General features: G+C 39.8%; 4 protein-coding genes across 8 annotated transcripts in view; all 4 read left to right on the plus strand.

Moving 5' to 3' along the window:
• LOC144707770 (DNA-directed RNA polymerases II and IV subunit 5A-like) overlaps positions 1-102 on the plus strand; it is a 2645-nt gene extending 2543 nt beyond the window's left edge. The window contains exon 4 of the mRNA XM_078581012.1: positions 1-102. This exon is cut by the window's left edge and continues 200 nt beyond it. The gene's annotated coding sequence lies outside the window, so the exon portion shown is untranslated.
• A 7805-nt stretch (positions 103-7907) lies between these two features.
• Positions 7908-35056, plus strand: LOC144707343 (DExH-box ATP-dependent RNA helicase DExH6-like). 4 transcript variants are annotated; one of them, XM_078580440.1, is made up of 15 exons: positions 7908-8173; positions 11613-11703; positions 11768-12065; positions 16990-17064; positions 19241-19285; positions 26194-26284; positions 26371-26429; positions 30462-30620; positions 31029-31081; positions 31174-31207; positions 31291-31380; positions 31462-32466; positions 32568-33659; positions 34177-34720; positions 34789-35056. In XM_078580440.1, exons 1-14 carry the CDS (start codon positions 8059-8061, stop codon positions 34573-34575), a joined length of 3606 nt encoding a protein of 1201 aa, XP_078436566.1. In that variant the 5' UTR covers positions 7908-8058; the 3' UTR covers positions 34576-34720; positions 34789-35056. The 4 variants fall into 4 exon arrangements, with proteins under 4 accessions (XP_078436566.1, XP_078436569.1, XP_078436567.1 ...); XM_078580443.1 differs by lacking the exons at positions 7908-8173; positions 11613-11703; positions 11768-12065 and having other exon boundaries at positions 16988-17064; positions 19241-19271; XM_078580441.1 differs by lacking the exons at positions 7908-8173; positions 11613-11703; positions 11768-12065; positions 16990-17064 and adding an exon at positions 25982-26045 and having other exon boundaries at positions 19251-19285.
• Positions 35057-39744: 4688 nt separating this feature from the next.
• On the plus strand, positions 39745-44902 carry NPR3 (NPR1-like protein 3). Of its 2 annotated transcripts, XR_013582482.1 has the most exons (6): positions 39745-39926; positions 40075-40634; positions 41730-42483; positions 42630-42827; positions 44107-44451; positions 44629-44902. XR_013582482.1 is itself a non-coding variant. In XM_078580643.1 (5 exons), exons 2-5 carry the CDS (start codon positions 40110-40112, stop codon positions 44373-44375), a joined length of 1746 nt encoding a protein of 581 aa, XP_078436769.1. In that variant the 5' UTR covers positions 39745-39926; positions 40075-40109; the 3' UTR covers positions 44376-44551. The 2 variants fall into 2 exon arrangements, 1 of the variants encoding a protein (XP_078436769.1); XM_078580643.1 differs by lacking the exon at positions 44629-44902 and having other exon boundaries at positions 44107-44551.
• Positions 44903-59161: 14259 nt separating this feature from the next.
• LOC144707766 (uncharacterized) lies at positions 59162-63493 on the plus strand. The gene is made up of 9 exons (XM_078581007.1): positions 59162-59554; positions 60212-60362; positions 61002-61090; positions 61172-61310; positions 61886-61960; positions 62119-62240; positions 62330-62405; positions 63128-63187; positions 63272-63493. The coding sequence occupies exons 1-9, from the start codon at positions 59541-59543 to the stop codon at positions 63398-63400; spliced, it is 855 nt and encodes a 284-aa protein (XP_078437133.1). The 5' UTR covers positions 59162-59540; the 3' UTR covers positions 63401-63493.
• The last annotated feature ends 8322 nt before the right edge of the window (positions 63494-71815 follow it).

The raw sequence follows: 71815 nt of genomic DNA on the forward strand, positions 1-71815 counted from the left end.
AAATGATCTAAGAAATTAGAATTTATTTTCGAAACTAGCGCTGCAGTGGAACTACTTTAGTGTGATCTTATTATAAGATTTCATCCTTTGCACATTTTTTCATTGGCGTCTTTATGTATCCATGAAATTTTGATATGATGCCAATACGAGTCATTTTATAAGATTTCATCCTTGGGTGCAAATTGGATCAAGATGCGAAAGTTTTTTTTGTTATGGCCTACTTATTTTACAAAAATTCTGTGCCATTTTCAATCGGTAGATCTTAGGGATTTGCTCTTCCTGATGACAATGACGTGTGAAGATGACGCCGTCTGTTGACGGCATCATCGTCGCAGATCTAGCGATTTTGAATTCCTCTTCAGTGTCAGCATCAACAGCTAGTCGGTCGTCATCCAAACTCGACAACGTGGGCTGACGACGTTGATACAATGGTTGATGTACGCCGGAATCTGGACCATGTTGATCAAGTTGACTAGTCTCGCTAACTTATGCAATTGAGAGCAGAGTGATGAATCATCAAAATTTACATCAGGCATCAAGCATCAAAACTATAGAATCTTTTCTTGCTGTTTGATGCCTAAAAGTAGTTTTTTTTGTGCCTAAAGTTAGGAATCTGAACTTTGAAATTATGGAGAGAAGTATCCATTCCTTACCATCGCCTTTCATCCATCCTGACCTCAAAAGGGGAGGGAAACTAAAACCTTTGTGTCTTCCCCTACCCCATTTCATCATTGGGCACTCGTGATTTGTGTTGATTTATGTTGATTTGTGTTCTTTTGAAATAAGAGTAACCTTCAAAAAGACAATTTAATACATTGGCAAAAAATAACATTGAAAGGCCATCAAAAGATCATAAGAGATATTGTGTTGATTATGAGGCATGTAGAGTCTGTCAGAAGATATTATGTGGCTCAAAATTTTGAACTGGTGAACACAAGATTTTTCAGATCTGAAAAGTTGTAGCAGAGATATTATGAAGATTTTGTTAGGTGTAGAACTTGTTGGAGGACTTTGTGTCTCTGGGTGATTTTCTACATATTATGTGTGCTTTTAGAAGATTATCTTCCTTGGTCCACAGTCTGTTGATGTGCTTCATTAAATGGGCTTTTGGGCTACATTAATTGTATATACTAATATTGATCCGGACTTTTGGCCATAGTCTATTATGAGTGTGGAAAAGATGCTCTGTTCTATTCCTATTGGCTATTCAGCAAACCCAGAACAGGAAAAATAAAGTTATGCTTGGTTATATTTGACTGTAATTCCGGGACAAAGACGCGTCAAATGAAATCTTCTTTATTCATATCTCATTACAAACTATTTCAATGCTTAAATGAACAAAGTGTTCTAACTGATCTGCATCTAATTACTGCCTTGTATATCCATTATTATCTTACACTTTAAATCATAATATACTTTCCAATAAAGGAGACAGTTGCCATTCAATATATACGTATTATACTTAAATATCAACCTCAAACTCAAATTGAAGTGCTTCACAGAAGCAGAGAGAAAGTAAATTTTCTAGGAAAATGTGTAAATTTGTTTGTTTACTTGCAGTAGAGAACTTTAAAGTAAGATCACAATTATAATTTGTATTCACTTCACATGTATAAGTCTCGTCACATAAAAGGTATTTCAGATTTTGATTTCTAAAAATGCATCTTTCATCAAATAACCTAACAATATGATTTCAACAAATAATTCTCAAATCAAACTAATAATCTCACAATTTTAACTGCCAAACTCTAATTTCCTGATTTTTTCTTGAATGACCTCCCAAACTCAGAAGGTCTAGTTATGTCACAACTGGCCTACGTCCTATGTAGTTAGAGAGCTGAAATTTTCATCATCTCGAACCCTACGATCAACAGGAGATTCAAAATTGAATTGGAACTTCTTATGTATTAATTTTTTTATCCATTGTGCAAAGATATAAAAATTTCTCAAATAATCATCTGGGCATGTATCTAATGCTACAGATCTCATGTGAGAAGAGAGTTAATCTCAACTAATAATGTTGTGTTGTGGTTTAAGTCCCTTTTCTTGAGTGTTGAGAGGGATTTCGATTGACAATTTCATAAAAATTGTTAGAATGTAGAAACAGAAATGTATATCTTACAAGTTATTCATATCCAATGGCTGTGCGAATAGAATGGTCATCTTTGTGTTTGCAGTGGCATACTCCTTATGCACAGAATACTAGCATCCACAATATTGAAATTGAAATATTATTTTATTTAAAGCCTTGTGAAACTTAATGACTTCATTAATATTGGTACATTACAAATTATAGTCTACACAAAAACTTAAGATTCTTGAAGAATGGCAAATGTAACCAGCCTCTTTACTTTACTTTATGGCGCGATATTTTATCAGGATAATAGATGGAGGTACCAAAAAAGATCTTCAAATAAAATAACCAACATGCACAAATAACATATGGGATGTTGTTTATATAAATTCGTGCAGCTAGATGACTAAAGTTTATGTCCTAATCAACCTTCCTACCAAAAACATCTATTTAGCTATGAAACACAAAAGCAACAAGAAAATGGGAATACTTGGAAAGTAAACCTTCATTCTACGTTTCATAGTACAATTCATACTTTAAAAATATGAATCTAAATGCATTGAGAAAAATTGCAGCCTAACAAAATAAACTTTTCATTCTATTTATTATGGTTCAACTCATACGTGAAAGATATAGATCTCAAAAGCACTATGAAAATCCGAAAACTTAGAAAGTGAGCTTTTATTATCTGTTTCATGGTACAATTCATGGTTTACATAGATGAATCTCAAAACGACTAATAAAATTTTCAGAATTGGAAAGTAAACTATTCTTTCTAGTTATTGCTGTAATATTTTTACTTCAAAGATATGAAACTCAAAAGCACAAAGAAAATATACAAACATGGAAATTAAAATTTTCATTTAATGTTATAATTTTTACTTTACAAGTGTGATCGCAAAAGCACTAAGAAAATGTGCACACTTGGAAAGAAAGCATTACATTACACTTTTTTGGTACAATCTATATTTCATAACATACGAATCTCAAAAGCACTAAGAAAATTTACAAACTTGGGAAGTCAACTTGTAATTTATTTTTCATGTTAAAATTCATACTTCCCAAGACATATGAATCTCTAAAGAACTGTGAAAGGTGAAAACTTGGAATCAAAACTTTTCGTTCTATTTCTTATGGTGCAATTCATACTTCCAATATATAAATCACAAAACCCCATCAACAATGAACAAACTTGGAAAATAAACCTTACATTCTTTTTGTTATGGTTCAAGATTACTGCTTCACGCATATTAATCTCATGATCACTAAGAAAACATGCAAAATTCGAAAGATTAAACTTCTTAATATATGTTTCATGTTAGAAATCATTGTTAAAGATGTGAATCTCAAAAGCACTAAGAAAATGTGCCAATTTGGAAAATAAACATTTCACTCTATTTCTTATGGTTCAATTCATACTTCACGGATAGGAATCTCAAAAGCACTAAGAAAAATATGCAAATCTCCAATGATTTTAACTTTTTTTTAGTGTTTCATCGTATAATTCATGGAAAAATTCTTGGATCATAGATATGAATCTCAAAAGCACTGAGAAAATGTGCAAACTCAGAAAAATGATATTTTCATTCTATTTCTTATGGTTCAATTAATACTTAACATACATGAATTTAAAGAGAAATATGAAAATATCCAAATTTGAAAAAAATCATCTTTTTATTCTATGTTTCATGGTACAATTTGTACTTTACATATATGGACCTCAAAAGCACTAATAAAAAATCAAACCTGGAAAGATTTAACTTTTTCTCCTTATGTTTGATGGTATAATTCATACTTTAAATATTTGAATATAAAAAGCACTAATAACATGGGGAAACTTGATAATAATTAAATTTTCATATTATCTTACGCAGTACAATTCGTACTGCAAAAATATGAACCTCAAAAGCATCAATAAAATAAGCAATCATGGCAATATTTAACTTTTTCATTCTACATTTTATGATGGAATGATACTTCACATATGTGAATCTCAAAAAAGCACCAATAAAATGTACAGACGTGGAACTACTTTACTTGTCAATTCTAATATTCAAAGTACAATTCTACTTCAAAGATATGAACCTCAAAAGCACCAATAAAATTGCAAACTTTTATTCAATATTTCATGGTACAATTCATACTTCAAATATATGAACCCCAAAAGCACTAAGGAAATGTATAAACATGAAAATATTTAACCTTTCATTTTATATATGATGGTAAATCTCATACTTCAACAATATGAACCCCAACAGCACTAAGAAAATGCATAAACATGGAAAATGCATAAAATTTTCATTTTGCATTTCATGGTATCATTCCTAATTCATAGACTTGCAAAGACTTAACGTCACTCTCTTAAAAAAGCGATGATATTGAACTTTGAATTATATCATGTGAATGAAAACCAAACAACCTGTAACAAAAAACTCTGTATTGGGTTCACAGATATAAACATCAAAAGCCCTAATAAACAAGAGAAATTGCAAAGATTCAACATCATTTTTGTCAAAAAATGATGATATTGAACTTCGAATCATATCATGTGTATGAAAACCAATAAACCCATAAATCAAAACTCTGTTACGGGTTCACAGATCTATATCACAATCAATCTCTTTCTCTATATCTATTTCAATGTATCTTTATCTCTATCACTATTTTTATATCTGCCCCCATCTTTATCCCTATTTTAACTTCTATCTCTATCTTTATCTCTATCTCCTCAAAAGCCCTAATAAACACGCAAACTTACAAAGATTCAACATCATTTTCTTCAAAAAATGATGATATTGAGCTTTGAATTAAATCGTGTGAATGAAAACTAAACAACCCATAAATCAAAACCCTGTTGCGGGTTCACAGAATGTAAACCTAAAAAGCCCTACTAAACAAGCAAACTTGCAAAGATTCAACACCATTTTCTTGAAAAAATAATTATATTCCACTTTGAATTCTATCACGTGAATGGAAACTAAACACCCCATAAATCAAAACCCTGTTGTGGGTTCACAGAAAAACCGAAAAATCCCTAATAAACAAGCAAACTTCCAAAGATTCAACATCTTTTTCTTAAAAAAATGATGATATTTCACTTAGCATTATATCATGTAAATGAAAACCAAACAACCCATAAATCAAAACACTGTTGTGGGTTCACAGATGTAAACCTCCAAAGGCATAATAAACAAGCAAACTCGCAAACATTGAACTTTGAATTTTATCATGTGAATGAAAACCAAACAACCCATAAATCAAAGCCCTATTCTGGATTCACAGATTTAAAACTCAGAAACCCTTATAAACAACCAAACTTGTAAAGGTTCAACATCATTTTCTTCAAAAAGTGATGATATTCAATTATGTGAAGGAAAACCAAACAACCCATGAATCAAAACCCTCTTCTAGATCCACAGATATAAAACTCAAAAACCCTAATAAACAAGCAAACTTGCAAAGATTCAACATCAATGCCTTCAAAAATTGAACTTTGAATTTTGATCATATGAATGAAAACCAAACAACCCATTAATCAAAACCCTCTTCTGGATCCACATATATAAAACTCAAAAACCCTAATAAACAAGCAAACTTGCATAGATTCATCATCATTGTCTTAAAAAAATGATGATATTGAACTTTGAATTTGATCATATGAATGAAAACCAAACAACCCATTAATCAAAATCCTGTTCAGGGACACGGACAAGACGATTTTTTCGTCGGGGATAGAAAAATCATCACGTCCACGGGTATGGATGAAATGGGGGATGAAACTTTGTCTCAGGGATCACTGGACGGGACGGTTTTCGTCCCGGGGGATGAAAAAACTGTCCATCCGGAGGTCTCGGACGGTGGACAGACGAATGTGGACGAAAAACCGTGGGATTCACAACCGATGATTGAGATGTAGCTACGCGGCCTCGCTATGACAATTTGCATCAAAGTCCCTGTATTTTTTTGTGCGTGCAAACTGACGCAGCTCAGAAATAGTTGTACATATGTCCATTTGGATTCTCTCTCCTCCATATTTTCCTAACAAACTTAGAAAAATCTATATTAAAAATAAATATGGACTCTGCTACACGGGCAACCGGTTGCCCCAAAGGAATCTTGGGCAACCGGTTGCCCCCCACGGGAAAAAAAGGGTCCCCGTTGCCCTTTTTTTTCCCTCTTTTCAAAAAAAAGTTGGCGCCCCTTTCACCTCTTTGTCGAGCTCTCTTCCGTGCGGACCTCCGGCGATCCCCCCGGACGAGGACGGCAGCCCCCTCCTGGCTAAGCAGAGTCCTCTCGTTCGAGCTCGGTACGCCGTATTCTTCAGCAAGTCGAAGGTCCTTTGGGCAACCGTTGCTTCGCTTGCGGGCTTCAAACGTGTAGCAAGCTAGAACAGTGTGTTCGTTCAGATCTCCGTGAAGGGCAATGCGATGGTATTTCGCTTCTCACATTTCTAACGAGCTTGCAGGTATGGACGCGATCATCAATCTCTTGATGATCTTCCGGATTCCGCACGATATTCAGTAGCTTGCTGCTTTCTTGTTGATTATTCCGGGGCCAAGAATTCTTTTTTCCCCTTATTTTTTGAAATCTGGAACGGATTATACTACCCAGAAACGGGATGAAGCTCAGTAGAATTTTGTGTTGTGTAATTCTATCCCCCTCGAGAGCATTGAACCGATGTAAAGATGAGATTGGACGCCGACAGATGGGCATCTGCTAAAAGAAAAATTCAAATATAATGGTTTGTACTTATTATTCGGTACAGTCTGCTTTCTTCTTGATAATTCCCGGGAGAAGAATTCTTTTTTCCCCTTTTTCGGGAAATTGAAATTTGAGTAACAGATCAAACTCCCCGTGAAAGCAGTTTGAATTTTGTGTTGAATCGAACCCATGTAAATATGATAATGTACACCGTCATGTGGTCATATGTCCATACGTAATTTTGGATTCCCCATTATCAGGACGAAGCTTCGTAGAATTTTGAGTTGAGTAATTTTGCCAGCCTTGAGAACATTGATCGAATGTAAACTTGACAATATGCACCTTCAAATGGTAATATGGTAATATGCTCAGTTCAGAGGGAAAAAAAAAGGGCAATGGGGACCCTTTTTTTTTCCCGTGGGGGGCAACCGGTTGCCTAAGATTCCTTTGGGGCAACCGGTTGCCCGTGTAGCAGAGTCCTAAAAATATTTAAAATATCAAATATTTTTAATATTTGATATTAAAGATATTAAATATTAAAAATATTTTTAATATTTAATATATTCAAAATATCAAATAGTTTTTTTTGTCCAGGACGAGGGATGGGACGGTTTTCCCCGGACGGGACAAAAATTCGTCCTCGGAGGACTAGACACTTAAAAAGTAAACATGGTCGTTCTGTTCTTTTTGTGCGAATTTGTGCGAATTGTTCGTTCTGTTCAGTTTTCTGAACAGAACAAAAACAAATACGAACTGAACATCGCACAGACTCGTGTGCGGTTCTTTTGTTTGCTTTGTGCAAATTTTGTTTTCATTTTGTGCGAATTTGTGTGAATGTACAATCTTTGTTCTGTTTTGAAAAAAAAGAGTAAAACAAAGAACAAGGCATTGTGCGGTTGTTTTGTGCGATTTTTTTGTTTGTTTAGAAAGAACAGAACAGAACAGAATGACCATGTCTACTAGACGGGACGGTTTTTGTATCGTCGTACGAAATTCGTCCCGTCCTTCGTCCCTAAACTGAATCCAGATGTCAGACGGGACGAAATTCGTCCCGTCCCGTCCGTTGTCCACGTCCCGTCCACATGGTAGTGGGTTTCATTTAAAAATAGTGTAAAAAGAAGGTCTTGGGTTTCTCTCCACAGCTGACCTAATATCAGTGCAAACGTCTCGCGGGGTTTAAGGAAAGCTCGCCAAAGGGAAGATTTTGCGAGCGACCCAAGTCGTCGGAGAGGCGAAGAAGGCGACCCTTCATCTCCATTCTTGCTCTTCGAGCAGGAGAAGGCATGGGTGGAAGAGGGAAGAAGAACCGCAATAAGGACGGCCCGCGCGTCGTCAACGAATCCACTCGCATTCGATTCGTCAAGTTATTGGAGGATTTCCGGGCTTCTGATGCTAAAGGTTGTGTTCTTTCCCTCTTCTTTCAATCTGTTGGTGGTTTCTTTATAGTTCTTGCTTTCCTTCTTCTCTTAATCTCTTGTTTTAACCAGTTTTCTTTCCTGATTCCTTCTACTCTGCTAGAATATCAACCCGTTCTTTCCCCCTCCTTTTTTTTTTACTTCCTGGGCCGTTTTGTTAATAATTCTTGATGTCTTAATTTCTTCCACCGAGGTACTATATCGCAATGTTCTTCCCTTGTTCATTCTATCTCTTGCTTGAAATAGCTTTACTGAGGTAGAATATCTCCCCGTTCCTCCCTTTTTTTTTCTTTTCTCTCGCTGTAACAAGCTTCTTGGGCTGTTCTACTTATATTTCTCGATGTCCTAATTCCTTCCACCGAGTTACTATCTCGCAATGTTCTTCCCTTGTTCATTATATATCATGCTTGAACTAGCTTTTGTGGGCCGTTTTTTAATAGTTCTTGCTATCCTAATTCCCTCTACTGAGGTAGAATATCTCCCCGTTCCTCCCTTTTTTTTTTCCTTTCTCTCGCTTTAACAAGCTTCCTGGGCTGTTCTATTTATTATTCTCGATGTCCTGTTTCCTTCGACCGAGGTACTTTATCGCAATGTTCTTCCCTTGTTCATTCCATCTCACGCTTGAACTAGCTTTGTGGGCCGTTTTGTTAGTAGTTCTTGCTATCCTAATTCCCTCTACTGAGGTAGAATATCTCCCCGTTCCGCCCTTTTTTTTTTTTTCTCTCGCTTTAACAAGCTTCCTGGGCTGTTCTATTTCTAATTCTCGATGTCCTAATTCCTTCTACCGCGGTACTATCTCGCTATGTTCTTCCCTTGTTTATTCTATCTCACGCTTGAACTAGCTTTGTGGGCCGTTTTGTTAGTAGTTCATGCTATCCTAATTCCCTCTGCTGAGCCACAACATCGCTGTTCTTCCCCTTTTTTTTTTCTTTCTCTCTGTAACAAGCTTCTTGGGATATTCTATTTCTAATTCTTGATGTCCTAATTTCTTCTACTGAATCACAACATTACACTGTTCTTCCCTCCTTTTTAACTCTCGCTTTCTCCAGCTTCCTTCTTCTGAGCCGCAGTAGTACACTGTTCTTGCCTTCTTCATTCAATCTCGTGCTTTCTCCTGCTCCGGGAGCATTTTTATTTACCATTCTACTTTTCTAATTTATTCTACGGAACTACAACGTTTATCTGTTCTTTCCTTCTTCTTTATATCTCTCGCTTTCTCCAGCTTGTTGGGCCTTTGTTGTTACAATTCTTCTTTTCCTAATTCCGCCTACTGAACTACAACGTTAGTTTGTTCTTCCGTTCTTCCTTCTATCGCTCGCTCTCACCACCTTCGTGGGCATTTTTCATTACAATTCTTTTTTTCCTAATTCCTTATACTGAACATCAACGTTAATCTGTTCTACCCTTCTTTTTTCTATCCCTCGCTCTCTCCAGCTACGTGGTCATTTTTAATTACATTTCTTCTTTTGTTACTTCCTTCCTCTAAGCCACAGCATTACACTGCTTGTCCCTTCTTCATTCTATCTCTTGCTTTCTCCTGAGCTGTGAGCATTTTAGTAACAATTCTTCTTTCCCTAATTCCTTCTACTGAAATACGACGTTAATATTTTCTCTCTCTTTCTTGGGTTTCTAATGCCAATGGATGTCTTATTTTCTTCTTCTTTCAGTATCTTTTCTTTATAATTCTTCTTTATTCTTTATTTCTTTATTTCGTTTTTGATGAAAATAAGGAAGATCACCCGAAACCGGTGTCCTACCTGCTATCATTAACGATAAAGATTTTGTACAAACAATATATGGACGGGACCGAAATAGGTTATCCTCCCCCTCCAGCCCAAAAAGACACTAGCTCCTCCACGCCATAAGCAACGTTCTCCACCAAAGCCGTCCTCCCTTTAAACACCACCTCGTTTCGATGCAGCCATATCGCCCAGAGCAGAGCGAGTAACCTCCCCCATTCCATTACTGAAGTCCTAGGAGATATTCACTCCTGGTACCTGCTGCAGTGCCCAGACTCCCTGGCGAACTGACACGTGAAGAATAGATGGGAGTAGTCTTCCTCCCCCCTGGCGCACATAGGGCAATCATTGGGAGCCGTGGGGGCCCATCTCCGCCGATCGACTTGTGTGACCAGCCTCCACCGCCTCAGTAACCACCTGAACAGTCACACCTTAAGGAGAACTTTGTGTTTCATCAACATGTGGCATGCCACACCTCCGGAAAAGTCTTAACAGTCAAAGCGTCCCTCAGATCTTTGCCTCTGGCTTCCCCTCGGATCTTCAAATATGCATGTGACCGAGAAAGACGGTCCCTGCCACATCCAACCATCGCGAGATTCATTTGACGGGCTGAGTGTTAGAAGTGTCTCTTGCGTCTCCAACAGCTCCTCAAACCTTAGCTCTGATAAAGCTTCTGTCAAGATAATGACCCAGGCCTCATCCCAACACTCACTGACCTTGGCCTCTGGTTCCTCGCTAGAGCAAATAGTCATGGGAACTTCAATTTCATGGAGCCTTGGTTGGACCAGTTATCAAACCAAAAATGACACTTTGCACATCCCCCAATCTGGGATCAAAGAACTCACGAATGCAAGGTATGGCTTGATTTAGACCGCTCCAGAAGAGGGACTCTACCCTGACTCTAGCCCAATGCCTCTCCCAATCTATCTCAGAGTCATATCTGTCTCTCAGGACGTTGAAAATCAGACCCTTCACCGAAGTTGCAATCCTTTCGACCCATTTGGTCAACAGTGCCAGATTCATAGATTTGATAAAATCCCTGATGGTCCTGACCGAAAATCGACGCTTGTACTTCACAAATAACCTCCAATTGCAATAAACCAAATCTATATTTCAAATGTCGTTCACTTAGAGAACAGAGAGAGAGACGAGGAAGAGAGAAAATGAGAAGATAGAAGTTCCCGTGGGTTAGGGATGGAAGAAACGGGAAGGGAAAGGAGTGAGACGGCGGAATGTTGAAGAAGGTTGTGGCCGCAGGAGGAGGATGTCGTTCTGCTGGCAATAAGGAGACAGAATAACAACTCGGAAGAGAGGGGCGATGAAGATAACAAGAGAGAGAAGGAGAGACTCACGATTAGCACTTAATTCCCGCTTTTCCTCAATCATAGCCTGGCTTAAATAGGATTCGTAGTGGGCTGGGCCTGGTTGGGCTTCGTGGGCTGCTGTTGGGGCATCCGAGTGTAAACTCCCTGGCGGATCATATCAAGATTCCATCCAGATGAAGGATCCCCAGCCCTACCTGACTTCTTTCTTTTCTTTATAATATCTGTCTCTCGCTGTTTTTGTTAGAATTGTTTCTTTCCTTCTTCCTATCTCATGCTTTAACAAGCTTCCTGGGTCGTTTTGCTTTTCCTGTTCGCTCTACTGAACTACACCATCTCACTGTTCTTTCTCTCCATGCAGTTTACGAGTTTGAACCGAATCTTACAAGAGCCGACCGAGCGGAGTTACACAAGCTTTGCAAGAGGATGGGCTTGAAATCAAAGAGCAAAGGGTTAGCTCTTGTTATTAGACAACATAAATTGTTCTTTTCTTTGAATATTGTTTCTGCACTGCAGCGGTCAGCGTCGCCGTTTGTGTGTGTATAAGAAGAACAGTCATCCAGATCAGTTGCTGCGGAAATTGGACTTATTGGAGTTTTCTGAGCACACTAGGTCAATGTTACAAGATTTGTTTACTCAGTACCCTCCAGATGAGAGTCCGGTTGAAGAGGCAGCCGTTAGAGCTGTTAGTGAAAGTAACAGAGCGAGGGGGAAGGATGATGCGTTTGCTATGCCTCTGATGAAGAAAGAAGTGATTGCGGAGCGATTGAAGGGGCTTGATACTAAAGTGGCGACATTGCCCTATCTTAAAAAGGTTAAAGTTCTTTTCTGGCTGGTTAATTGTGATACAAGTTCTTTTAATTTTCTCTGAGATGACATGAAGTATAAAAATATTCAGAATTTAAGATTTTCTGAAATCACCCTGACCAATGATGAACCAACTCCTACAGTGCTGCCAAACCCATAAGAGTGAATTTGGTTTCAGTAAAGAATATTCTATTGGTTCTCTATGGCTGACCAGTTGAAATACTGGCTCTTCACATTTTGGCGTCCCAAAGCCTGGTGATGTCAGAGTCACTTATTCTCTTTGTGTATAATATATATATTTTGAATAAAGTAGAGAAGACCACTCAAAGACTGTACCTGATGCTATTTAAATATATAGACAATCCGTACACATAGTGACCGAACTCGTCCTCTCTTCACCCCCTCTAAACCAATAGGATGTTTGTGTCTTCACGTTGTGAATGACACTATCCATTGGGAGTGCATTACCCCTAAACACCGCCTCGTCGCAGTGCAGCCAGATAACCCACAGCACCGCAAGGAGCTTCCCCAGTTCAGCTTGCTCCCGTATCTGCTGTCCCTTACCAAGACCCAGAATGCGTCATCCATAATCCCTGTGCAAACTGACATCAGAAGAAGAGGTGAGAACAGCATTTGTCGCCCCTTGCACTCATAGGGCATTCTGCTGAGGCTGTCGGGACGAGTCCTTTTTGAAAGACTCGTGTCACCAATCATTGTCGCCACAGTAACTGAAGATCTGCTCTTTGAGGGGGACTTCTTGTTACCAAAAAAAGGCGCGTGGGGTGTTGATGGTCAAATCCTCCACCACTCCTCTGATCTACATTAAGGCACCCATTGAAAAAAGTGTCCCACGCCACTCCAAGCCATCTGATGACTCGCTTGAGGGCTGAGATATATGAGGCTCTGGTGCATACCCATCAGCTTCCTTAAACGGTGGCTCTGAAAAGGCCCCTGCCAAGATTGGGTTCCATGCACCGTCCTAGCATTCTTGGACTGGCCTGTGAGTTCCGTGCGAGGGAAAGGGCCGTGGGAACTCCACTTTTAGAACACCGTTGTTTGACCAATAATCTGTCCAGAAATGGAAACCAGAAACATCTTCAACTTTGGTGTCAAATACCTCCCAGATGCAGGGAATGACTTGTCTCAGACTGCGCCAGAATGGAAACTCCCCTCAGATTCTAACCAAGCGCTTCTCCCAATTGAGCTCCGAGCCATACCTTTCCTTCAGGACATTGAAAACCTGATCCTCTGCTCTCAGAATTCTTTTCGCCCATTTGGTCGACACAGTCAAGTTCAAGGATTCTTGGTGGAAAATCCCCAGCCCATCCTGCGTCATGGGTCTACACACTTTGTTCCAGGAGACCAAAGATGTCCCTGTGCGCCTTTGATCCAGCTGATTCCTGAAAGGTATTCTCCCGACATTTCCACTGAGAGTAGGAATCGGTCCAGGCAAGAGAGTGTGGTAGGTCCTCCTGTATTGTGCCATGCTTGAGTACAATCCGTTGGTACCGTTTCTTGCAGTCCAGCTCCCAAACTGAAAGACCAGGAAGCTGCGGACCCTGTTTGGCCCTCCAGTACCATTTGGCCTATCCCCTGTCTCTGGAGTTACATTGAAATCCCCCCAAGCTATGTTGGTACCACCCCTTCCTGCTCCTCCCACAGCATGTCTCGGGGTGCTGCAAAAACTGGGCCATAGACCGATGCCACGACACATCGAAAAGTGTCATTCCGTGTCTTCATCTTTACTTCTACCACATATTTTCCAATTTACCCTCCGGATCTACTGGTCCCAGTGGCCGCCAAGAAACCCTCTAGGAACCCTTGCCCCGCCAGTTTCCTCTTGTTTGCATCACATCTTTCTAACATCGTCTCTTGCTGACAGACAATCATGCCCCCCCTGCCCGCCCCCCGCCGCCCCCCAACTCCTGAAAACATCTTCCCATCACTTTTTTCTCCTTTCATCTCAGAGAATGTGCACACTACAAATACATACTTCACGACAGTGCTGATGACTTCCCTCCCTACAACTGCTCTGTCTGCAACTCCACGACCTTGGCCAGTTCACAGGAACTTCGGTTCATAAGCAGATCCTTATATATATTGTCATTCCTTTTCTCTTTTGGCTCCTTGATCTCCTTCCCCTTGGTGTACTCTCATCCTATTTCTTTCCCATTTGGCTCATGTCTGGATACCACTCCCTTCCCTGATTTTCCTTCCTCCAATAGCCCCAATCAACCGTTCTTCCGGTCACCACCCATGCCTTTCTGACCTCTACATCCCTCAGTGCACAATTCTCCTGACAGTATACCACACCCTTAATATAGGTGATCTCAATTTGTGATCCGTTGAGTCCTCTGAGGTGCTCGCACCCTCTTGTGTTGGCTTTGGTTGTGTCGGTCTCAGACTTTTCCGGAGCCTCTCTCATCTTTGGATGATCTGATTCGTCCCACTTCATTGTCCCAACAACTTGGTCGGTGACAACAATAAGACATTGGACCTACCTGGCAAGCAGTGGACGTGCTATCTCATTCTTGTGGTGAGCTTATCTCATTCTTGTTGTGAGCTTTTTCGTGCCGCTGGTCTCCCGGTTGATTATAATGCTGGCAGAGGAAGCCTGGGTGGTAGCTGCATTTCAAAGGCACCATCTTGACCATGAAACTGGAACATCTTAGGTATCGGTTATCCTTCCATCATTTCAACCTCCGAATCTCACCATGTTGGGATCCCCAGATTCCAATCTTGTTGAGATGATATCCCTGAGACTCGCAAGGGAGTCAACCATAACCTCTGGCATCAACCATCTTTGCTGAATCTTTGGGACCCTGGGCGCTTCCACCATGACCCCCACCTTTTTCTCCCTTCGGTCCCATCAGTAGGAAGAACCCTGCGACATCATACCTCCGCAGTCTCATTGATCCTCTGTGTCCAGCCGCAAACTGCGACATGTTGCCATGGATTCTCCCTGGAGAAATAAGATACTGGTATCTAATCTCAATAGTTCTGCCTGCCCTAGTGCAGGAAATTTCTTCCATTGACCACTACAGACCTTTACCTCCGGAGAGCCTTTGATGACTTCTTCCACCAAGCACTTCTGGAGGAGGCTGCTGCATGGATCCACCCGCTTTGCCACTGTCAGGCTCTCTCGGATCCGATGTCGTGCCTCCTGCTGATCCTGTATCCTGTTGATGGTCTCCTTCCTGCTGGGAGTTAAAATGACAACGGCCCATCCCTCTACACTGGTTGCAGATTACCGACTCTCTGCTAAACATCTGAAAAACACATCCTTCATACTAATATGGCGCCTCTGTGTTGTTTCTCATTCAGGCCGTGATTCTTTTTCATGTGATTTCACCTTCACCTATCCTTCCTGATCCTTTTGCTCCTCCTTCCGCCCATTAATTTGCTTAGCTTTCTCCTACGCTTTTCCACTGCCAATTGCTGAGAACCCTCCTTCAACCTTCACTTATCTTCCATCTTGTCTTCCACTGCCCTTGGCTCCCGACTGTCTCGGTCCTGGCTCTTCATCCTGCCCTGATGTCCTTCTTCATGTCCATTCCTTGACTGATTAATATTGGTTGGAATCCTCCTTGGGGTGGAGTCCCAGTGCGTGGATACCCAAAAGGTCGTGGCGCTGTGGCAATCCTCCACCCATTGTTACCTTCACCGGTCGTCCAGTCTGCTCTCCAGTGTGGGACTGAAACTGTGCGTGCTCGTTAAAATTTCTAGCATGTGCAGAAAGCCTTCCTGCGCACGCATAGAAGTTTCAGTGCGTATGGGGGATCTGTGTTTGTAGTGCAAACCCCCTAGCCATGATGTGTGTGGCCGGCGATAGCCTTTCATGCATGGAGCCGTCGGTCTTCCCTCTTGCTATCACTGTGGTCGCCCATGTGATTAACTAGTGACAAAGCATGTGAGAATAGATTCCCTCGGTCTTCCCGTCATGCTCTCTGATTGTCTCTCCATGTGGGAGAATAAGTGACAAAGCATGTGTCTGACTTATTCTCGTGACTCGCTTATTCTCATGACTCGTGACAAAAAAGTGACTCAACATATAACAGAACAAACATAAAACGGAAAGGGAGAGGTGAGCCATTTAGAGAACATGCCTCACGACTATAGAAAATGTTAAAAGGATATTAAGTGGAAAGGGATTACCTAAAAAAATCATATTTATGATAAGCGTCTACTAAGGACTTATCAATCTAAGAAGAGGAAGCCCAAGTCCAAGACGCCACACGTGCGGATTAAACCACACGTGTGAGAGTTTGAAATAAGGCGGGAAAAAGCAACTCGGCGAAAGAAGCATCGAGGGTATAAATAAGGAGGAAGGGGAAGAAGTTGGGGATAGAGATAAAAATACAAGAAGCTGCTGCCCAGGAGATCCTCCCGGAGTTGGGTCGTCATCCGATCCGGTCGGCGTCGCTACATCTACTCGACGGATTGGCCTCTACCTGATCCGGCCATATCCCCCACACTTCTGCTGTTTCTTCACAAGTTCTTCAAACCTCCTCCAAGTTCTTTCTTTTGTTCTGGTTCCCGTGGAACTCAAGATAATTTCGGTATTCTTGTTGTTTATTGGAAATTCAACGTTCTCTGAGCAACCATAATTGAGACATAGCTGCGTTATATTGTTAGATCTACAGTATTCTAACAATTTATCATTTGAAAGTCATTGCTTCTGCTGCTTGCCTAAACTAAATATTCATTAATTAACATCATAGTCTAAACATTTCTTAATTAACGTGTTCTCAGCCTAATATTTTGGAAGAGAAGAGGCGGGATTGTTTATCTTGTTGATCTGGATTGTTGATCTGCATTGGATGATATTTCAGTTGTAGGACCGTAGTCCAACTGAATGCTCTTCTTTTACTTGATAGTTGTTACTTGAGTATTTTGTAATTTACAAAACATTTTCTTGTGCATCAATACAGCTAATGCAGGAAAGAACTCGGCTGCCCATTGGGGCATTCAGAGATATGATAACATCTACAGTGGAGACGAATCAGGTTCATTTCTAATTTTAAACTTTGAAGTTTGTTACCCAAAAGGCCGAAGTAGTTAGACTTTATTACCCTAAAGGCCTTGATATTGACACGATGTACTTCTATTGTTTTGAAGGAATATATATTCAAATGGTTGTGTTATCTCTTTTTTTGGATTTTAATTGACTGTTTGTATAATAGAACCTTACGAAAAATACAAACCGAAAATGTTTTGACCATATTACTTTCTTTCAACCTCTCTTAATTTTTTATCTCTAAATATTTCTTGAGGTTAATATGTTCTAGTAAGCCTATAATTTTGCACCCACAAAACCAATATCCATTGCTAGCAGTGCAGAGCCCATGTTTGAGATTGCTATGAAATGAAAAAAGGAGCCCTTTGTCAATATTTCCAAGCTAAGACTTTTCAGAGATAGCCCTGCATCTTTCAATGCCTTCTTCCCACTAACGGTGCAATACCAAAGGCCGTCATTGAGCCTAGAACCGTTTCTGGGAGCAGTGTGCTCTTTAGACGATAACCCCTGGATCTGTCCTGTGAACCTGGTCGGAAACTTGGACATATCAAACTAATCAATCAGATGAATTCTGCTCTCTTTTTCTGGAAGTCGTTTGCAGAAACTGTTCACATCATTCCTGAACACCAACACTAGCACCATCCCCAATCATCATTTCCGATCAGCCGTATGCTCTGTTGATGCTCTCCGTGATAATGCAACTACTTAGAATGGGAAAGGGCCATATACCCTATAGTACCCTATATAAAAGTATGGTTGTCTCCTCTTCAACTCCAAACAAGAATCCAGTCCGAAATGCCAAGATCCTATTCAAGCGCCTTCTGCTGCAGCGTCTGCCTTGCATTGTCTGTAACAAGCTGCTGAAACATTACGAAACACCCTATTAACTCTTATATGGTTGTCTCGTAGTCGAATAGGCTATGTCAACTCTTCGTTTTTCTGGTGGATGACCGCTATAACAGTGGACCTGTGGGAAAAATGATGGCTATGGGCACCTAAATGGGATGTCATATGCATTAAATTGACATAATAGGGATGATCACCATTAAACGTAAACATGCTGTCAATTCATGTCTTCTTTTCGAAATGAGCTAATTGATGTCTCACTCTCTTACGGTTGAGTTGAAAGTGGTGGCGGTAGCCTCAGACTTCTTTTCCTTACTCAGAAAGCAAAAAAATCGAGGGCAGTGGGGCTTAATTATTGGATATCTTGTTTCTAGGTTATTCGTTTAGGTTCTTCCCAACAATCATATATAGTTTTATTATGATGGGATAATTTACTTATACCAACCTCCTAGATTATTAGAAATTGATTTTCTTATGAAGTAGCTTGACCTCTTACGAGCTTTGAAACACTGTCTTGTGTATATTTCCATTGTTTTCACTATATTTTTGAAATGGTCTTCATAATATTTTGTTTGAGCTCAAAGTACTATGGTAGTATTAATTCCTTGTCACTTGAATAGTTCAAGTTAGCATGGTTTAAGTGATTAAAAACCTTAAAATGCTTGTATTATTCACTGGAACGCACCCATTTTCATTCATCATGAGTAAGTTACGTGGCTTGTTGGGGTCCACCCATTTTATGATGTTTCTTTGATGATGCTTACTATGTTTGAATGTATTTCCAAATTGTTGAAACGATGATTCAGAATGCTTATTGTTGAAATGTATTGTCTTTGGTGATCCTCAAGGACAATTTTTTGTCTTGAAAGAATCCTTAAGGACAATGATGCTTTCGTTGTCTGAATGTATTTTCTTGTGTATATTACCTTAATTTACCTTATTGTTGAAACGATGATTCATAATTTTTTATGTCAAATATTACGGCTATCAAAAAGTTTTTGAATTTTTTTGTCAAATTTACCGTTAACTTAATTAAATGTGTAATTCATGTTAGCATTGTTTTAGTGGTTAAAGACCTTAAGATCCTTGAGTTATCCTATTACAAATGCCTTTTTCGGTGCATCTTGACCAATGCTAACCATTTCATTGAGGTTGCATCCATTACCAGATTTTTTATTCTTTTGTGCTATACTTTCCACAAAAAAAAATCAGATGCTTTGATGGTCTTTACTTTATTGCTATTAAATTAATCCTTAAATTTTTTAACCACCCTGTCGGTTGACATGTCTGACCAATTTTCTCATATTGTGACTACCCAGGTTGTTCTCATATCTGGGGAGACTGGTTGCGGTAAGACTACTCAGGTTGCGAGCTCTCTGCCTCTTCTTTTTTCTGGTACATGTATATAAGTATACAGAAATTGCTTCGTGGAAAATTGTGTTTTGGATAAAGTTTTCATCTGAACATTACTTAACAAGTAATGTTCAATCAAAAAGTTTGACTTGCCACTCAAAAAGTTTTATTTGCTCCCTTCTTTGGATTTGTTTTCAATCAAAAAGTTTGTATTGCTTCTCATCTGCTATTTTCAAATGATAATGATTCGTCCATGCTTATAACTCAATCTGAGTTTGACTTGCCAAATCATTTTTCTGAAAATGGAGGAGAGATCACACAGAATTGGTGAACCCCCCAGAAATTTATTCATGTGAAACCTTTAATCCTTCAAGGGATTATGTCAGCAGGAGCCCTATTGTCCCGACATTTATGGTTAGTTTATTGTTCTTCTATTTATCTGTAAATGTGGGCCCCAGACATAAGAGACCCACTAATCTACTAGCGCATTTTTATGGGCCTGGCCTATTTATGTATAAGTCTCTGTATTTTTAGACCAGAGAAACCCTAGTAAAGAATATGAATGTTTTTGTTCTCTTCTCTCGTTCTCTCTGACGGATAGGTCAACAACCGACCAGTCCTGGAGCTAGCTGACAAGATCCATTCTTTGGGAAAGCCTCTCCTTTCCATAGAGGCACACGAAAAAATGGAATCTAAGGAGTCATTTGCCTTGGTGACATTTTCCACATGAACTCTTTAGTATCTTTCCTTCGCCATGGTGCTAATATCTCTCCCGCGGCTATTTTGCTGGGCACCAATAGTCGTCCCGGTATAAATGCTGATGGAGAGGGTCTAACTTGCTCTCCAATGACATCCTGCGGCCTGTTCAACACGTTAGCAAATAGAAGCTAAATTGAATTGGGCACTGAAATGGGTCTATAGCTCTCAGTTTTTGTGGCTCCTTGGCCTCTATTGATCCTCTCCATACTACCCTGTCCGTGACAAAATTCTTTGAACGGGGTCATCACATCAGGCCTAACCAGCTTCTAAAACATGTGTAATAGAAGAATACCATCTGGGCCTGGAGCCCTGTCACTATCTAGTCCCTGATTGCCATCGTGAACTCCTTTGAGAAAGGTCTGAGCAGCTCTGCTTAGTGCTCTGGACTTACAATCCTTGCCCCCTTACCTCTCAATTTCTATTGTTCACTGACATAGCCTGTCCCTCCGCTTTCGGAGTTTTTTTTGAAAAGTTATTTATGGCGGTCACCCGACAAAGCGGTAACCACCCGAAGATTACATGTGGAGATAACTAACTCTCCTCACTCCCTGGCAAACTGCTAACTTACCTGATTACCCCTCTAGCGAACCATGATGCCATGAGGCCCTCAACATCGTGGGCTAGCCCGTCCTTGGACTCCTCGGTGTAGCCATATCGCCCAGAGAACTGTCAACGCTCGACCCACTATCTTCCTTCCTCGTAGGGCCTCCTTGCCTTATGAAATCCCAAAAGATCTCCTCTGATGTCACATTCGTTGCCACGTGCACTTGGGTGGCCCCGATCAAACGGGCGACAGGGCACTCAAAGAATAAGTGGTTGCAGTCTTCGTCACCATTTGTGCATAAAGTGCTCGTCGCAGAGGTATGAGGATACATCCTCCGACGGAAGGCGTGTATCACCAGTCTCCTGCGTAGTAAGAGCCATCCCAAGATCGTAACTGTTAGATCATCACGGCCCAGTTAGGGCTAATTTTACTAACTTATGGGCCTGAGGCCATGTACGTGTAATAGACTAATCCTAGGGATCTAATGGAAAAACTAACCTAAAATGGATTTAAATAACGGCCCACTAAGGACCCATTAAGGGCCCAATAGTGAGGGGCCCATTTAGGGAATATATTAGGTCCATTAAGGACCTAATATATGCTGGGCCTGATTTATATCAGGCCCAGCCTCCAACAGCTATAAATATAGCTGTTGGAAGTCCTTTTTGAAAAAGGAATCTCTTCTGCAGCTTTTTCCAACGGTCAGTTTTTGACCGTTGGACAAAAGCATTAACCTCTCTCTCTCTCTCTGTGAAAATTTGTATAAAAGGGGCATCTGTTCAGTAATAAAGATCAGTTCATTTTTGCCCCAATTTTTCTGTCTCTTCTCCACATTCTCAGAAATTCTCTCTGCAGTCCACTATCTCATCTTTTCCTTCAATTTATCACAGTAACCTTTAGTGGAATCTTGGGGCGCCAAATGGTTGGACATGCCTGGATTATTGGTTGATCCTTCATTCCCTGGCATAGCTTCATGTAGGCCTTCCGAACAGAAAAGGGAGTGTCTGTCCAACCCCATCTGTGTTGTTTGCCATGTCTTGGCCGACACTGAATCAAAGCTTGTTCGATTTTGGAGTAACCGCGGAAGTCGTCTGCAATAGCCTGTCTGTCCGTTTGTACACTGACATGTTCCTGGTATGCTATCTCATGCGTACTATACAGAGGAAATATGAAAGAAGAATAAAAATAAAAAGTGCGCAGGCCAATGGCCGTTGACCGCACTTGCTGACAGAGGGGGGAAAAACCCCTGTAAATAACATTAAAAGGAGAGAGCAGAACTTCTTGTTTTTTTCAAAACTTGAAGACAGACGGTTACGTCCGTCGGAGAGGATGGAACAGCTGGAGTCAACCTGCAGAACCAGCGGAGGGAAGTTCCATCTAGGAGGGAGGAGCATCTCTACGCTTCTGTTGACGTTCTTATCCCATTCTATTCTTTCTATTGATCGAGTTAATTGACCAACACTGGTGATCTATTGTGCTTCTTGGATTGGGACTTGGGGGATCTTTCATTGATATGATCAACGTGTATCACTATCATTATCCTCTGGATCTGGTTTGTGCTTGTCGTGTCATTTGCTGCAAGATGAAAATTTTTTGTATTAGCATTGCATGCGCTCGACCACAATTATTTTTTCGCGTGTTTTCTCCAATCCATCTCTAGTTTCTTGTCGTCTTCTAGCACAATCCCTTGATATCTTCGACGTTCTTGTGTCCCTTCATCCAGGGTTCAACTGTCCTCCAAATCATCTAGTTGTTTTACCCGAGTTAAGGCTTCATTTTTCCTCCTCATCTGTATTCCTTAATGTGCTTCTGATACACCATCGGGTGTTGTCTTAGCCCTTTCATTCCTACGGTCAATGTCTCTATGTCAGACCTGGATCTGATATGTGCAGTCCATTTTCGCTGCACCTCCTCCTTGCAATTGGGTTCTCGTAACCATGATCTTAATACCTTGAAATAAGTGGACTGCCTATCGCCTATTTTTCACTCACACAATTGGAGTGTGGTCCTATAATGGCCCAACAATGATCTCTCATCAGCAAATGAGAAATGCTCCGTGAACTCGACGGAACACAAGAACCTGTCCAATCTAGATTTCATGCTGTGTCTGGTCATGCTCCTCCATGTATACACAATCCGTTGTCCCTGTTTCTTGTTAAGGCTGCATTGGAGATGAACAACAAGAAATCTTTTGAGTCTAGATCTTGCTCTCCCTTGTTAGTGGTTGTCTCTCAACTCCAGAGCCACATTGAAACACTTGGTAGGTGGACACAGTGTTTGCCAACTCCCTCCATAGGTTAGTCCTTTTAAAGCTTGCTAAGCCATTAATGAAGACTACTGCCATCTCAAAATCATGGTGGTTTGAATGATGTGGCCAATTGACCTGTCCAAGTGTCCAGTTTAGAGAATATTGCTTCATTCCAAGCTGGCAGTATGTTTGTAGGAAACTATGCTCAAAAGGTGCAAGACATGACAGTGGAACTCAGTGAGCTCAGGTTTACTCGAACAATTCCTTGTCGTCAACATGGTTAGACACTCGGATGGAGTAGCGGTAGCGGTAGCGGTAGCTACTCCATCCGAGTGTCTAACCATGTTGACGACAAGGAATTGTTCGAGTAAACCTGAGCTCACTGAGTTCCACTGTCATGTCTTGCACCTTTTGAGCATAGTTTCCTACAAACATACTGCTGTGACTCCACATTCTCTAAAGCACCTTGCCACTATCCCTCTCCTCTGCTCATCTCCGAGGCCTCGAACATCTAGGAGACCCTTCATGATTGAATCTTGGTTCGATTACCCTTGTTCTGTACCTGCTGCAGTCCCACATCAGCAGCGATCTCTTTTTCTTGGCGACTAATTAGAGGGTCTTTGTCTCTCATTCAGCATCCCCACTGTCTCTGTCATCTCCATGGTGACGATCTCCATGTCTGGTGCCCGAGAGGCAGTGGTCGATGGTTGGCCAAGATCCACCTTCATATTACCTCATGTCCGTCTGATAGGTTTCCTTGGATGCGTCGGGGGCATTATTGTCATTTTTCTATGCTTCCTTTCCCTCTGTGTTACGTTTAAATATCACAGCCCTCTTTCGAGGAGGGCAGACTTGAATGTTGGTTCTTAAGTGATTAGTGGCTTCTCTTCCCCTCTCGTCTCTCCTACATCTACGCTCCGTCTCCCTCCACGATCCTGGTCCCCGCGATCGTCTCTGCATCACCGCGTCTTCAGGCGGCTCGTCCTCGGCCGATCCCCACCCCCTCTGCTCGGCCTCCTCCCAGTCATTCCCGTTTCGACTCTCCTACACCGGGAATGTCTACCTCACCTTGTCCTCCTATCCCCTTACGATACGAACCTAGATCAAGGTTCGTATCACTGTCCCCCAGCCGCTAACAACAAACAACTGCCTTTTCCGGTCATCTTCCATGCCACAATCCCTAACTTGTGTTCCCATCCGGGAATTCTCCCGTCAGGCCTGTGATGTCCTGACGGGAGGTTCACCGATTCGTCGGGTGTTCATCCCTCCTCTTCATGGATGCCCATAGGAAATCCCAGTCTAAAGAGTCGTACGCCTTGGCAAAATCAACCTTCCACATGAACCCTCGCGTTCCCTTCCTCTTCCATGCAGCTATTATTTCCCCGGCTGTTACTGCACTATCCACCAGTAGCCTGCTAGGAATAAAGGCTGACTGAGCAGGTCCAACCAGTTCACCAATCATGGTTCTCATCCTGTTTGCTAACATCTTGGCAATAATCAAATAGATTGAATTTGACAATGAAATGGGTCTAAAATCTTCAATTTTTTCTGCCCCTTGGCCTTTCGGCAGGAGGAATATATGCGATCTATTGATCTTCTCCACGTTTCCTCTTCCCTCTCTAAATTCATTAAATGTGGCCATCACATCTGGACCGACCAGATTCCAACATTGGCTGTAAAAGAAGACTGGGAGGCCATCTGGACCCGGAGCTCCCTCCCCATTCAACCCTTTAATCGCTGCCTTGACCTCCTCTTTTGAAAAAGGTTGGATCGATTCCTCTTGATGTTCCGGGCTCACCCTCTTTGCCCCGATGCCGCACCACCTCCATCTACTACGTTTTCCCTCTCTGTAGAAGGATCTGAAATGGTCTGCAATGGCTTGCCCACCGCCTGTGTACCAGTGTGTTCCCTCTGTTCCACCTTTATTTTCAATATTTGGTTTTTACGTCTCCTGCCATTCGCCACCAGATGGAAAAATCTCTTGTTTGCATCCCCTGCGTGTAGCCATAACTGCCATCTTCTACGTTATTGAACCTCTTCTCCCTCTAGATTCCTGATGTCTTCCAAATCATCCAATTGCTTTACTTTGACTAGAGCATCATTCCTCCTCTTTTTCCTGGTATCCCCAACTTGTTTCCGATACCCCATCAAATGTTGCCGCAATCCTTTCAATTTCTGGGCGATGGTCTCTATGTCTGACCTTGCTCTTGGCGGTGTAGTCCATGCTTTTGCTATCTCATCATTGAACTTTTCTTCGTAGAACCACGATTTATCCATCTTGAAATATGTGGGTCGCCTGAAAGCCTCATTGGTCGCCCATACAATGTTCTCCCTTTGGGAAATATAAGGATAGAAAAGGATACCGTGGGAAAGATTTCCACCAGGAACTCAGAGGGAGAGGGAATGAGCCGGAAAATTCATTATCGGAGTGAGCTAAACCACAACAGTAACATTGCCTGGGAGAGTGATATGGGAATCGATCAAACTTCCATATCTTCTTGGCTACCCTGCTAAAGGGTGGGCTGCTCTAGTTAAAGGGAAATACATTTACAATGGAAAATGAGAAAATTAGTTGTTGATAATAAGGGGATCGTGTCAAGATGGTGTCCAGTGTGTTGTGAAAAGTTTCACATGGAATAAAGGCTTCCTTTCTCACACCTTTTCTTCAGGTGTCATTTGGCTCAGAGAGTATGGGTATCGCCATAGATTTCAGGGGTGAATATCTATTCAGAAGACAATTTTTGGGCATCAGTCACTATTGGTGGATACCGGAGCAAAGTGGAATCGGGGAGAACTCTCGAAGTACTATGGGCGGTTTGGTCTGCACTGAAACGAAGTGGTGTTCAAGGGAGGAAAGGCTTCAGTCAAGAGTGTCATATATGACGTGGAGGCACTAGTGTCTTTTTGGGGTGTAGTGGGATAAAAATAGGCCATGTAGGGTCATATCTGTAAATGCTGTGTACATAACTTTGCTTTTTTAATAGTATCAGGTGGGCCACCGGTTCAGGGTGGTCTGCCCTGTCTTCTTAGAAAAAAGGCTTCCTTTCTCAGAAGTTTTATCATTGAAAGATAAATTTTCAGCATCAATTTTACCAGTAAGGCATATTTTTTAATTTCATCATTTCAGCGACTAAATGTTTTTTTCCCGATTCGCAGCTCTTGGAAGCATGTCAAACTTAATTTTCTAGGTTCTGATGTATGAGCTATGCGTCTCTGGAATGTATGTTGTTTGGAAACCTGCACTGCTGTCTTACGGGTTTCAGTGGAATACTTGTTCACTTTTATTTCATATAGTTGTGACCACTCTTTGTTAAACTTTTCAAGGCTTCTGGCCCAAATTTCGTCGTAAACCAAAATTAATCATTCAGGTTCCACAATACCTTCTCGAGTCAATGTGGAGCAAAGGAAAAAACTGTAAAATCGTGTGCACGCAACCAAGACGTTTGTCAGCTACATCGGGTTGGTTTGGCCTATTGGGTGGCTACTTTGCTGAATTTTTATTCCCAACTTGGCACATTATCATGCCTTCTTTGTTTCTGTTTCAGTTGCTGAGAGGATCTCATTTGAAAGGGGGGAAAATGTCGGAGATAATATTGGTTATAAGGTATTAAAAATGTTGATTAAGTCTTTATTTGCATTGTATTATATATTTAGATCATAGTGCTATATGATGTTGCGGTTGCTCATTCTCAACAAATTGTGGAACACCTTGTTATAGCATTTAGGGATTCATCATATCAGAAGATATCTTGCATCTGTTGTTGCCACTGATGTCATATTGTTTCTGCATTCTACAAACCGTGTTTAGATTATGAAATATCTGAAAATTCATTCGATAATCTATGCAGATAGAAGTAATGTATTTAGTCATATTTTTTATTGTTAAGATCGTCCAAACTTCTGAAGAGTAATAATAATATCCAAGGAGGCCGACTAATGTGTGGAATGGATCACGTGTGTCGGTCAAAATGATTTGAAGGAGAGATCAAGAATACACTCTCAGGAGAAAGGCGAGAGTTGAACCATGCCACTCTTGTTTGTCGTCAGGGTTTGACATATTATCAGAGCCTGGGTTGCGGCTCTGAAGGTGAAGGATCCATTACGCCTGCCAACCACAGCCTATTTATCTGTTCTCCACATACTCCATCACTGGCACACATCTGCTCTGTCCGCTTCAGAACTGCTGGTGAATTGTCCTACCTAAGCTTTTTGTGGTGTTTACATAAGTATGCTGATTGCGTGCCGTGCTGTGGTGGCTCTTCTTCCTCGCAGCATGTCAGGCCGCATCACGTTATCAGCTGTCCTGTGATGGCACAGCAATCATGGATTGTTTTATGATCTCTCACAAAATCGTTTTTATCCTCTTCCATCGGTGCCAGAAAAGTTGAAGTTCAGCAGGACTAACCATTTGGAGACAATTTTATGCGCTGGCACATAAGGTGTGTCTCCTCAGCAAGCATTTGGTGGATGATCCAGTAGCTGAGACCGCTCTGGCCTTTGTAGAATGAGACTCCGAGGAGGCTTTCATCATATCTGGCTCCGAGGAGGCTTTTTAAATATACGACAATTCTTTGCATATGGATACGGTGAAGCAGCTGTGGGACTAGATCTAAAGTATTGTGCCCAGAAGAGTAATATCTGGCAAGTCTATGGACTGATTGATGAAGCCGAGAAATTGACTCAATGGGGCCTCTCAATCATAGGGTATTCATGTGAATGCAAAGCTTTGCGGTGCAAAGTTGACCATTACTGGATCCTGTCACAATTCCACATGCTGAGTCGAAGTGCACCATGAGGCATTTAGTTTCTGAAGTTGCTGGTGGCCTTAAATCTGGATTACAGTGATGTGAGGAAGCTGATACTCCACCAGTAGCAAGATCCTGACTTGGAGGATGCCATCCGGTATGCCTCAGGAAACTTCCAACTTTGCCTCCAAACCTCTGGTCAAAGATGAGTGTACAGTCTGATAAGGAATTTATGAGGACTTATTTGGAAAAACGGAAAAAGTAAAAGCGCACTGACGTCGCTCACGCAACAACCGCTTCGGGTCAGACACTGCAAGGGACGAGGATGGCGAACAACATATAAGGCGCCAAGGCGCCAGAAGAAAAGGCACGATAAGAAGTTGTGAACAGTGTTCCTGGGAGCCAGCGGAAGAAGGTGGGAGATCCTCTCGCCCATCTGCTGGAGGCGTTGCCGATTCGGCATTTATCTTTTCTTCGTCGCTACGTTTATCTCTTTGGAACTTCGTACCCCTCTCATTGATTGTCCCTCGGAACAGTTTATCTTCTTGGGAATGGATTTCTTTTGAATCGAGTATCTATTTTTCTATTGAACGTTCAGTGTGGAAGCTACTGCTATATCGGTCGTTACATTTCTGAACTACTTCAGGAATACCGTAACACAGTCCTAGTTTCCAAGAAGGTAGGAAAAAGACAGGAATCAGGGGCCCAAGGAGACCCCCAAGGTGACTCGGAAGACAGATTAAAGTACATGGATATCCACCAAGACAAGGTAGACAGCAGAAGCAGGAGTGAAAAGGTTGTATGTGGCTCAATCCTTTGACCCCAGCACTGGAGAACACGCATCTGAAATCAAGCAAAACCAATACATTACTGGGTTTGTTGAAGAACATGAATAACTCCACTCCACCTCCCTTATCCATTCTTGTGGGTATAATACCATTCTTGATGCCTCTGCATCCGCTGTCTTTCATTCCTACGGATGTTCTTGATATGGGTGTGACAGTCATCATGACACCATACAGGACGGTTTCGTGGGTCCCGTAGATTACAAAAGACCCACCGCCACCTTCGCCACAAGGGAAATCACTGTAGAACGCTGACGACCACGAGCGCAGCACCACCGATTGAGGAATTGTTTTTGTCGCAGCTCACATCTACCCCTCCGACGTAGTGCAGAGGAAAGTCCCCATCAGGCCCCCACATCCACGAGAACTCATCCCCGATGACGACTCTCCTCTGAAGCAGATCCTGCTGCCTACCAGGGACACTTGAAGTATCAACGCTAAAATTGTAGTGCAAGGCGGATGAAGAAACCCAAATCCCCAACTCTAAAAACAGGATTACTTGATCCATTCTTCCACAATGGGGGGCAATTCTGCCATGGCAAGTCTCTCAGAGTAGGGGATCGGATGAGCATCCGTCCTCATAGAATAACTTGAAATTCTGTGACAGACATCATGACACCATACAATCACAAGTTTATCAACTGCTCTTATGGTGCAGGTGACTGGATGGTTATCACAGTTGGCAGCAGCATTCGACAAATCTATGGCATTGAGGATTTTCAGATAGATGATCTGGGCATTCTTAAAGATTTATATGCCGTGTCTCAAAATGCATCTTATGCCATTCTCTCATCTTGAATTATGATGGTTGTTTCATTTGTGCCAAAGTAGAGGGGATACACTACACTTGTTAAGAGCACTGGGGGGATGCTAATGTTGGAGGAGGGAGCTCTCCTGGTTCTCTCTGCCTGTATTTAACGGTGCAATCAGAAAGATCAGAAATGCATAGGGGAAAGTCTACTTCTTCACCATAGGACTGCTCCTCGTTTGAATTTATGAGACATTTATTTCCTTGCGATGTAAACTCTCTTATGTTTGCCTTCAGTAATGTTGGTGTGCCAAGAATGATTCTCCTCTACCCTGTACACAGCAATGTTTGGGATACAACTCCCGTATTGGATGCCCTCCCAACAACTGGAGTGTGAGAGTCCTCTTGAGAAGTTTTCTGTCTCGTCAAGTTGAAGACTTTGGCCGTGTCACTATGCCCCTGACAACTGTCTCTGTGGACAAACTAGATCCCAGGTCTATAAAATGCATCTTTCCGGGTTATTCCTTTACTCAGAAGGGTATAAAATGCAAAATGCATCTTGCTGCTATCATCCTGCTCAAATTGCTCATTCAGTAAAATTCCTCGAATGGCTAACTTTCTTCTTGAATGGAGCAAATGCCTTAGTGTTAGCTTGGTTCTCCGCACCGGCCTTCGTGAACTGGCAAGTGCTGTCTTAAGGAGCTGGTGCTTCATGTCTCGTCTTCCTTTTCTTTGTCCTCTGATAGGACCTTAGGATGTCTTTGTCAGAGATCTTTTTGTTGCATTGAATGATCTTCCATAATTTCTTCAGAAAAGAAATTTATTGTGGGACAATTGAAATAACTTTTTTGGGTTATTCATCTGCTTCTAGAAGTTCAAGACATACTTTCAATATTCAATGTATATACCTTAATAATTTGAATTTTCAATTTTCCTACCATTTGATTAAGTACGTTCGGAACTAGCCGGATTAGTCAAGATTTCTATGTTTCAATGCAAAAAACGATATATTATTCTTTATCAAGTAATTTTATTCGTAATTTTTTTTGTCACACTTTTTATTCAGTGTCCGATTGGTATTAGTCAGGATATGGCAGAGTAATTCAATTCAATCTACTAAAATATTTATTTCAGAATCAAGAAATACTTTCTAGAATATTTTCCACTTCATTCTTGATGTTTATTTCATTTTATTAAATCATTTTATATACGAAAGAAATGGGACAAATACCTGTTTAGCATGATGCTATATTTTTGAAAATTGTGGAACATTAAGTTGTCAAATTCTGTGATTTCAGATACGTCTGGAGTCTAAAGGGGGGCGCCACTCGTCAATCATGTTTTGCACCAATGGAATTTTATTGAGAATGCTGATTGGCAACGGTGTAGATTTCTGTCGTCCAATGTCGAAGTCAAAGCGTTCTACTAGTATATTTCAGTTAACACACATCATTGTGGTAAATATATTATGTTTTGTTTCATTCAGGTGTTGGGTATGTTCACGAGCTTATGCCTCTGTCATGAAGCAAAGTTTGGAGCCTTATTAACCGTTTCAAATATGTAAAGCGGCTCCTTTTTTTTTTGATTAGTTTCTTTATCTGAGTTGGAAAGAAAGAGAGAGGCGAGAGTGTGTAATAATGACTTGAATTGTCCCTTACTGTCGCTAGAATTGATTGCTGACTTGGATCTAAACATTTGGATTCCTTGGAAATAAAATAAATTTCCCTGTTTTTTCTAGATTTCTGTGCCTGAAACAACTCTGCTAGTATCATTTGATCAAGTGTTATGACCTTCTGTTTGAGTTGAAAAATTAATTCATACTGGGGTCGGTGATAATCCATTAAATCATTCTGGTTATTTCTCAGGATGAAATCCACGAGAGGGATCGTTTTTCAGATTTCATGCTCGCCATCATCAAGTATACATCTCACAGATATCTTATTTATTGTCACGCTTTGCCACTGGATCCCCATGTCTCATAACTTTCTATTTTGTCATGGATCATTGCAGAGACCTGTTGCCTCTATATCCACATCTTCGAGTGGTCTGAAAATTTCCCCATCTGGAACCATTTTTTTACCATATTATCATATTTTTCATTTCTTTTCTTGGCAATGAACTTTCCAGATTCTTATGAGCGCTACCCTCGAATCTGAGAGATTTTCTCAGTACTTTGGTGCATGCCCTATTATCCAAGTCCCAGGTTTCACTTTTCCTGTAAGTGCTTTCCCTTAATAAAATCATGTTTTTTCTTGCTCTCGTTCTCTTTTCAACTTTTGATATCTTCTTCCTTCCTAGGTTAAAACATTTTATCTGGAGGATGTTCTCTCAATCCTCCATTCCACCGATGACAACCATCTCAATTCCGGGATCTCGAGTGGTACGGAAGAGACCGAGTTAGATGAGGAGTATGTGTCCTCGCTGGAAGAAGCGATTGATCTGGCTTTGTTTTCTGATGAATTTGAATCCCTGTTGGAGTTGGTTGCTTTGTCACCAAAGCCAACGATAATCAACTATCAGCATTCAACTACCGGCATGTCGCCACTCATGGTTCTTGCAGCTGGAGGAAGGATAAGCGACGTCTGCATGCTTCTCTCTCTAGGTGCCCAATGCGATCTACGATCAAAGGATGGAAGAACTGCTCTTGATTGGGCCCAGCAGAATAATCAGGATGAGGTCTGTGATATCATCAGGGAACATGTTCTTACAAAAAGCAGTGGCTCAGAGGCTGACAGGCAAGCCTTAATTGACAACTACTTAGGGAAAGTAAACCCAGAGTTCATCGATGCACGCCTAATCGTGATCTTGATACGAAAGATCTGTGCTGACTCTACGGAAGGGGCAATCCTGGTATTTCTCCCAGGCTGGGATGACATAAGTAAAACCAGGGATATGCTTCTTGATTTCCCAGAATTTAAAGACGCTACGAAATTTTCCGTTCTCTGTCTTCATTCCATGATCCCATCTGCGGAGCAGAAAAAGGTTTTCCAAAGACCACCGCCTGGAGCCCGTAAGATTGTGTTCTCGACCAATATTGCGGAAACTGCAATCACCATCGATGATGTCGTCTTCGTCATTGACAGTGGCAGAATGAAGGAGAAAAGCTACGACCCTTACAACAACGTGTCTACTCTTCTCTCCTCATGGGTATCAAAAGCTAGCATGAGACAGAGGGAAGGCCGAGCTGGTCGCTGCCAGCCAGGTATCTGCTATCATCTCTTCACGAGTACTCGAGCCCAGTCATTTCTTGAATACCAGGTTCCAGAGATCAAAAGGATGCCGATCGAGGAGCTTTGTCTGCAGGTAAGAAAAAAAGAAGAATATTCTCTTGTGTTTCATTCAAATTTAATTATCCAGCTAAACCTTATATCCTAAATACTGTGTACTACTTTTGAGAATAACAGGTGAAGATGTTGGATGCAAACTGCAAGATTGTGGAATTCTTGCAGAAAATCATGGACCCTCCTGTCTTGGAAGCCATATCCAATGGGATCATGGTCTTACAGGACATTGGTGCATTAACCCGTGATGAACAGCTCACTGAGCTTGGAGAAAGACTGGGCACCTTGCCAGTCCATCCTTCAGTTGGCAAGATGCTGTTATTTGCCATCATAATGAACTGTCTCGACCCAGCGTTGACTTTGGCCTGCGCCACTAATCTTCGGGAACCCTTCGTCATTCCCATGACCCCAGGACTGAAGAAGATGGTGGCCACAGCGAAGGCCACACTGGCGTCGTTTTACGGCGGTTACAGTGATCAACTCGCCACCATCGCTGCTTTTGATTTCTGGCAGATGGCAAAGGTTCAAGGCCTTGGGGCCAAGTTCTGCTCCATGTTCTTTGTTTCTGCTGGAACAATGAAGATGATTAAGAGCATGCGAGGGCAACTCATGAACGAGCTGGTGAAGAATAGGTTCATACCGAGTCATGATATATCCAGGTTCAGCTTTAGTTCTCGGGATCATGGCATTTTGAGGGCGGTTCTTGTTGCCGGCGCATACCCGATGGTGGGTAAGCTCCTGCCGCCGGCACGGAGCTCAAAGAGAGCTGTTGTGGAAACAGTCAATGGCACTAAGGTTTTACTCCACCCACAATCTTCTAATTTTGAACTCACTTTTGGCAAGTCTGTTTGTAAGAAACCGCTTTATCTCATTTACGATGAGATTACAAGGTTAGAGGGGATGATGTCCATAAAGAACTGCACCGTTGTCAGCCCTTACTCCCTTCTTATAATGGCGGCAGAAATTGCAGTTGCACCGGCAGATGATGAGAGAGAAACTGAGAAAGACAGAGATGTGGAGATCTCCTCTGCCAGTGAAGATGAGGGAGAGAATGCAGGGCCACTGAAGACGTCTAAGGATGAGAAGTTTATGTCTTCCGCTGAGACCGTTGTCACACTCATCGTGGACCGGTGGCTTATGTTCCACTCAACAGCAATTGATGTTGCACAGATTTACTGTTTGAAGGAGCGTCTTGTAGCGGCCATTTTGTTTAAGGTATCAGTTAGTCAGAATTATTTGCAAGATTTTTGGCATCACAATGGCACCATGCATGGAGGACATCACTTTCTTCTAGCTTTACCATCATCATTCTTTGCATCATTGTCCTCGTCATTGTCTCATCATCATTATGATTATCATCATCATGGTCATCGCCATCATCCCTTCAGCATCGTCATCACCATCATCTGCTGCTCACGATCGACATCATCATCATCATCATCATCATCACCTCATCATCACCTCATCATCATCATCACCATCATCTACTGCTCACGATCGACATCATCATCATCATTATTGTTGTCGTACCATCCTCGTCATCACCATTATCGTCATCATCATCAACTCATCATCGTCATCACTATCATCTACTGCTCACGATCGACATCATCATCATCGTTACTGTTGTCATACCATCCTCGTCATCACCATTATCGTCATCATCATTGCTATCAACTTCACCATGCCTTGGCACAAGTGTTTTGCTTCTCTCATGATCAGAATTTAACAGGTGAAGCACCCGCAAAATCCTCTCCCACCGGCGCTTGAGGCAACAGTGCATGCCCTTGCCTGCATCCTCTCCTGGGAAGCTGCAGTGGGTATGCCTCTGAATAACCCGACGTCGAAGGACAACCCCAACCCGACGTCGAAGGACAACTCCAACCCGACGTCAAAGGACAGTCCCAAGCCGGCGTCGAAGGACAGCCCCATGCCATCATCTACGGAGACGAGCAAAGATGACACCTTTGCCAACTTCCTTACATTTCTGATGTCCAGCTCGTCTCATGGCGTCACTGGTCATACCGGCAGGGGCGGCTCGTTCCCAAGTCATCGGCAGGGGCGGCTCCCTGCGAGAAATGATGAGCCATCGAAGCAGCCACAGAACGCTGCGCTGCCAGAATCTGGCTGACGACGGAGACGGGTGAAGTCCTGGAGAGATTTGGAGGCGGGCCGAGGAAGAAGAAGGTTTTGGGGGCCCTCGAGGGACTCTGAAACAGAGTTGGGGGCCTGTAAAGAGGTGTGGTCAATGCATAGAATTGCTTGAATTGGATAGGGTAAGTGTTTCTTAGTATTTATAAAGTTCTTCTAGGTCTCATTTGATGATGGGAATTGTGGGTTCTAGGTTGACTGTAGGATGGATGTCAGCGCCACGGCTTTGGGATTCAGAGCTGATGCCACAGAGGCCAAGGGGTGTGATTTTTTTTTTACGCTTAGTTCCTCCTGTCTTTCTATTTCTCTCGTTTGAGATTCTTTAACCCTCAATTAGGATTCTTTAGACTCTTATACAGGTTGTCTTTTGATTCTCTGCCTCTTCTTATCCTTTCTGATGTTGCCTACTTCTGGACTCTGCTTCTCCTGTGCCTTTATTTAAAAAATATCAACTTTTACTCTCTCTCTCTCTCTCTCTCTTTGAGCACTGTGATCTTCTGTTTGCAGAGTATCTGGTCTTCTCTCTCTCTCTCTCTCTCTCTCTCTCTTTCTTTGAGCACTGTAATCTTCTGTTTGCAGAGGATCTGGTCTTTTCTCTCTCTCTCTCTCTCTTAAATTTTCTCCCCAGCCTTGACCCAGAGACTTAATGGGTTTCATCTGATTTCTCCTCTCTTCTCTTTTTCTCTCTCTAGATGGTTGCTTTCAATTGACCATTAACCCAAATAGCTTTGCCTCTGTACTTCGATCTTAAGAATGTTCGTGTAATTTAGATGAGTTCTGTCCATATGGTCTATCCTCTCTCTTTCTTCCTACCTAAGGAGGTCATTTTCTCTCTCTTCCTCTCTCTCTACTGTCTTGCTTTCTCTCTTTCTCTACTTGTGACATTCCAAAGCCAAGATGGGTTCATACCATGAGAAAATAAGTGAAGCAAATGGGATTCACTTTCTCTCTCTTCCTCTTTTTCTCTTGTCTCTCTTTCTCACTCTTTTCTTTCTATTCCTTCTGTCCTTCGGCCCCAAATGGGATTTACCTTTTCCCCCCTATGATCTCAAAGAATACAAGCTATGGGACCTTTCTTTTCTCTATTTTCTCTCTCTCTCTCTCTCTCTCTAATTCTCCCTCCATCTCTCTCTACTTCTGAAGTTCTCACTTTTCTGTTTCTTTTTCTCTCTTCCTGCTGTTCCACGTCTGGTATGGGTTCATCCTAAGAGAAATCTCTCTTCCTCTCTGTCTGTCTGTCTGTCTGTCTATCTCTCTCTCGCTCTCTCTCTCTCTCTACATTTCTACCTTTTTCAACTTTCTCTCTCTTCCAGCTAATTTGGGACCAAGCCAAATGTATCTTGCCTGGAGATCTGCACATACAAACAACTGCAGCGCATAATTGACGCCAATGAAAGGATGACGAAATCTTGATGACATCATTGATGTCGGCGGTCATTGACATTGATGATGTACGCCCAATGTTGTCAAATTAACTTCCCTAATGATGATCAAAATGAGAAATGAAAAATGTTGCTAAATCATCATCCTATGATAATGGTGTCCATCGTCATTGAGCTGACGGCGTCATCATCCTTTGATGTTGTAGTTAGTGAGTGTTGCTATCAACGCCATCATCAGTGTTCACTTGTCCAGAATATCAATGTAGCCTACTGTTTGAGGTTTCGATGCCGATATCAGATATTGGATGAGTATGTCATATTTTCTTCTGATTTCTCAATTCATGGTTTTTATGAAAATTTCATAATATTGGAATATTATTTATTTAGCTAGTGCTTCATAAATTATAACTTACTTGGTTATAAACTATTAGCTCCTTTCTTTTGCTCTAGCTCTCTCTCTCTCTTAAACCTTTGGATGGTTGGAGCCCTCTGCCACATAATTTATAACCAAGTAAGTTAACTAAGAGAAAATTAGAGAGAGAGCGAGAAACAAATGCATCATACAGTCAAACACGTACGTCAAGGTATGTTACTATCTCTAACTGATATTCAAAGTCAAAGGACTATATATATGTTACTATCTCTACTTCATAGGTCAAAGGACTATATATATATTTCTTTTCAAAATATGGGAAATGTTGCCTCAATTATCTACTCTATCTCAATATCCAAATGTCATGTTCAATTTCCAATATCCAGTGCCAAAAACCGAGTGGCGATAGCTGTCCCAATATCCAATACTTGCTTACCATACCGAGACCCATCCTGCCATTAGGCATCGTCATCTGAATCCATCTTGTTTTTCTAGGATATCGGGTATAGCTATCGGGATGGATCTCCATTGACGTTGACGGAGGACGGATCGACGACAAATGCTGATCCCTAATCTGATATCTGGTACCAATAACTGAGTGGCGATAACTATCCCGATATTCAATACTTGCTTACCGCACCAAGACCCATCCTGACAGTAGGCATCATCATCTCAATCCATCTTGTTTTTCTAGAATATCGGATATCAGGATGGATCTTCAATGACGTTGACCGAGGACAGATCGACGACGAATGCTGATCCCTTATCCGATATCCGGTACCAATAACCGAGTGGTGATAACTGTCCCGATATACAATACTTGCTACCATACCGAGACCTATCCTGACAGTAGGCATCACCATCTGAATCCATCTTGTTTTTCAAGGATATCGAATATTAGATATCGGGGACGGATCTCTGATGACATTGATGGAGGATGGATCGACGACAAATGCTGATCCCTTATCTGATATCCGGTACGAGTGGCAATAACTGTCCCGATATACAATACTTGCTACTGTACTGAGACCCATCCTGACGGTAGGCATCACCATCTGAATCCATCTTGTTTTTCAAGGATATCGGATATTAGATATCGGGACGGATCTCTGATGACATTGACGGAGGATGGATCGACGACGAATGCTGATCCTTAATCTTGCCAGATCTCAATGAGTGGAGCCACAGGAAAGGAATCAATTGCATTCTCTCTATTTTCTCTCTCTACTCTTTCTTTCTTTCTCTCTCTCTACTCTTTCTTTCTTTCTCTCTCTCTCTCTATCTTTTTCAGAGGCAATTCTTCTGCCCCCAGCTTACACTGAAGGGGCACTAGGCTAGATGGTGGGGCCCACTTTTTGTAGCCGGACATTCGTTCTGGGCCCACCAAAGAGTTCAATTAAATGCAGGGCCCATCAGCGTCCTCCCGCTTTTAATAACCCAATTAAAAAATGACACGAATATTTCGTTCGATTATATTAAATACGTAAACGAGGCGATTTGCGGAGAAGTATACGTCAACGCTTACTTTTTCAAACGAGGACGTTTACGTCTCGATTTTTACATGGGAATACGTACGCCAGTAGAAAGCTGACAGCTGGCTCGTACGGCGCCACATGCGTATCGATTCGTACTCGCGTTGGCGTCTACTTTCCGTAAACGAAAGTTTTTAGTACGAATAATAGCACGTGGGTTTGAAAACCAATACCAAGATTTAAGTAAATTAGAGTTAAGCCCCTTACATTTGGGTCGTAATTAGTTGTTTAATCGAGATGGTATTTATGAGATTTCTAACTTTATTAGGATCTGCACGTATATTTTCTCATTGTATGGTATTTCGGGGATTCCGCTAGGCCTGAAGGTGGAAATATTAATTTTCCTGTCTTTTCTTGAGGGTAGACTGACAGTCGAATATCTAGGGGCAGCTTTCAAATTTGGACTCTTACAGGTATTTCCGCGCGAGCCGTCTAATAAAAAGGTACTTACTCAGGGGTAGTATTTATATTTTCTGAAAAAGAGGGAAATCTTTGCAATCAGGGTAGGTCCCGCAGTCGACAACGAAGAGGTAGTATTTCCGACAAAGTCTTTATTAACTAGGAATTAAATAGTTAAAATTCTCAGCATTGGTTCGTGAGGAATTTAAGGGTAATAAATTTTATTTTCTTATCACAACAACCACTAGCAAGCTTTTTAGTGCTACCTTAATTTTCTGTCAAAAAGGGTATTTTCTTGAACCAGCCATTTTATCAGGGGTTCTATCTAAATTTTCCAGCTGAGACTTGTTGAAGCCGAGGTGCAGGATAGTTGGGACGGGACGGTAGGATGGTTCATTTTTGGGTCAATTTTTTTCATTTTTGGATCTAGAATTGCATCATTTTTAGGCTGTCTGGGAGGACGGGATGGGACGATAGGACGGTATCAGGACGGAACGAGACGGTTTTCATCCAGTCTAGAATTGCATTATTTTTGGGCTGTCTGGGAGGACGGGACGGGACGAAAGAACGGTAGTTGGGACGGGACGGGACGAGACGGTTGTCATCCGGTCTAGAATTGCATCATTTTTGGGTCATCTGAAACCATCCCATCCCCGAACAGTCCCACCCAGAGTCGTCTCATCTGGAAACCGTCCCGTCCTGGGCCCTCCCGTCCCGTCCGGTCTGACGTGGTGGACACACAACAATAGAATTTCTATAATTCGAGAGAAAAGTTATAAAAGGAAGTTTTGTATGCTCGTCGTTGTCTGTAATCCAATGGTTGCAGACGGGTAACGACCCAGGATTCGATATGATCGATCAAATATTCGATCCGACTGAGCCTTCAATCGATCAAATCCAGTTCTCAATTACTCGAGTCCATTGGGTCGGATTGAATTAAACGATCATCGCAATTCAATCGGAATAAACGATTAACTGTCGGATCGAATTACCCGTCCCGTCCTCCCGACGAACTGGGAGGGATGTTTGTTTCGTCCTGGAATGAAAAAACCGTCCCGTCCACGTCAGTGCACCTTAAATTTCTTATCCAAACAACCAACATTGACCACTAGAGTCATGCCTCAATTTAATATGGAAGGGTAGTTTGTAAAATCGGCCTTTTAATAGGGGTCATATCCAAAATTTCCACCCTAAGGTCTCTCAGGGGCACAGATCTACAATTTTTCTTCTTCTAGGGGTTTTTTGAGTATGGGCAGAGGTCTAAATTAAACATAGCAGAGGGTATTTCCGTTCTTTTCGATGCCCTCCCGTTTGTTTGCTAGCGGTGCTGGCAACGATGACGATGGCAGCCGCCCGCGTCGGATGACGTCACGAGTGACGTCATCTTAGCCCTCTGACGAACTCAGGTGCGTCACTCCTCTCTCTCTCGTGTTGAATCTCTCCTCGTCTTCATCGTTTTCATCAATATCGGTTGAATCTGCTTCAATTTGACCAGCGGAAGACCTGATTTCGTCTTTTTTTGAGGTTTTTTTGTTGCATTTTGATCCGATTTCTTCGCAGGATCGGCCTGCAATCGGACTAGTTAGGACTAGATTGAAGTGGATTGGAGCAGATTGACGTCATCCTCTCCCTCTGACGAACTCCGGTGCGTCATTCCTCGGCAAATCTCCTCTCCTCTCTATCATTTTCACCAATTTCCGTTGAATCGGTTTCTATTTGCTCCGCGGAAGATCTAAATTTCTGATTTTTTTCGAAGTTTTTCTGCTTGCATTCTGATCCGAGTTCTCTGCCAGATCGGCCTGCAATCGGACTGTTTCGGAGTGGAATCATGGCGGGGAACATCTCAGAACCGTCGTCCGCGCTGAGCTTCGCGTCCTCGTACGTGTCCAACGGATCTAGCGCGGACGTGGAGCCGAGGAGCAGCCTGGAAATCGTCAGCCTGAGCAAGCTCAGCAGCAATCTAGAACGCCTCTTGGTCGACAAGGACTTCGATTGCAGCGACGCGGAGATCGTCGTGGAAGGCGAGCCGGTGGCCGTGCACCGCTGCATCCTCGCCGCGAGAAGCAAGTTCTTCTACGAGATCTTCGCCAAGGGCGGGGGTAATGCCGTCGAAGGAAAACACAGGTATCAAATTGGGGATTTGGTCCCGGAAGGCGCTGTTAGGGTTGAAGCTTTCAAAACTTTTCTTGGGTATTTGTATACGGGGAAGCTGAGGCCTTCGCCCGTGGAAGTTTCAAACTGTGCTGATGGGGTTTGCGCGCATGATGCTTGCGGGCCTGCGATTAATTTCGCGGTGGAGATGATGTATGCTTCCTCCTTGTTCCAGATCTCCGAGCTCGTTTCACTTCTTCAGGTTTGTTTCCTTCCTGTTCTTCGTTTATCTTCTGAATCTGAACTCTACACGAAGATTTGTGCGTTATCCCTTCTTGTTTTCTGGAATTTACGGTGTATTTTTTCGTGGGCATCGATTGAAGAGTTCTATTGAAATTTTTTTCTTCCTGGAGTTTCTAAGAATCGTGTATGTTTGTTGCTTTACATGTTTGATGTCGACCTGTGCATCTATTTTATGCGTGCTTTATCTTGTCTCTTGGCTTGGCATCGAATGGAAAGTTTCTGTTTTTTTCCTTCCTGAAACTATTGAAGACATTGTTATACAGCTCATGTATCTTCCCATGTCATCCGTTTTTGTTCATGCTCTGCTTATGTCTGATCCATTTCATGTGTCATAACCCCTTTCATGGGTTTCGAATGGAAATTCCCTCTGATTTTTTGTTTTTCTTCCTAGAACTAATGAATATCGTCTCATGGTTCTGTTATCTATTGATATTCTTTCTTTTTTTCAAAAAAATAATTAATTATATTGTTTGTAGGAATGTCTAGGATTTTGATTTGAACTGATGCATCTATTTTATTTGAACAGACAACCGTGGGCCAGATTTATGACCATAACACTAGTCACGGGGATCCAACGTAAACTCCCTCTGATATTTTTGTTGGTAATTAGTAAAATATCAGTCTGTTGTTCAAAAAAAAAAAACAGTTAGCGCTGACACCTTTGTTGGCCGATGTGTTTCATCCCGGATTCTCATATGTATCTACGCATCTATTTCTGGTAGTAAAATCTTTAGATTTTTTTTTTTGAAACAAGAACTTTCTACGTTTTGATATGAACAGACAGCCGGCGGCCAGATTTATGACCATAACACAAGTCACAGGGATCCCACGTAACCTCCCTCTGATATTTTTGTTATTAATTAATAAAACATCAGTCAGCTATGACACCTTTGTTTGCTCATGCCTTCCGTTTATGTTAATATGCGCTTTAACTAGGATTTTCAAATGAATCTGTGCATCTATTTCTGAAACAAGAACTTTCTACTTTTTTATTATATTATTTAACTGTGAGCAAGAACTAACTCCACAGTGGTCGGGTTTCTTTGTTATTCAGCGCCGCCTTATCAACTTCATCGATAAAGCACTGGTGGAGGATGTTATTCCCATTCTTCTCGTTGCCCATCGCTGTCGGCTGAGCCTTCTTCAAAAGCACTGCGTTCAGAGGGTTTCCCGGTCCAACCTTGACTACATGTCCCTCGCAAAGGAGCTCCCGGCCGACGCCGTGGAGGAGATCAAGCTCCTTCGCGAGCCTCCGTCGTCGCCAGGCGAGGCCAGCCTCCCGAAGCCGGTAAATCCAAGGGAGAAGACTATCCAGAGGATCCACCGAGCCCTCGACTCGGACGATATCGAGCTGCTGATGATGCTTCTTGAGGAATCTAACATCACTCTAGACGATGCAAACGCGCTCCACTATGCCGTCTCGTACTGCGACTCAAAGATTATCAAGGAGATCCTGCCGTTGGAGGGCGTGGATGTGAACCTGAAGAACAGCCGGGGTTATACTCCGCTTCACTTGGCCGCTCGGCGCCGAGAGCCGGCGATAGTCGTGTCGTTGCTGGATAAGGGTGCATCGGTGAGGATTGTTGCCGACGATGGGCAGACGGCGGCAACGATCTGCCGGCGACTGACGAGGGCAAAAGACTATAATTCTAAGGCTGGGCACGGCCAGGAGACGAACAAGGACAGGCTCTGCATTGAAATTCTGGAGAGGGAGCTGAGGAGAGATCCCATTGCTGGAGAGGAGCTCGTGATGTCGCCTGTCGTGCCCGATGACCTGCATATGAAGCTTCTTTATCTGGAGAACAGAGGTTCGTGCAGCCATTTCCTCGTCTTTCAATTGGTTTTCTCTCTTGGTTTTTTTCAATTGGTGTTTTTTCTGATACCCCACTTCATTTTTATATATTTTTTAGGAGGTTGTTGAAATATTTTAATTAATTGTATTGTTGTCTCTCAGTGGCTTTTGCGAGGCTTTTCTTTCCGATGGAGGCGAAGGTGGCCATGGAGATTGCCCAGGCAGACCAAACACTGGAATTTGGTGGTCTCTCTACGTCCCGAGCATCGTCAAATAACTTGAATGATGTCGATCTGAACGAGACACCGATAAAGCTCAAGGAACGACTCCAGACCAGGATGGAAGCTCTTAGAAAAACTGGTGAGTCCACCATCAACATCATCATCATCATCAGTAAAAAAAGCGATTCATCAGGAACAAAATGATGAATTCACTTAGAATGAAATACTGGTATTACAATGTGTCAAGTCCTTGCCCTTTTATCTTAGGGTTTGAGGACTCATGGTGTGGATATCATATCATATCATATCATATCATCTTCACCATCATTGTATCACTATTCTAGTTATCATCATCTTAGCCTTCATTATCATCATCCTTCTTAAATTCATTGTTTCAATCTAAAAACCATGCTGCGTACTCTGCATAGAAAGGGAAAAGTGTTCAAAAGCGTACACTGTTATCATCATCATCATCATCGATGTCATGCCCAAATTGGAAACATAAATATTATGGACCAACTGGATCAGAAAATTATGATACTTGCAGCCATGCCCACAAATTCTCTGTTGTGGACAGTAATGGCCTCTGCAACTAATGAGGATGATGATAATCATCATCATTATCATCAGCTCCTTATCCATGCTCTTTATCAGCCCTGTAATCATCTGGCTATCTAATCGTGGATTCGTGGGATCCATGGATTGTCATCTTGTGGTGGGGCATCATCATCATCATTGCCATTGTCATCATCATCATCATCTGCTGAAACACAACTTGGTTTTTTGGAATGGATAGATCATCATCATCATCGCCATCATCATCATCATCACCATCACCATCACCATCATCATCATCTGAAATGCAACTTGAGAACCACATTATCATTGGCCCATCTGATGATTTTTTGGAATGGATGGATCATCATCACCATCATCGTCATCGCCATCGTTCATCGTCATCGTCATCGTCATCGTCATCGTCATCGTCATCGTCATCGTCATCGTCATCGTCATCGTCATTGTCATCACCACCATCATCATCATCATCATCATCATCTTCATCTGAAACACAACTTAGAAACCACATTAGCGACGGCCCATCTGATGGATTTTTGGAATAGATGGGTCATCATCATCATCATCCTCATCCAGATCGTCATCGTCATTGTATCATCATCATCATCATCATTATCATCATCATCATCATCTTCGTCCACTTCGTCATCATCGTCATCGTCATCGTTCATCGTCGTCTTCATCGTCATCGTAATCGTGATCATCATGATCATCATTATCATCCTCATCGTCATCATCATCGTCATCATCATCATCATCATCTGAAACACAACTTGCAAACCACGTTATCGTCGGCCCATCTGATGGATTTTTGGAACGTATGGATCATCATCGTGTTGCAGTGGAGCTGGGAAAGCGATATTTCCCCAACTGCTCGAGCTTGGTGGACAAGTTCATGGACGACGACATCCAAGACCTTCTGATCCTTGAGAAGGGCCCGCCCGAGGACCAGTCTCTGAAGAGAATGCGCTTCATCGAGCTCAAGGAAGACGTCCTCCGAGCCTTCACCAAGGATAAGGCCCAGAGATCTCGATCCGTCATCTCCTCGTCCTCGTCTTCTTCTTCCTCGCTCAGGCACGACAAGCTGCCCTACCGCGCTGCCCGGTGCTGAACCCGGCCCGTTGACTCTTTGCTTCCGGAGGACGAATGCCTGACAACAACCCAACTTGTACATGGCCGAAATCTAGGTACCCTTCGACTGCTCTTCTTGTTCATTGTATGTCTAGAAGTCAACTTCTTGTACTTGAAAATGTTTCTAAGAGTTATTATAACATGTTCATTCCTCTCTTTTTTTTTCTTTTTTTCTTCCCTAGATTGTCTAAATCTAGGTGCCCTTCAACTGGGGTTCATGTTTATTGTTGTAGTTCCGGATCGGATCGTCTGGGACGTGGACGATGGACAGGACGGGACGAAGATCGTCCCATCTGACGTCTGTAATCAGTGTAGGGATGCGGACGGGATGGTTTTTTTTGTTCGAGACCTCCAAACGGGATGATTTTTTTGTCGAGTGGACAAGAACTGACCCTCGTCTCGGGACGAGTTTCTGTCCCGGACTTCGTCCAGTCTTGTGAACGGGACATTTTTTTCGTTTTGGGACGAAAAAACCGTCGCGCCTGCGTCCCTGCGATGGTGCAGTTCTGGATTTTCCGGGACGTGGATGATGGACGGGACGGGACGAAACGTCTGTAATCAGTGCAGTGGCACGGACGGGACGAAGATCGTCCCGTCCGATGTACGGAATCAGTGCAATGACACAGAAGGGACGGTTATTTTGTCGGAGACCTTCGGATGGGACATTTTTTCGTCCGAGTGGAACAAAACCGTCTGGCCCGTTCATCAGCGGACGAATTTTTGTCCAACTTCATGGATGGGACGATTTTTTCGTCCTGGGATGAAAAAACAGTCCCGTCCGCGTCCCTGCACTATATTTTTTGTATGTCTACAAGCCAGTTTCTCAAATTTGAAATAATCCTGATAGTTATTTTTGCATGTTGATGGCTGAAATCTAAGAAACTGAGGTTCTTGTTTATTGTATGTCTAGAAGTCAATTTCTTCAACTATAAATGATTTTGAGAGTTGTTGATTCCTGAAATTCTTTGTCTAGAAGCCATTGAACTCAAGTTGTTGTTTATTATATGTCTAGAAGTCAGCTTGTTTAGAAACATCTCTACGAGTTATTTTAACATTTTCATTCCTCTGTTTTTATACTTTTTAATTGATGTCTGAAATTTGTTGATCATTTTTGACTGATTTACTAAAGATATTCCAGAAAGTAATTAAACTTGTTGTGCCATTGGCAAGGATTAAGATTATTCTGCTCATATTTCAATGGCACAATGTATTTTACTTAAGTATTACATTTATTGTAGAAAACCCAGAGAAAGTGGTAAAAATCATTATCTTGTATGGTGTATTAAATTAAAAGGATCTATTTTTTCATAATTAATTGTGTAACTTATGAATGATGGTAAATGGCTTTATTTTGTCTTCAGTGAATACATTTCTACTTTAAGTAAATTATAATTCACAATATTGTTCCAAGAAGATTAAATTACCTTGCAGTGAACGCACAGTATGAATCTTTTTAAATCAAATATTTTAAAGTAGAGTTAGTTGTAGAGTCTCATATTTGTCCAATGGTAGAATATAATTATTAAAACTCTCTAAGATGATCACAACAAGAGTACAACATAAAATTTCTCCTGGATTGTAGTACTAGGAGTGTTAAAAACCAATATTCATGTCTAAGAAATAAAATTAGCTTTCAAATGATCAATTTAGGGACCCATTTTGATCTTTAGATTATGGGCGAGGAGCTTTTGGCAAAATATGAACTTTAGTTATCAAAGATGTTCAAAATTTATGCTAAAATGAAATACAATTGATCTAGAATAGTATTTTTTGAGAATTTAAGCTGCTTGAAACTCAGCAATATATGACATAGCTTATTATAAACTACACTTATGCCTTCATCAAACGCTATAATGGAATCAAAATGATTCTTAATGTGGGAATCAATACACGAGAATTATCCTCATAGATGAATGTTTTCTATGAAGAATGGTTGCGGAAAGCAGTAGAGGTGAACATCCTGCCAAGAGAGAAAAATTTATGATTCTTGTGAAATATGGAAAAACACAAGTCTTCAATGATATTTCTAAAATAAACATAGATAGTTTTTTCTTATGTTTTGATGATAAGTACGCTGAAGCATACATTTTTTTCAGTTTTAGCTTTAAACTATATAACTAATTTCTTTCATTTCTGGTTTTCAGGTGATGAAAATATCCGGAGAGTATAGGACTGTCTAGTGCCACTCATATGATGAGTATGGCCGATCTAGGGTTCAGCAAGTGAAGTACATTATGATAAAGAGAGAAAAAGAGGGCAACATAGAGGAATATCTCATATTAAATAAAATATGTATTCCTTACTTTCCAAGGAAAAACAAGTGAGATTGAAAGAAAGGCACATCCTTTGACTTGCTTTATAGACAATGTTGATTACTGAAGGAGAGAAAATAAGGGAAAGAATATCAATTAAGCTAGATACTGAGTGTGCATTAACAAAGAAAATATTGTGTTAGAGACACACATAGAGAAGATGATATTATCCATCACTATCATGCATCTATATGAAATTTTTAATTATTACTCTATTGTATATCAATTGAAACTGTGTATGATATCTTGAATTCCATACATGCATTATTCATGCATAAATATAGTCATTCCTTTTTTATTTCCGCTAAGTTATCGGAATTTAGAATATTCTTATTTTTTGATAATTTTTTATTTTAATCAAAGGTGAGAATTTTCTTTCATATTTATTCCATATTTTTTTAGCTTATCTTAGATGTAGTGTGTGTTAGCTAGGTTATGGGAGAAGGGTAACAGGCTTTTTGAGTGGCCTTAGTGGGCCAACAAGAGCGGATTAATGGGAGCAAAAGTGTTGCAAGATATATAATTTTCCAGGTGCACTATCTTGAACTTAGCCAACCCATATTTTAGGTGAATATATGCATGTGTGAAGGAGTTTACCAGGACATGTCAGTGCTGATCTATGAAGAACACAAACAACATGCATAGTTTTGTTTATTCATGAATGTAGCCCATCATTTTTTAATTTCCTAATGATATACTCTATGCCCTTCTAACTTCGTGAAAATCTACGTCATGCTAATGATAGAGCTAGTGTCTGCAAGTCAATGCCACTCTTTCATCTAATTTAAGTTTCATTGAAATAAATCAACTTCATTAGTACTAACAAGAAATGGTTATAATGGATAATGAGAATGTATCAAATGATTAGTAATTATGATAATTTCATAATTTGGTGATCACTTACTTTTCAGTACATATTGTAAACATTCCTTGCCATAGGATATTTGTTAAGGACATAAAAGATATACATATAAAATCAAATTCTACTCAGGCATTGCAAGAAATCTACAAAGATTGACTAAGTAGTCAATATGGATATCCTCCCTTAATAAAATAAGGTACATAATCAAGCTGATGAAATGAAATCCTTATCTAATAATGGAGTTATCAGTCCAAATGCATCAATCCTAACTAGGTTGGCCAATTAGGATTTAGAGATGGGCATGCTCTAAGTCATCCTAGGAGAACCACGGGGATGAATGATTACACGTACATGTAAATTGATGTAGGAAGTTACATCAAAGAAGTAGTAAAATCCTTTTCACCTCTAGAATATGTGAGTAGCTTGTTACCTCAAATCCTGGTGACTTGAACTATTGATTAGGTTCAATCAATCTATGGTTAATTTTATTATATAGAATGGATATAGTTAATTCATAAGTAAAGCTAATAAATATTTATGGGGATTATGGTGTTATTAAATAGACTGATACATGGGCCTAGAGGGTGAGAACATCTTCATGGATGTCTAGTGACTTTGTTTAGAAAGAGGACAAGAAGATTCGATGTGTCAAGGTTTTTGAGGTTACTTATAGAGATCAGACATTTGTGTGACTGAATATGACTCGTTCAAGGACCAAAAAATAACGTATTTCATTCTGAAAAAATATGTTTAGATAGATAATTTCTAATTTTAGTAATTTTTTATATTTCTGGGATGAAATCTAATTTAGTAACTCATATCTTAATAAGATGGACATTAATCCAAGTGTTTGGTGTATGTAGGTTTATTACTGTTGCAGCAAAGATGATGGTGGATATGTGGCAGAAAGTAGTGGATTGGATGAGTGATCTGGTCTTACCATTGCTGATATAAGGAAATAAGGAGGTGGGTAGGAGCAAGGGAGTGGCAGAGCCAATGGCACCATGTGGGATGGTAAAAAACCTACACTGCCCTTTAAGGATGGTACCCTAGAAAAAATGATGAAGGAATGAGTCTAAAAAATATTTTATGTTTATAATATGTGCTCAAAGAGCTGAGTGATGATTTTTCTTCAAGAGTTGATCAGATCACATCTCTTTTAATCCTTTGCTCTTAAAACTTTATGATAGTCTCAAATTTGATTTTGAGTGACAAAAATCACTCTTTTACTTATAATTAGGGAAATAATTAAATATTATTTTATAGAAAAATGGAGATATATATCTAGAGATACAAAATTATAAATGGATATAGAAAGTACATACATGACTATCCTTATGATTTCAGCCCAAAAAGCCCTAATAGATTGTTAGATATTACATGTTGAAGTTGGAGCAATCTAGGTTGTTGATTATTTTTCTCCTCATCACAGATTACCAGCATGGCGTAGAATCCTTATAATTCCTGAAGATTCAGTGTCAAAATGTGTTTCAATACATGTTCCAATCAAGTGTTGATACATGCCCTCAATTTTGGAGTAAAGCACCAACCATTTGCATTGAATTTTTATTTTAATTTTTGCATTGATACGGTATTTTTCCATCTGTACTGGAAAATGGTAAATTTTTCCATGTGCCTGTATGTTCATCAAATCACATGATTCAGTTTGTACTGCCATAATAAAAATTATATCTCAGATTTGCTCCATTTGCTACATGTTGAAAAAAGTTGATTCTTTAACATATAAAGTAATAGTAAATAATTATATTAAAAGACACACGCGAATAATTAGCTGAAGTAAATATCTTTGTGCCACCAATCATTTGTTGCATCATATGATTGGCCACTCCTCGAACGAAGATCACTAGGACAACTCGAAGAATGTAATGAATCAAAATAAAATGGAATTTATTGATGAGTATTATGGCCGTCAAGCCAATGAAACCGCCATGGTTTTATTTAAGTTCATTGAATGACATATTTATTCATTATAATTCCTATGTGATGTTTATAATAAAGCCAAAGAATACATGAAATGACCTAGGAAATTATGATGATATAATGATATAGTGATCACTATTCTTGAAACATGTATTCAAAACATCCTTATTTGATGGATTATCGAGATGGACATCAAATTATCTGGATAGAATAGCACAAATGATGGGTTCTCTTTGGAGAAAGAGTTCAATGAATTAATTCGTATGAGCACCTATGACACCAAGGACATCTCGTGGATGGACGACTATGTTTTGACTACGTCTTACGTGTCTCTAACCATGGGATTCAAAAAAATTATCAGCTCGTATATAGTAAGAAGTACACTGAAGTCATTGAGTGGTCAAGATGGGATCATCCATACTTAGTGTAAGAAGAGATTGACTGAAGGAAGATGATGTAGCTAAATCCCCAGCCAGAGTAGCGAGGATATTGGAGAAGACATACTCCTATGATCTTTGCTATGCATCAGTACTAATCTAATGATGGATTACAATTTGACAACGAACCATACCCAAAGTTGTTCGAGAGTCTGGTGTGATTAAAGGATTACACATATATGATAACCAATGATGGTAAAGGTTCCATGAGAGAGTTTTAAAAATACTACTCTGTATATTTTAGAGCATGAGGTGCTCTACAAACCACAGGCTGGAAACTAAAGCTATCGATTGTCTTAAATCTATCCTTATTTAATTAATCTATATGTTGATATAGTTAGTTAATAAGGTTGGCTAATATTTGATTTAGGGTCACTAAATTTATAAACTAAAATGATAGATGGGCCTGAAGGGTCACCTGCATAAGATCATAGTGGAATTGGTGTATCAATTTTTACTTAATGGGTTCTTTTGCAAAATCTTAAGTAAAGTATTAGCAGGGGATGGGCACCCATTTTAGGCATCCATTTTAGGCACCCATGACTGCTAGAGCTGTGCATTGGAGAAGAAGTGGTGATCTAAGAGCACCTTGATCGCGTAGATATATCTATAGGTCAGACACATGAAAGACTTAAAAATAATTTCCTAGGAGCAAGTCACGGGTGGAACAATTTCCCCCAAGACACCTCATGTGTAATGTTTTAAAGATCGATTAATAAATGACAATAGCTTCTGTTGATGTAAAAGAGTTTTCTGGCCTTTAATGTGATGGAAATATATGTGGCCGGCAAGCCAATCACACATTCCTCATCTCCTTCCATGTTCATTGATAGAACATATTTATTATAGTGCACGTGTGATGCATATAATAAAGTCCACAAATACATGATCTGACCTAGTGAAATATGATGAGATCATAATACGGAGATCATCAGTCTTTAGGCATGTGTTTTAAACATTCCTATTCAAAAGATATGCAAGAAAGACATCAAAGTATTCGGATAGAATAACACTATCTAGCCTCACTCATATGATGAGTATGGATGGTCCCGTAGCCATTAATGTGGAGGCACTAAGGATAGATAGTGGATGCTCTTTAGTGGAAAGAGTTCACTGAAATGTTCTGTATGAATCCCTGAATGATATTATACCTAACTGTCAATCAGGTTGATTCACGTCACGGTTGTGTAAGTGGTCCTTCAACCTGAGACACCAAAGATGTCTTGTGGATGAACAATTCGATGAAGTCCTTGGCGAAGGCAATGAGATATCGGAGAAGAGTTCTCTGATGATTTTTGAATGCATCAGTACTAACTCGGATGACCAATTAGGTTTTGACAGTTGACCATACCCTAAGTCGTCCAAGGTGCATCAAGTAGATGAGGGATTATACATAAACGATAACCGATGACGAACAAGTTCAATGAGTGAGTCGATATACACTTCTTTGTACCTTCTAGAGCACGAGGTGTAGCTTGGCACCCCACGTGTCAGAGTCTCGACCTATCAATTGGGTTAAATCGACACGACATTAATTAATCTATATGTTGTTATAGTTAATTAATTTGGAAGGCCAATAAAGGTTATTGGGCCGCTGGAACCATTAACTAGACTGATACATGGGCCTAGAGGGTCACATGAAAATGGTCTTTTTGACGTCAAAAGATATACTTAAGTTTTGGGGATTTTTATGAAAAATACCAACTTTGTATAAATAGGGGAAGGCTTTGAACAAAATTCACCTAGTCCAGAATTGTTCAGGGGCCTTTCCCCTTCTTCTCCCATCTCCCAACACCCCCTCTCCATCCCCAATGTGATCGGGACGACGTAATGACGTCGACGGAGAAAGAACAGGGCTCGTCAACGAGAAAGAGGAGATCTGACGTGCCGAGGATCACGTGGATACATCTAGAGGCTGCACATTTGAGTAGCTCGACTCAACTTGCTCCAAGATCCAAGAAATCACAGAGGCACATTGTTTCATGTTTTTGTTGATGTTGTTCGATTCGTTCAAGTCTTCTGCTGCGAATCGTTTTGAATTGTTCATCCAGATCTAGGCCTCTAGAACCCAACATAACAAAGGTACCATAACCAAACATTTATAACCATAAAGCATTTATAACCATATAAATCAAGCTATATGTACATTTTTTTATCATAAAATTAATTTATTTATGAATTTAATGTTGGTAAACCTTTTAAACTACCAAAAATTAAGAAAATCTAAATCTCATTCTACAAAAAATTATTTAAGAGTGAATGACATGTATTTATGAAAATTTAATGGAAATAAACGTCAAATATATCAAAATTAAATATTATATTAAGATGTTAGTTGTAATTATCAAAGTTATTTTATTCATACAGTCCCTCATCGGTGTAACACTCTAAATGTTATTTGGACCATGGTCAATGACAAAATCCTAATAGGTTATCCTAATCAATCATTTTTTCTAAAATTCAATTGTTTTGATCAACTAATTCAACGTACCATTGTCATAGAATTTGTCTTCTCACATACAAAGGGCATACATTCCATTTTGACCACATACTTGCCTTTGTGGGATTTTACTTAAGACTTAGCTATGATTACTTGTGAAGTTGCATTCTGGAACTTCTAGTTCATAATAAATAACTTTTTAGAACGAGATTCTAATTTTTTTTATAGATTTGGGGTATTTTTTGGATTTTTATGGAATTAAATTGAGTAATAATATTTCAAAGTAAGAATGTGTTTTTTGGAAAATTTTGACTTTTTTCTAGGTTTATTTCAATTTCTCCGCATGTTTCTATCTAATTTCCTCAAATAATGGCCAATCTAAAAAAGGTGCCATTATGCCAGGACAAATCAAGATGAAATAGGATAATCATGGAGTAACATTTGCCTTTAATTTGAAAGATATTTGTAATGTGGTGGCAGGAAATATAGGTTTATTTGTTTCCTAATAAATGTGATGGAAATGGACATGTGTCAGTAAAGTTAATTCCCAAAATTAAATGAAGATTTAAGTTACATTGCAAGTGCCTACATGTGGCAACACATGAGTGATCTTTAAAAGAAAGTGCGGTCATTTTTTGGAGTATCCTAGGATGTAGATTGAGATGAAGACCATGATGATAAAAGTATATATGGAGCATAATCTTTGGTTGAGTCCAATGATTTTGCAGACATGTTGGCGATCTAACACATGGATGACAAGGAGAGAGAAAATTGACTCATTCAGAATGATCCAACATTAGAATGAGACATCTGGTGATGTGGAAGAAGTTTATAGCTGAATATTTTCATCTCTATCCCTATCCCTCCATACCCGTTGATATATATATATATACTCCTATATCCATTTAAAAGTATATTTTAGTTTCTCCCACATTGGGGAACCGAGTGAAAGAAAGTGACTTTGATATCCAAATATCAAAGTTTTCTTGGCACCTGTCACTAATTAGCTGAATCTGCACATTTCACCCTTCATGTGTGGTCATCCGATGCTATGGAGGGTCCTACTCCAGTTTCTCCTCTTATACATGCTGCTACTATGGTAGTTACGGGAACTTTTCTTGTGGCTAGTCTTCTTCCTCTTTTTTAGACATTCCTCATACAATTAATAATATTTCATTCATAGTTGTAATTATTCTACTATGAGGAGAAACTTTGGCTGTTGCTCAAAGAGATAATAAAACAAGTTTATCCTATTCTACAATTTCTCAACTGAGTTTTGTTATGTTAGCCCTAGGACTAGGATCATACTTTATTTCATTGATCACTCATGTGTATTCTAAAGCATTATTGTTTTCTGGGCGCGGGATCTACTATTCATTCATTGGAATCTCTTCTTGGATATTCACCTGAGAAAGCTCAGAATATTTTTCTTATGGGTCTTTTAACAAGATATATTCCAATTACAAGAAGTACATTTTTATCAGGTACACTTTCTCTTCATGGTGTTCCGTCTCTGACTTGTTTTTGGTCTAAATATGCAATTCTTAGTGAATTTAAATGTGAAGGCAAAAGAGAAGTAGAGCGGGTCTCTCAGTTTTTCAATTTTCCTTCATATTTGTGGAATATGAGGATCTATTTTGAGTTCCTTTCACTGTTTTCTTCTTCGCAACACTTATCCACCCATATTTAATGAATAATACATATCATGATCATCCAACTATACTGCTTTCTATAAGAAATTATATAAATTAATAGTTATATTTATTTAATTATACTTATCATTCTTATCATCTTAACATATTTCGTATTTTACATATTACATTTTATCATCCCTTAATCACTATTTTATAGGCTAACCATTTTATTTTTAGATTCATTGTTTCATAACTTTTATTGGTTTAACACCTAAAGATAATCCATTTTAAAGTCACTTAGTGTGTCAAGTTGTTTGGTAAAATTCATTTCCTTTATCTTCATGACATCACACATTACAAACTCTAGCTGGAGTTCATGTTGCAAACTGGCTTGAAACCTTGATAGAGTTACTCTAGGGTATTTTTTCTTCTCACCCTTCATCATGAAGTCATCAAAGATTGCAACATAATCAGAGGACCCATTTCCTCGGGTGAGAGGATTGAGGGATGCAGGAGATGCATTTGTAATCAGTTGGCATGTACTTATCTTGTAATCTGACATTTCATCTGTCCTGGGTAATATTAATGTTTCACATTATAGTTGCATTAAAGCTTTCATATATTACTATGAGAGCTTATGAGAAAAAGGTTGACTCTTAATATCATTTGCATACATGAACTGTTGGAGAAACTAATGATTCAGTAAGATGATTCTTGGTTACCCAATATCTGAAACCAATACCGATGTGGGACAATCAACTCAAGAGACTACTTAGAGGATAATGCTTACTAAAATCTCACCCTAACTGGTAAGATTTATCTGAAATGCACTACAACTCTCAAACATCCAGATGATGTTGGACAGGATAGTAGCTATCAGAGTAGAAAATACCCAGAGAAAAATGAGACAAAACAGAGGAGAAGATAGTTGTCATTATTGTCTAAACTTAAGGAAAAACAAACTACAGCCAAACTCATTTGTTTTTTCCCTTGTTTACATACTAATTAAAACTTTCTAAAATTGCTACAACCTATTGACGACTCTTTTTAATAATAGAAGTCATCAAAGCAGCCTCTAGTCTGGAATCTTCCTTTAATGTCTGACTTTCACCATCAGATACACACACGCTGTCCTAGGCTGTGGAAATAAGCAGGACATAATTTCTTTTTACAAAAACTCCCTTTCTAACACACACTAAGAGGTATTTTCTACTTACCTAAATAGCCTCTCTCATTCTCTCTCCTAATTTCCTTGACCTGATATCTTGCATACTAACGACCTTTTTCTTACCTATATTTGATTATTTTCTCTCTGACTGCTAACAAATGAGCTTGTTAGATTGTTTCTCACTCTATCACTCTCTCTCATCTAGTGGTGCAAAAAAGAAAGACCCAGTTCCTTGACCCAAAAAGTAATTTTTCTCTCCCACTCAAACACTCTTCTTCTCTCTAACTTTCTCTCTCTAGCTTGTCTCTCTCCGTTTCTTGGTTAGTGGTGCAAAATAAGCAAGACCCAGTTCTTTGACCCAAAAATAATTTTCTGTCCCACTCCAATACTCTTATTCTCTCAAAATTTCTCTCTCTAACTTCTCTCTCTCCTTTAGTTGTGCAAAATAACGAAGACTATGTTTTTTGAGCTGAAAGCTCTATTTGCCATTCAATCCAACAGTCTTCTCTCTAACTTTCTCTCTTGGTTTTCCCTCTCTTGTTTAGTTGTGCAAAATAAGAGAGACCCAGTTCTTTTTGGCCTGAAAATTATTTTCTCTCCCACTCCAACACTCTTCTCCTCCCTAGCTTTCTCTCTCTAGATTTTCTCTCTCTCTCTCTCTCTTATTTAGATGTGCAAAATAAGGGAGACCCAGTTCATTGACCCAAAAATATTTTTCTCTCCTACTCCAACACTCTCACTCTAGATTTTTTCTCTTTGTTTACATGTGTAAAATAAGGGAGACCCCGTTCATTGACCCAAAAAATATTTTTCTCTTCTTGTATCTAACTTTCTCTTTCTAGATTATTTTCTCTCTCGTTAGTGTTCCAAAATAAGGAAGACCCAGTTATTTGACCCCACAATTTTTTTTATGACCCACTCCAACACTCTTCTCCTCTCTGGCTTTCTCTCTCCAGCTCTTCTCTCTCTCTCTCTATCGTTTAGAGGTGAAAAATAGGGAAGACTCAATTCTTTAATCGGAATGATTTCTTTCTCCCCCACTCCACTAATCTTCTCTTTTACTTTCTCTCTCTTGCTTCTCTCTCTCTCTCTCCTGTTTAGTAGTGCAAAAGAAGTAACAACCAATTCTTCTTCTCTCTAGCTTTCTCTCTCTAGCTTGTCTCTCTTTTTCTCTCTCTCGCTTAATAGAGCAAAATAAGGAAGACCCAGTTCTTTGACCAGAAAATCTCTCTCTCCCACTCCTACACTCTTCTTCTCTCTAGCTTTCTCTCACTAGGTTGTCTCTCTCTTTCTCTCTCTCGCTTAGTAGTGCAAAATAAGGAAGACCCAGTTCTTTGACCAGAAAATCTCTCTCCCCCACTCCTACGCTCTTCTTCTCCCTAGCTTTCTCTCACTAGCTTGTCTCTCTCTTTCTCTCTCATGTTTAATAGTGCAAACTAAGGAAGACCCAGTTCTTGGACCAGAAAATCTCTCTTCCCCATTGCTACGCTCTTCCTCTCTCTAGCTTTCTCTCACTACCTTCTCTCTCTCTTTCTCTCTCTCTCTTTCAATTGTGCAAACCAAGAAAGACCCAGTTCTTTGACAAGAAAATCTGTCCCCCACTCCTGCGCTCTCCCTCTCTCTAGCTTTCTCTCACTAGCTTCTCTCTCTTTCTCTCTCATGTTTAATAGTGCAAAATAAGGAGGACCCAGTTCTTGGACCAGAAAATCTCTCTTCCCCACTGCTACGCTCTTCCTCTCTCTAGCTTTCTCTCACTAACTTCTCTCTCTCTTTTAATTGTGCAAGCTAAGAAATACCCAGTTCTTTGACCAGAAAATCTGTCCCCCACTCCTACACTCTCCCTCTCTCTAGCTTTCTCTCACTAGCTTCTATCTCTTTCTCTCTCACGTTTAATAGTGCAAAATAAGGAGGACCCAGTTCTTTGAGAATAGAGCTCTCTCTCCCCACTCCTACACGCTTCCTCTCTCTAGTTTCTCTGATGATGAACTCAATATCATATTAAAGTAGGGTATTAGCTGAGATTCCTGGAATCATCTATCCTTTTTTCTGCATATGTTTAATGAAATCTTCTAAAAGGTTGACCCCACAAATTATAAATGATCAGAAGTCTTCTAAATTAGGTTTCCAACCATATAACGAACATAATATCATATTAAACAAGCGTGTAAACTGATAGATACTACGGAAATTATCTGTATTTTCATGCATATGTTTAATTAATTCTTAAAAAGATTGACTGGAAAAATATAAATGAATAGAAGAGACTAAATTAGGTTTTTAAACATATAATGAACATAATATAATTTTAAATAAAGGTGTAAGCTGAGATTACTTTACATGCACTTATTTAATTAATTCTAAAAAATATTGACAGGAAAAACATAAATGAATAGACGACTTCTAAATTATGTTTTCAACCAGATAACGAACATAATATCATATTAAATGACGGTGAAAGCTGATATCACGGAAATTATCTTTATTTTTTTGCATATGTTTAATTAATTCTGCATAAGATTGACAGGAAAAACTATACATGAATAGAAAAGTCTAAATTAGGTTTTCAACCATATAACGAACGTAATATCATATTAAATAAAGGTGTAAGCTGATATTTCTTTTCATGCACTTGTAAATGCAGATAATTCTAAAAAAGATGATATTAATTCTAAAAAAGATTGACAAGAAAAATATAAATGGACAGAAGACTTCTAAATTACGTTTTCAACCATATAATGATCATGATTTCATATTAAATAATGGTGTAAGCTGATATCACAGAAATTATCTTTATTTTTTTGCATATGTTTAATTAATTCTGCATAAGATTGACAGGAAAAATTACAAATGAATAGAAGAGTCTAAATTAGATTTTCAACCATATGACGAACACAATATCATATTAAATATGGGTGTAAGCTAATATTACGGAAATTATCTTTATTTTTTTGCATATGTTTAATTAATTCTGCAAAAGATTGACAGGAAAAACTACAAATGAATAGAAGAATCTAAATTAGGTTTTCAACCATATAACGAACCTACCGTTATATTACGGAAATTACGAAAAAATTACAAATGAATAGAAGAGTCTAAATTAGATTTTCAACCATATGACGAACACAATATCATATTAAATAACGGTGCAAGATGATATTACGGAAATTATCTTTATTTTTTTGCATATGTTTAATTAATTCTGCAAAAGATTGACAGGAAAAACTACAAATGAATAGAAGAATCTAAATTAGATTTTCAACCATATGACGAACTCAATATCATATTAAATATGGGTGTAAGCTGTTATTACGGAAATTATATGTATTTTTATGCATATATTTAATTAATTCTGCAAAAGATTGACTGGAAAAATTACAATGAAGGCGAAAAAATTGAGGGCTTTTCATTCCTACTAGCTTCTTTTTACTTTTTTTCCGTTTCAAATAATTCAATTTTTTGTTTTTTCACCTTTATTATTGCCTTTTCCTTTTTTTTTATTTTCCCGCTTTTTCACTCTTTTATCTTTTTATGTTCTCATCGATATTTTTTTCTTTACCAATTTGCTTTCTATTATTTTCGATTTGTGATTTCTTTTTTAATTGTGTAAAATTTAAAAATTATTTGTTTTGATTATTTTGTCTTTCTGTTTTCTTTTTTAATGTCTTCTGTTTTTTCTCAAATTTTATTTTTTCATCTTTACTTTCCTGTTTTATTTTTGGTTACTTTCTTCTTTCAGCATCGTTTTTTTCTTTTCATTTTTTTATTTTTTTCATTCTGGAATTTTTATTTTTTGCTTTTTTTATTTTCTCTAATGAATCTTAATTTTTCATCTTTCGTTTTTCCCTCTTTATCCTTGCTTTCCTTTTTTCATATTTTCCATTTGTTTTAAATTTCCCCCATTTATTTGTTTCCTTTTCCCATTATTGAAAATTGTTTTATTCTGGTTTTTTGTTCTTCCTGGCTTGTATATTTCTCCTCCCATCGTTTTCTTCCCTCCTCGATCTGCGGCTCACATCTCTTCTTCCAAATTCTTCCACCATCCCATCTCAATCTGTTCTTCGTTGGGAAAGCGTGCTCGCCTTTCCTTTCCTTTTTCAATCTCTCTCTCCTCCAATCTCTCTCTCTTTCTCTATTTTTCAATCTATCTATGTATCTATACTTGCACGCTTTCGTGATCGAGTTGTCAGCTTCGTAGCTCCTAGAATCGCCCGAGGAAAATCATTGATTGTTGGTTGTTGGGTTTTATGGCTAATTTATAAGGGCGGAAGAAGGAGAAATGGGTCTGCCGCGATTACTTCTCGTTTGACGAGCCGAAAGACTAGCTGGGTCATTCACGATCTATCTCAAGAACATGGCATCTTCCTGGTGATTATCATCTTAGTTTCATCTTTCCTTTTACCATCGTTTGAAGTTTCGATGCTTTTTTCTGTCATTTTCGTGCTGCCGATTGAGAAATCGTTGGCCGATTCGTTTTAAATGTTCTTCTGCTGTTATTTTTCCTAGATTTGATCTTTTTAAAAGGGTCGGCGTGAATTTTTTTAAAAGTGCACTTGTACTCCATTAACCTGAACGTTTTGAAAATCTGTTTTTCTATGGGGGTCTTGAATTTGATTTAATGTCTATTGAGTTCTTATGGAGAGAATACGGAATATACGTCGTCTTATTATGATTATCTGTTGAATGATTTGCAAAAATGGGCGGACGATGATGTTTTTATATTGCTTTTATTATAATTTCTTTTTAGTTTTTGTTAGCATAATTATAAAAGCAATTTTTCTTATTTTGCTTGGCCGTGATTAAGTTGTAATTGGTCCAGGAGGTAGACAGTTCTGCAGGCCTCTGAATACTCGACTTATGCCCTGGAAATTTTCATCGTTCATGGTTTCAAATTTCAATGGCTTGAAAAAAGAATAGATTGTGATACTATATTTGTTTTGGTAGTATCATTAAAGTTTTCAGTTAATGTTTATAAAACTAATCCATCTGACTTTTCATTTTTGGAAAAAATGGATATTGGTTCAGGAGAGACACAATGATGCAGGCCTCTGAGTTCTCAACTTTGGCAATCAAGTCGTATAGTTATAAGGCTGAGGTTCTTGCGAAGGATTATCTGCTAGTCGAACCATTTGTGCCATTTGTTTCTGTTCTTGCTGGCGTTTTTATGTGCAAGATGGTACCCTCTTTTCCATATTACAATTTTGTTGCAATCTAATTCATAGTACGACCTCTTCGCCATGAAATTTTATTTTTACTGATCTGCTGAATCAAATAGGAAAACTTTTCTTTTCATAGTCCTAATATTAATGAAACCCTTGACCAGAAGTTTTCATTTTTCTGTGCCAGCATTAGGGTTCGGCATCCAAGATGATCATCTGATGATAAATTCGTCTTCAAATGTCCGGATCATCTGATGAAAAAATTTGTCATAGTCTCGTCATCATCTCATCCTTATCTCATCATTCATTTTGTACAAAAAATGGATAATAATCACTATGACGATGACAAGTTTGTCTCGTCATCCAGTTTTGTCTCATGATTATCTTTTTCAGATCGTCTCCTCATCGCCTTGTCATCATCTCATCATTCGTCTTGTTAAAATAAGGATGAAGATGATGAATTCGCGAGTGTCCAACCCTAACCAGCACTTTTGAGAGGACTGTTGAAACTCCAGCAGAAAGACTAGTGTTTTACTACATGAGATAACACTTTCTGTGTGTACCTAATGCCTACCTTTTGCACCATGTAATTTTCTTGTTTTCTGCACAGTAATTTTCTTCTTCACCTGATAAAATCCTTAATACGCAATTTCTAGGCATACGATGCAACTCACTGGTTCAGCTCGCATTACATCCATGGCTATGGCTCTCTCACTAAAGTTCAACGAATGGAATGGAGCAACAGGTTTTATTTTTATTTATTTTATTTCTAATGGGTTCTTTATTCTGACACCATGTCTTTGCTGACTTCTTGAATATTTTACAGAGGAATGTCCAGCGTTCATGCAATCTACATCACAATAATTTCTCTGTACCTTGTCTTCTTCTCGGATCTCTTTGCGGATAATTCTGCTAATGGATTTGTTGTATTCAGGAGCTCCACTCTCTCTGTTTTCGCTCTTGGGGTAAAGTTATTTCCAAGTAATTCTAATGGAATCATCAGACATGTGTTTTTTGTAATTTTTTCTGCTGGGATATCATTGAAGTTGAAATGACTCTTCTTCTAGCCGTGGATCAATTGGACATGAGACAGGTTAGTTATCTGCAAGTGTTTTATAATGATGCTAAATTAAGGCTTTCCATCGAGAATCCTAACCCCCCAAGACTAAACTCTACACCCTGTTCCAAAAACTCTAAATACTAATCCATAACTCGAAATGCCAAATAATAAACACTTGGCCCTAAAACCTAAACTGTAAACCCTAACGCTGAAGCTCAATACTTGGAATTTAAATCATACCCCAAGATCCTTAATCCTAAATTCTTTACTCTTAGGCGAATACTGTAAATCTTCAATCTTTAACCCCTAGAACCCGCACACCTTATAATTGACATTGCATGATACTTCTATGATTGGCTGCGTCTTCCTTTCGTTAGATTGGTTTTTTGATGTTTGAAGAACCACAAAATGGGCTATTTCTAACAAAAAGAGTATGCATGGCATGTCTCCAGTTCTGATCGCGTGAGAACTTGATGACAGGTTTCAGTTGGCTATTTCATATCTGACCTTGCGATGATCATATGGCTGTATCCATCTCTTGGAGGCATGGAATTTGTAAGTGCTTAGACCATAATCCTTCCTTCTTTTCGCACTCATCCTATTTTCATTAACTGACTTACTAAATACTTTTTCATTCGTGAGATTTGTTAAGAAATATTCAAATATCATTTTCTGCATTTTTAAAGGGTTATCTGGATTGTTATGGTTAACAGATCACCCACCACCTGCTCTCTGTTTTCGCAATATCTTATGCCATAACTTCTGGGGAAGGTCAACTCTACACGTTCTTGTGCCTCATCTCCGAGACGACCACCCCGGGCATTAACCTTAGATGGTAAAATACTCATTACTGCTGTTTTTGGCTTTATATTTGTCATCCGAGGATACTCTTTTCATTCCCCCTACCTGCTCCATGGTTTGAAGGTTTCTTGATGTTTCTGGATTGAAGCGATCAAAGCTGTACATTGTCAATGGAATTGCAATATTCCTCACCTGGCTGGTGAGTCTTTATTTATACCTTAATTTGACCGTCTATTTGCCTATCCATATCTATCTCTATGGACATGATTTTTATAGCAACCTCTAGTACTATCTCTATCTCTATGGACCTGATTGTTTTAGCGACCTCTAGTTCTATCTCTATCTCTAAGGACATGATTGTCATAGCAACCTATAGTACTATCTCTATCTCTATCTCTATCTCTATATCTACCTCTACCTCTACCTCTACCTCTACCTCTACCTCTACCTCTACCTCTACCTCTACCTCTACCTCTACCTCTACCTCTACCTCTACCTTTACCTCTACCTCTACCTTTACCTTTACCTCTACCTCTACCTCTACCTCTACCTTTACCTCTACCTCTACCTCTACCTCTATTTGTTGCTGTATCTGCATGTATCAGTATCTATATCTAGACATGCATCTCTATTTGTATCTCCATCTCTCTCTCTGTATATATATCCATTTCCATCTCCATCTTTGTCTCTATCTTTACCTTGACCTCTAGCTCTGACGCGACATCTATCTCTACCTGAAAACTTATTTCTAACTCATACTCTCTATCGATCTGGCACAACACGTTGGTTGTGTGCGTTTATGATCTCAAGGGGTTCCATAAACTAGAATAATGCATCTTTGATACCATGGCATTTCCACCATAAAATTCTATATTAGGATGATGATCGACAATGATGGATGGCTGGATGCCGCTTGTGCAGGGTGCCAGGTTGCTGCTGTTCATGTTCCTCTTTTATCACCTCTACAGTCACTATGATCAGGTGATTTTTTACTTTGATGTCTTTCTATTTACCTTTTTAATTCTCTGTTTCAATCCCAATTTTGAATTGCTCTGATGTCTACAGGTGAAGCAAATGGACAGTTTTGCATTTATCATTGTCTTCGCTGTTCCCTCTGTTCTTGCGGTTATGAACATCATCTGGTTTGGGAAGATCCTCCGTGGCCTGAAGAGGACCCTTGCCAAGACACAGTGAAACACTCTCTGTACACTTTTTCTTCATACCTGTTTATATTACATATCTCTCCCCATACGTATACCAAGAAATATATAAACTTTCATTTGTTCACCGTTCTCTGTACATCTGCATAAATGTAGATGGCTCTATGGATGTGATAGGAACTTTACAGTCACGGTTCTCTAAACATACAAATTTTGGAGCTTCAGCATGAGATGGGAACTGACTAGGCCTTCGTAATTTTGTCAGCCTTAAGTTCTAACCTTGTCTCAATATATTGTTCTAATGGATTTCATCTCTCTGTATTTGTTTTAATTGTGTCATCTAAGACCTTGAGGTTATGGATCTTGCATCAAACAATGATTATTTAATGAGAATGCTTTTGAGATCCAAGTTATTCTGATTTTTTAATAAAGATTTTCTGATTAATGACTTGAGATTTAAGTCATTCACTGCTCGAGTAAGATCAAAGGATGGTTTTTCCTTTATCACTTGATGCACTTAGTGCAACGGATGGCAATGTTTGAGAAGCACAAAAAAATTGCTGGCCGAGAAAGAGAGGAAAATGAGTTGCTCCAAAGTTCGGCTTATTATTTTGTGAGTGTTCCCTCAGACTTTAAACCAACATCCACCTCTCTTTGTTTGATATTATTTGTCAACTTTTGTGCATGAAAGAATAAGCTTTATTAAAGGCCCAATTCAAGGAGAACTACATAATATTAAAGTTTGAGCATGAGATATAACGTGTCAATTGGAATCTTATCTGGAAAGTATACGAACCAACTATGAAGGTAAAAATGACATTCTATCACCCCTCATGTTACAATGCGAGCTCTAATATGATGAGAAAAAGGTTTCATTCCTCTTGAGAGGGCAAAAATCATTGAAAAATTCTTTTCAATGCATGATTAGCTAATTGACTTCCATATGAGATTTTGACTTCCATATGAGATTAGGTAATTGACTTCAGGGAATTGAATTTATGGTGTCTGAGGTTACAGATGAGTATTGCTTTTGGTATGAAAAGATGCATACATTGTGGATTCCAACTGTAAATGAAGCTCAATGTTATAGAGTTAATGAAACTTCATTTGCATGTTTACAGTACACAAATGTCCCCAGGTTCTTCCAACATATTACATGAATAAATAAAAAAACTATCTTACTATAATAGTTTCCAGTTCAGAATAGTAAAAAAGATGATCCCAACTACTAATTCCCAGTCTTTTATTTATTGTGTTACATACTCCAATACAAGTTTCTTTGAATTAAAAAATTCAGAATTTGGAAGTCATGACATAGTGATAGTTAAAGTGTGACAGGGTACGAAATGATGGGATCGGTTGTCTGTTCCAAGACAACTGGGCGAATGAAATGTTAGTGGGAATCGATGCTCATGCGTCGAAAGACACCAGCGTCGAGTAAATCACAGTAAGTGGGTTCTTGGTTCGCCACTAGGCTCCCAATGACCTGGACGTCAGGTCGAAAACCGAAGGTGTAAGCACAACTACTACCGCTAGTGTGCACATCCTCAACGAGTTCGACCAAGGATGTACCAATAGAAATTCAACCCCTCAGAACGTTAATCCTATATATACCTATCCTAAAACCGGTGGTGGAGACACTCTGGGGTACTGAAATAAATAAAGGAATGTTCAAAGGGTAACTGCAAGCGTACCAACGAGGTCGGGCCCAATCGTTTGGTTAATAGCGACATGAGTCTGGTGTGAATCCGTCTGTGTCGGCAGTGTCATGAGAAAGAAGTGATGGTGAGTAGAGGGCTTGTAAATGATATAAAGGCAGTCTTGGCGCGTGCTGCATCAGATTGGCCAGGTGCAAGATCACGCGTGCAGTTGCGACTTGGGCGCTCCCTTGGCTTTCACAGACTTGGATCCAGAAATTGCCAGCGGCAGTGGCGCAAACAAAGGCATGAATGGTGATATGTGGGGTGGCAGTGTGATGACCAAAGAGTCGATGGTGCAGCATGGTGCTGTGGCGGCGTGGTGGCGGCCTAAAGGCAGAGCGTGGCTTCCCTAACGGGTGGTGGCGTAGCGGCTTGAACGGTGAGAGGGGTGGTGTCCCTACACAGGCACGCGCGACATCAGTGACAACGGCAGCATGCAATGGGTGACGTGATGGCAGCGAAAGTGGTGGAGGAGGCACAACAGACAACGACAGTGGCGGCAATCGTGCTCTGGGCTGCCGGGCGTTGGCGGCTGCAGCAATGGCAGTCAACCGCGGAGGCAGCGGTTTGAACGGCGGCATGCGGCGGCGGAGGGTACACGATGGGCATGGGCAATGACAATGGGCACATGTGCGTGGTGGGTGTGGATGCGCGGTGAGTGCGGGGATGTCGCGACGTGCGCGGCCTGCAGCGGTGGGTGCGAGCGAGCGTCGATCACGATGTTGGGTGGGCAGAGGGCGTAGTGGTAGGCGCGGGTGAGCGTGGTTGGCACGGGCGTGTGATCTGTGCATGTGCGCGATGGGCACAGGCGAGGCTGCACAGGGAGGAGGCGGTGAAGGGCGAGGGACAATAGCCGGAGCAGGGCGCAGGCGGCCGCCTCAGTGGTGCCACGACGGCTTGAGTTGTGCGGGGGAGATAAGGGGCTAGAGCACCAAGCAAAGTGTGGGTGGTGGCAGCACTGAGGAACACAGCGCGACGTGGCGGTGGCGGCTGTGGCTGTGGTGCGAAACACACGAAGACGGTGGCTGTGGATTAGATTTCCTTTAAGAGACCATATTCGCAATGGCAGTTTCATTAATAAGAAAATATAACAATAACAAAAAAATTTAAATAAAACATACTTTTTATTCCTTTTTTTCTCTATAACTAACAAGGTGTACCCCTCCCCCCGTTGTTTAAAATAGGGATGCCATATGGGCCTCTATCTAAGGGAAGGGGAAAGAGGCATGATAAACCCAAATTTAGGGGTTTTAATTCGTTGTTGGTAATTAATATTATTCAATAAAAATATATTTAATGGTACTTAATAATATTTAGTTAGTGATGAGTAGGCATCGTCTCCACAAGGAACAATTATTATGGATTTAATTTTCTCACTATAGTGATTATCAACGTGAAAAGAGATGAAGATGAGAGTAGAGTGTGCGAGCTAGTGATCTCGAGTAAGTTATATGTTAACTTTCTTAGTAAAGAAAAGAGTAAGTGAACGTGAATTATGCGAAGCGATATAGGGTTGAGTTAGATAATGTGAAGGATACGATGGTGGTCGAGTATGTGAACGATGGTAGTAGTAGAATGTAGAACGGTGTGATGGAGCGGACAGAGAGATGAGATAAGAGGATATAAAGAAATAAAATGTGAGTGAGAAGATGATGAAAAACCCTAATTAAGCTAACTATGATATCGGGAAAAGAAACAATGTAAGGCGAAAACACTTACCTTAGATCCGTACGTTCCGCCAGGATCAGGGTGATTTATGAGTGCTGGTAAGCTCCCCCTTTTCTCAAATGCTTCTCCCCACACACCCAGGACACCAAGAGCACACTTGATGGATCTGAAAACTCACTATCTTTCAATCAGCCCACGCAAGTAGAAAGCAATTTCAAGATGAATTTCATAATGATCCTGGGCTCTATTTATACATCAGAGGGTATGGATGAAAAGGTGAGGGGAAGACGAAGCAATGCTGAAAATTTTAGCTCAATCGGAGTTGTCGATCAAAAGTTATGGCCATTTGAAGTTGAGCCACTCCTACCCCTTGATTTTCTTCTCTCTCCTCATCAACGTCACTGATGCGTCCTCATTTCCATTTCCGTTAAACGATCACATCGCTTGAAATTCTGCATTTCCTTGCCTTCCATGTGCGCGCTTTTCAAAGGCCACGCGTACCTAAAAGGACAAAAAAGGAAGGGGGAATAATAAAAAAAGGAGAAAGAAAGATTCTTTCTTGAGGCTGACGTGGCGGCGCGTTGGTGCACGCCACATTGCCTCTCCTTTTTTCTCTCTTATTTATTTCTTCAGCAGAGAATACGAGTGCACCACGTGTACACACGCGGGCCACGATTACACGTGGCGCCTCATCGTGCGCCCACATCACCCTTTGTTAGAATCAAAAGAGAAAGGAGAAAAAGTGTTTTCTTATCCTTTTGCTCCTCGGTCCACGCAACATTTATTGCAAAAAAACTTGTCCCTTTTTTCTGATTGGGCCAGGTCACCCTGCGCAAGAAAAACTCAAAAATCCGATGTGTCATCCGATGTGACATAGGTCACCCTATGTCAAAAATCATAAACTAAGTTAATGATTGGCTGTCACCAATCATCAACGATCGCTCTTATTTGTCGCCGTTTGACGAATTGAAAGGTGAGACGTGGCGGCGCAAATTAAAGGGCTAAAAATATATTAAAAATCATATGAATTAAAATAAAAGCCCAAACATTATATATAAATATATATATTTCAACTTAGAAAAATCATATCTTTTCAAATTTAATGTCGGAAAATTCCAGCAAAATCATATTCCGTTTCAAAATTATATTCTTTTAGAATATATTGTTTGAAAATTCCCAAAAAATACCAAAATGTAGAAAATTCTAAAATCATTCTAAAAATAGATTTGATCATTTTAAGCTTGATAACATGCAGATATAAGTGATTTAATGCAAATAGGCATGAAAATATAATCATATTAAAGTACTAAATATGCATGTTATCGAGGCAATAAAGGGGTCCTCTAGACGGAAACGAGGCTGATACATACGGACACGTAGGCCCACATACATGGCCTTCAAAATAGAAAGACGCAATGTAAACACGACGAAGATAACATAAACCTTCAAGGACACGTTGACTAGACTGAATACTTGAAGGCTAGGTTTTTCCTTCAGCCCACGCTCCACGAGCTAGATGAGTCCGGCCTTCTGTGCTAGACAGTCCCCATCAAAGCGGCTAAGGTCTGAGAGATGGGGTTATTTAGATTATTTAACTATCGAGATATGGTTTACCTATCTAGGACTCTTGTTTGTCCTTGTTATTCCTTTAGATAGCTTAGTTAAGTCCTTAATACCATTTGAGGGAATATATTCTAAGATGAGGATGAGCCCTATCCAAGAGTGTGTGAATGTACATCTTGATCCCCAAAGAAGAACACATGGACATAAGGTTTGTAACAAGGATACAACAAGGCAAAAAAATTGGTGAATTTCTGTCATACGCAAACCACAAAGTTTTCCACCGAACTATGATGCTTGAGCTCCTTTGATTCGGCTTTCAAAACCTCTTATTATTCAAACTCAAATCCTTCACATAGTTGAGCCCCAAAGTATGTTATTTGTTATTTAAATGCTCAAAGTTCCATGGTTCAAAGGAGTACCTTGAGGGGTGTTGGCCATGCCCTGGATTCTTCCGCAATAACCTCTTACTTCCATTTTGAATAGGGGAATTTAAATCAAATTAAGGAGCCTTTGAATTTGAAATGCAACCAATGTGAAAGGAGCAACGACTTGCAAGGACAGAAAATATGGAAAAAATGAGATTTTTTATCATGCCCCATATATAAATATCATTTTACTCTCCTCTCGCTCTTTACATCACTATGGACATGCTCTAACATTGGATTGCAGCATATAATAAGGATCTTTAGGATCCTGGTTGTTACACCTAGTTGAAGTAAATGTTTTGAAGTGTTTACCCTCTTTTAATCTCTTGTCTACTTATTACACCTTGTTGAAGTAAGTGTTTTGAAGTATTGATCATTTTCTAATCCTTTTCATGTAGATAATGAAGCCTGATCCTAGCAAAATAAAGGGTCAAAGTTTAGGAAGAGGCATTAAGGGCTCACGGCACAAGCATCAACATTTTTGGAGCCGGGATCTTAAGTATTAGTCATTTAAACATTGTGCATTGTGATGTATCAATACCTTGTAGGGTACCATTATTAAATGATCCTCAATGGTTCTTCATACTTGATGATTATACTTGCCGAGCATGAGTATATCTTCTAAGACACAAGACTGGGGTAGTTGAAATGATTAAATATTTTATTACTCTGGTGAAGGCACAACATAATGTAGTGGTAAAGAAATTCAGATCAGATAATGCCAAATATTATTTCTTACGAACATACTTTTAGAACATAACATTGTCCATTAGTTGTAATGTGTTAATCCACTACAACAAAACAATGTGTAGAATAGAATATGGACATACTGTTGAGATAACCAAAATCTGCCTATTCATTAGGGACATTAAAAATTGATGGAAATATATGTGGCTCATAAGCTAACCATATATTCCATATCTTGTTCTTTGTTTATTAATAAAACATATTCATTATAGTGCACATGTGATGCTTATAATGAAGTCTACTAATACATGATCATGTTTAGTGAATTATGGTGAGATCGTAATACACAGATCACTAGTCTTTAAGCATATGTTATAAATATTGATTCTCAAAAGATATTCAAAAAATATATCAAAGTATCCAGAAAAAATAACACAATATAATTATACTCATATGATGGGTATTACAGGTCCCAAAGCCATTTGTGTGGAGACACTAATGATAGATAGTAGATGCTCTTTACTTGAAAGTGTTCATAGAATTAACCCATACGAAGCCCTAAGTGGTATTATTTGAAATTGTCAAGTAGATTAATTTATATCACTATTGTGTAAGTGTTCCTTAGTCTTGACACACAAAAGACACCTTGTGGATATACAATTATATTTTGACTATGATCTACGAATTTCTAATCCTTAGATTGTAATCAGTCTTAGTTTAGGTACATTAAGAAGTTCATAAAGATGATTAAGTAGTCAAGATTGGATTGTCCGCCCTCAGTATAAGAAGATATAGCTCAAGACAGATGATATGATGAAGTCGTTCATCAAGTTATTGACATATCAAAGTAGAATTTTCTAATGATTTTTGAATGATCAGTACCAACTCTAGTGAATGACTAAGATTTGGTGATTGACATGCCTGATTATTTATTGACAAAATGGTTTCAAGAATGAGTCGATATACCCTCTTTTGTATTTTGATCGCGATGTGGAACTTGACAAGTTGGAGGCTCTACTTATTAATTGGGTTAAATTGGTCTATGATTAATTAGCCTCTATGATGATATATATAATTAATTTGGAAGATCAATAAAGGTTATACGGCTATTGGAGCCATTAACTAGACGGATACATGAGCTTAGAAGGTTACATAAAATTGGTCTTTTAGATGTTGAAAAATGTACTTAAATATTGAAACTTTTTTCTAAAAAACACCCATTTAGTATACACGGGGAAAGCCCTAAACCAAATTCCCATTAACTAGAATTGTTCAAGGACTTTCCTCTTCTTCTCTTGTCTTTGTCATCTCCTCTCCATTCTCTATGTGATTGGGCGGCATAATGAGGACAACAAAAGGTGAATGAGGCTCGTCAAGGTGAAGTAGGAGATTTGGCATGCAAAAGATCACATATATTCTTCTAAAAAGACTACTTTCATGGGCAGATCCACAGGTTTCGTTCAAAGATTGAAGATCATAGATGCGATTGATGCATAAGTGATTTATTTCATGATTTGCTGATGCTATAACAATTTATTAAAGTCTTTCACTGCAAATCATTTTGATTTTTTATCCAAATTGAAGCCCTAGAACCAAACACAAATTTTGCTAGAGAGAAGCCTTATTGATGGCCACACATCTAATCAATTGTCTACCATCTAAAATTTTAGGGTATCACATTCCACTACATCTTATGGCTCAATTTGATCCTTTTGTTAAATTGAGAACATGTGTGAAGCTTAGAGTTTTTGGATGTACAATCTTCATCCATATCCATAATTCTAGGTGAAAAAATCAGCTCAAAATGTCTTAAGTGCATTTGTTAGTTGTACATCAACTTCAAAAGGGTATTAGTGTTACCACCTGGCATGCAAGAAAATAATTATTTCCATAGCTGTTATGTTATATGAGTTGGAAAAATATTATGAAGTATCTGGTGATACACCAGATACAGATACTTTTAATAAAGGGGAGTCAAAATAGAGTTGGTTGACAATCAAGTGTAGATGACCAAAAAGGTAACTGAATATTTGATCAGCCAAATGCAAGTTATAACTCTACTAAGGAAGCAGAGAATGACCTTGGAATGCCATTGTTGCAAACTGAGACAGAAATAACAAGACACACACCAACCAGGGTTGGCTGATAGCCTTAAGAAAAGGGAAAAGAAAGTGTAATCAATTCCCATTATACATGATATCTCCCCTAAATATTCACATTTCTCCCATTAATAGGAAGCATTTTCTACTGGAACTGATGCAATTCCTACCCCAGAGAGAGTGTAAGAGGCCACGAGGAACCCACATTAGAAATAAGCTATAGATAAGGGGATGAATGCATTAATCAAGAATGGTGCTACCTTACCGCCATGAAAAAGGTTGGTAGAACACAGGTGGGCATAAACCA

This window comes from Wolffia australiana, chromosome 9 (assembly GCF_029677425.1).
Source record: "Wolffia australiana isolate 7733 chromosome 9, ASM2967742v1".
Taxonomy (NCBI): Eukaryota; Viridiplantae; Streptophyta; class Magnoliopsida; order Alismatales; family Araceae; genus Wolffia; species Wolffia australiana.

Excerpts from the sequence above, each read along its gene's own strand:
- LOC144707343 (XM_078580440.1), top strand. The coding sequence starts at position 8,059 with ATGGGTGGAAGAGGGAAGAAGAACCGCAATAAGGACGGCCCGCGCGTC. Across the intron at positions 11,704-11,767 it reads TTGAAATCAAAGAGCAAAGG|CGGTCAGCGTCGCCGTTTGT; the intron begins GTTAGCTCTTGT and ends TCTGCACTGCAG. Across the intron at positions 17,065-19,240 it reads CTACAGTGGAGACGAATCAG|GTTGTTCTCATATCTGGGGA; the intron begins GTTCATTTCTAA and ends GTGACTACCCAG.
- NPR3 (XM_078580643.1), top strand. The coding sequence starts at position 40,110 with ATGGCGGGGAACATCTCAGAACCGTCGTCCGCGCTGAGCTTCGCGTCC. Across the intron at positions 42,484-42,629 it reads TCTTTATCTGGAGAACAGAG|TGGCTTTTGCGAGGCTTTTC; the intron begins GTTCGTGCAGCC and ends GTTGTCTCTCAG. Across the intron at positions 42,828-44,106 it reads GGAAGCTCTTAGAAAAACTG|TGGAGCTGGGAAAGCGATAT; the intron begins GTGAGTCCACCA and ends ATCGTGTTGCAG.
- LOC144707766 (XM_078581007.1), top strand. Across the intron at positions 60,363-61,001 it reads GCGTTTTTATGTGCAAGATG|GCATACGATGCAACTCACTG; the intron begins GTACCCTCTTTT and ends CGCAATTTCTAG. Across the intron at positions 61,311-61,885 it reads TCTCTGTTTTCGCTCTTGGG|GTTTCAGTTGGCTATTTCAT; the intron begins GTAAAGTTATTT and ends ACTTGATGACAG.